Here is a 72089-nt window from a genome sequence, read left to right on the forward strand (position 1 = left end):
TTCCAACAATCACGTGCAGTCCTGTACAACGTGCTCTATCACTTCCAATCCTGCTTGAATTGCATGACAGTGCTACTCTCTAACTTTCGGGGGTGTAGGGGGCTATGCCTTCATCCTTAGCTCTGCTATCTGCAAGGTCAATTCCAAATGAGCTTTCGCGGCCTCCTCTTAGGCCCTACGAAATCCTGCCGCCATGTGATGAATCTTTTCAGCTGTAGGGAGTTCCGCTAGCACAGCCAATTCTGGTACACTGCTACAAACCTCCTCCACGGCCTGTTCCAATCCTTGGTTGTGTGCAACCAAGTCGTCGTGTTGTAGAATGATCTGTTCCAGATTTCCTTTTTGCTTTATTAAGAACTAAAGAACGTGACCTTCCCTGGCACGATGCTCAGCGGTTACCCCATCCTATAGCTGGTATAGGGTCTCTCTAGGAAGGGCGGCCAAATTCAAACCCCAAACCTTATGTGACCTTCGACCTCTACTAGGACGGCATCTACTAGTAATACTAAATTGTTCATTGTGCCAGCACGCACCATCTGCTTAGCTGCGGGTATGCCTTCTATAAGGTTCGGAATCATCCCTCATCTGGTTTGTACCTGTAATGCCTGCAACTATGCTCTGAGCGCCCCCAACATAGTTTTCTGCTCCGTCATCAATTCCTCCAGAGCACCCTCAGTGACATCACACATTGGTTCATTGCTAGCAAAAAGATCTCTCTCCAAGGTCTTTGCTATCTTTGTCTTTTTTCTTGCAGGTGGCTGCTCCCAAATGTGCGGCCTCTTGCATTGGTTTTATGTTGTGGTAAGGTCCATGCATTCCTGTGTCTCCACTTCCACCTGTATGTCCTACTCCGCGGACATTTCTTGGTCTTCCACGATCTCTTCGACGGGTGCGGTGGTGGTTGTTGTTGCTGCCTTGGTCGCCTCCTGCTGTGTGGCACCTTCCTATTCGTAGCGCATCCTTTCTACTAACTTTGTGATGCGCAGCTTGATTTCCTTCTTTCCCTACTGTGCTGCAATCTTTTCTAATTCGGCCAAGTTCGGGGTGCACCACTCCAGAGGCCATGCTGCCATTACCTCGAAAATTGCATCGTCCGTTGCAATGAATAAAAGCTTTACCCATGTTCAATTTCGATCCTTTCGCACCCAGATATAAAGATTATTCATATCCACCTTGAACTCAACCGTGCTTTGCAAACTATTGTATACTATTGGGGATAACCGCGGTCTGCGGGCGATCCATGTCCGGATGCTAGCCTCCATAAATATCAAAAACACGTTGATCTCATGAACCCTCGTGGCGTCTTTTGTTTCCCAAAGCAAGTTATATCTCACAGCTTCAGGTAGGATCTTCTCAATGTTGGGAAATTGGCTGCCCTTCGGCAGCTCCCCTATAACCAGTAGGATCGATAGGAGCAACCATGCATAGTGGAAAGTTTTACCCTGCTCTTGGGCTTCCCTACAATTCGTCAAGAATTCATCTTAGAGAAACTGCACCCAGTTGAACTGAACCCCTTTTGCACACTGCTCCACGAGCACAATAACATATGTTGGCACCTCATCTGCACAACATTTCCACATGAGCTTTCCAACCAGTACCTGTGTGGTGACGTGCACCCCTCGGTCTTTGATACTTGCTATTACATACCCTCACTTCCACTTCTCCAGCTTATATTTAGCCTTCATGGCTTCTGCGAGACTTTCGTCGCTACTCGTTCCTATTATGGCTGCAGGATCATTTCCTTTAGTAGACAGCTGGGAAATCCGGTGTATTAAATCGGCCATGATGGGAATCAGTTCCTCCAACTAGAGGTACCCATCATGTACTAGACATAGTAGCCGGATAACAAAAATTGTGATGGTCGCACTATGGTAGTGGGGTATCCACCTCAGATGGAGTAATCCCACCTTCTCCACACCTCTTAGCCACTTCTGCTGCTGTAATTTCTCCGTAGCCAATTGGGGAAATTTCTCACTGTCCGCAAGGTCCCAATCTTCGAACTTGATATTTGGTACCCGACCCAACGACAAACCATCGAACCTTATTTCATCCGGAAGAAGCGGGGTCTGGAGCGTGCTCTTCGTGGCCTCCAGGTCCTTTGGTATCTTGGTCGTCCCTTTCCATGGGGAGATGTATGGTGTTATCGCCGAAGGTACTTGGGAAACATTTTCCTCTTCCTCATCCTATGCTTCAATCTAAGCGATTAGGGCTTGTAAATCTTCCTCTTCCTCCTCAGTTTCAGTGGTGATAGCTTTGCCCTTTTCTGCCATTGACAATTTACTGAATCGCAGTGATACCCGGACTGGCCCCATAGTCTGCTTGTCTTTCTGGGGTCGCGGCATGCGTGGAGACTTTGGAACTTCTAGGGCAGTGACTGCTTTTCCGGGCTCCTCTTGGGTCAGATGGGGCTCCTCTGCGAATCTCACTCTGGTTCTAGCAGCTGACATGGTTTCTATCCTAGATTCGCTCAGGTACTTACTTACGGGTGGTAAGGGAGCTTGGTGCTTGCTGCTCTGTACTGGCTCGAATCTCAGATATCCAAGTGTTGGTTTGGGGCTATCCCAAGGGGTTTTATAGTAACATTTGAATTTTAATTCGACTATTCCCTCCACTTCTGAGTCATTAATATCTTCTTGGCGGCAGATCTTCCTATATCTAGTCCTAAACTCCTGTCGTAATAGCCCACCGCCCACTCCTTTTTGTCGTAAGTCTGACTTCTTGTCATGAATAGTGACATCAATGGTCACCTCCCAGCCTACCCACATGGAAATGCAGCTTATGCACAACCGTGATCCCAGTGACCTATTGGCCCTGCGCGGAACCTCCTTTCCGCGCAGCTCTCCGGCAGACTTGTTTATAGTCCCGCGCCTTCTTTCAACTGCTTGGAGCACTGAGACTGTGCTTCCCACGGATAGTTAGGTGGTTGCACCCCAGGTGTGATACTTCACTTCCCTGCTAGCCCAGGCTACAGGCAGCCTTCACCTACCCTTATGTCCATTAGTGCATCTCGTTCTTCTTTGTACGGTGCACCCCCCTATTTGGTAAAGTGCGGTCGCAGCCATGATAGCAGGGTCGCAACTATTTCTAATGTAGTAGTAGGGCCAGCCAAGCATGGTCTTAGCATGCTTAGTTTCATGCGGCTCACTTATGCGACTTCGGTTTCTAATTTGTTGATTCCTTCGCCCAATGTTATGCTTTTCCTCCTCAGCGGTGCCCATTCTTCATCGATTGCGCAAATTTTCAAACTCCCTCGCCTAATGGCTTCCTGTAACTACGATATTATTTTACCCAGTCCTTTTGTCCTATACGCACTATGGGGGTTGTGGTCTTGGTAGTTCTCTCCATCCTCCTGGTTTCATCTTGTCTCCTTACTAATAGGGCCACCTTTGCACTCCTCTTTTTAGTTATGGTCCTATAGGCCCATCGAGCCACTGGTACGCTCAAATTCTACAGGTTTCGTTTTATCTAGCGAACTTTATTCAGGATCCTGCATGTGTTTTTGATCGTTTTGTCGTGAACTCCTGATGGAAGGCGTCGCCTTCCCTGCTGCCACGTCGAGTTCTGATTTTTAATCCTTAGTTGGGGAGGTGGTTTCACAACATAACTCTGCCTCTCTCGCCGCAAGTGGATGCTCAAACCACTTCATCCTTGCTGCCTAGATCACATTTGTCGCTGGGGACCTCCACTTCGTACATTCACCCTCCTTCTATATTCGCACTAGTTACACCTAGTCTTCTGAGGTGTACTCCACCTCATGCAATGGTCACGTGCAGCGCCCCTTTTTGCACACGTGCTGCTTCTGTTCTGGTGTTGCATTTTCACAGTGGTCTGCGGATTCCTCCATGTTTGTTGCGCCCTCATCTATTGAAAATTCCCTTGCTTCGGTCATCACACATCGTAATGATTTAACCATCATATTACAATTCAGCGTTGTTACTTCGTGCAATCAGTTCTGCCATCGCTCTATTTCTTCATCTGAATCCGACGTGCAAGAATTGTCGCACTCCCATGAAATTCTCCTGTATGCTGTTGGATTCACCTGATCCTGGTCATGCGCCATTATCTGGTAAATGCAGTCCATTTGATCATCATTGTCCTCGTTGCACACAGGTTCGGTGTAGCACGCTCCTTTGGCTAGATCCAGCGGAACTATTACACGGAGAGACTTTTTCTGGAATATCTTTTTCTATCTCTTGAGGTTGATGACTCCATTCATGTTCGTGGCCTAGTCTATTCCTAAAAATGCGGGGTAAGGGTTACTATCATCCACAATTTCTATTACCTCAAAATCTGTTTGTGTGCTCGCGCCTTCAATGTCCACTATTACTCCTTGCAATCTCCCCATGGGTAAGATCTTTTGTTGGTTTTCCATTCGTAATTGAATAGGAGACCATTATAATGCGGGCCTGCCCATGCATTCCCAAGTCTGTTTAGGTAGCACATTTGCATCTGAACCTAGGTCCAGAATGACCTGATCCATCTCATAGTCACCAATCTGCGTCGTCAATCCCATTTCCTGCCCATTACGCAAAGCATGCTTTCATATTTTTCGGACCATGTGTGGTTCCCCTGACCATGCGCACCTAGTTATCAGCGCTTGTAATCCCTTAACTGCTTTATTGTCCCGTAGTAGCTTCATGCATGTCTCTAAAAAGGTAGTTAGCATAGAAGGATCCATTTCTGGCTCATTTTGATCCTTACTACCTGAAGTAGAGGCCTCCACGAAGCTCTTCTTAGCTTCCATAAATGTCTCCTTTGTGCGTTCCAAGTCAAACTCAGGTTGCTTTGTAGGGGCCTTGCAAACCCATGTATTCTCCTCAGGTTGTTTCCCCTTATCTTCCCCTGTGGTTGCACCGCTTCTGAGCACCATGTTCATGCTGGGGTCCTCTTCACACGATTCAGACCTCATCATTTGGATGTTCTGCGTTGGAGTAGCCTGGAGCACCCCTTTTTCACACATATGTGTGATTAGTGTGGGGAAATCTACTGCTTCATGATCAAATTGGTAACAGTACGGACAACATGTTCTAGTCGGGTTTGTACATTCACGCGCGTAGTGCCCAGGTCCTCCACAATTGTAGCAGATTAACTGTCTAGGTCCCACTCCTCCTCATCCTTGTTCGCGTCCCTGGAATCCACCTCGCGCTATTGCTGCGACTGGATCCTGACCTCGCGCCTCAGTCTACATCCTGTAGGTAGGTGTTCGATCCATCAACAATTCATAACTCCAAAAATTTCATTCATCGTGACCCACCGACCTACAAAAATTTCAAAACAGTTGCTGGGGGGGTCTGTGTAAACTTCTGCAACAGATGACAGTTGTCCGCCATGTGCTTTCCTCCCACCTGATAGATCACGCACTAGAGCGTAGGCGCCGTACTTGGCCCTACCTATTCCTCTGGTCTTAACGGCAATGGTGCCCCCCCTGCCAAATAGTTTGCGAATACCAGACAATGATCCTTATCGTGGCCCTGGCCTTTACATTTTATGCACCACACTTCTTCGCGTGCTTCTGGCCAAGGCGCCCTATCCTGTTTCAAACTCTATATCTCCAAGCATAGGTTTTGTAGTTGCGTATGGATCGGTTGGACTCCCAACCCAAGATCTTGTATCAGAGTTTCATGCAACCTCATCACTATTTCCAATGCTTCCGCCTAGGTTGAAAGCTTTTGTTGTGATAACACTATCCTCAAGTGTGGTGTTAAAGATGCCACGAACCACGCGTGATGTTACGCATCCATCAACGTCATGTTAGCCTCTTGGATTGTGCTTTTCAATCTCTAATCCAAATCCCAGGGGGTTTCACCTAGAAGCATCGCAATCTCCTTGAATCCAATGATCGACTGCTTCTCTGATTTCGGCCGGCTAAATTCTTTGTTGCAATCTGGATTTTCATTATTCCAACATTAGGATGATCATTCAAGTGTTTGATATACCAAGTCAGCGCACAATCCTACAGCGTGCTTACCAAGGTGGCCTTCTTAATGCTATCATTTGTAACTCTGTGCGCTTCCCACACCACTCTTACTACAAACCAAAACTTATCTGGATCTTCGCTCCCTACTCCTCTGAATACGGGCAACTTGATCGCACTTGCCATGCTGAACGGTGGGTTGGGTGGAGGTGGGGTGGTCGAAGATAGAGGATACGAAGGTGAAGTGGTGGTGACAACTGTGGAATGCGCTGCCTTATCAAACTGACCGCACTCCTTGGAGAAACCCACTCGCGCTCTTCCTCCCCTGCTCGCGGAGGTGAAATTAAAGGACTATTTCCTAACCCTTCAATACCATTATAGAAATTTCCGCTCCACGTCGTTCCACTCATTAATGTATTCACATCATCCGTTTTCCACATAACAACATCTTAATCCAGGTATTCAAATATTTGATATACCTACCTCGAGGTCCCTTGAGAAAATGTCGCTCAGCTTCGTTGTAGCTCACGGTTGTTTCTATCGCGAACTCAGTGATAAACCCTCCAATTATCCGATCCAGCCAATGATCTACGGCCTACATGATCTTATCTTCATATGCCTCTAGCTTGTGCACCAACTCCAGAGTCCAAACTATCGGTTGATCAAGTTTGCACCTTCCCTAGTTGTCAGCTAGCCTCGCAATTCAATCATATAGTTTTGATGGGAAGGTTGCGAAGAAGATCTCGTGGATCTCTGTATATATGTATCAGTCCAGCCACCTCTTCTCGAATATCTACAGAGTTTTGTTTTCCTGTACCACGAACTCATGAAGCTTCTGATCTAACCACTCTTCAATTTCTTTCTTAGTAGGGTTCCAGTGTTCTGACATCAGACATCCCTTAGGAAGATCCCAGTCCCAGCAACAGAACCATTTGTTGGCTTATTGGGGTCTGTGTCTAGTCAATTTAACGTCTTAAATTGCTCTACATAAATTATCAATCCGGGTATCGTAAACTGATGAAGTGTGGTGCACCATATGTGCTTAGTTAACCTTTCTCTTACTTCGTTGTTTTATAGTTTATGTTGTTTTTGGGGTTTTGTTCTTGTTGCTTTTCTAAAGTGTTTAATGCAACTAGTTCAATCAAAATAAAATGCAATAATCAAATAATGAGAGAATGACTATGAGACCTAGTATCCTTGCTGCTTCAGCAAAAGGACAAGATGATTCTATCACGTCATTAGTTCATTAAAAGGCTATGTGCATCACTAATCTACAATCAACTTGAAAGCAATTTATGTACAATAATATATATGTTAAAAAGAAAATAAAATGCAGTAATTCAAACTGTACATTAATATACATGAAAATCAGAAAAAGAAATGCAAGAAATTAAAGTGACAACTATACAAGGCAGGGGCCCCCTACCACCTATGAAATCAAATGCTTAAAGGAAAATAAAGACATCAAATAAAGAACTAATGACATCGGCCCAGTATCTATGCTGCTGATTTAAAATGAAAATGAAATGTAAAATCTAAGTGACACTACATAAAGGAGACAAACCACACTACTTTAACATTTTCTTAACCTTTTTGCCTTTCAGCTAGATTTATCATGTGATAACAGTTATGAAAAAGTCAGCAATGTGAGTCTTAAAGCAAACTAAACCAAGCTGTACTAAGTGATATTTTGGCTCCAATAAAGTTATTTGATTATGGAAAAAGAACCATCAATAGATGAACAACTTTATATCTAAGAGCAGAAAGTAAAGTGCAAGTTAAAGAAATGATACTAATGAAAATCAAACTAGAAAAATAAAGGTCAGCAACATAGACAAGATGATCACATATGCCATTAGTCATGAAATCAAAGCAAAATTAAACACACTTGCATGAATTAAAATTGCATGAATGAAAAATCTAATCTACCTTACATTCTACAAAGCAATATTTACAAAATGAAATCTACTCTACCTTACATCCTAATATGCTCCATGACATCTACTTCACATCTCCTTCCATGTTGAGAACATCAAAGCTTTATTCAATTTCTTCAAAAGTACAAAGTACAAAAGCTTTCAAAAGCCATGGGACTAACAAGCTAAAAGGACTAAGAAAAGACTAAAAGGGAAGACTAGCAAATGAAGGAGAGAGATCTCCTATTTATACAAAAAGATGAGAGCCATCTCATTAATGAGAATCCATGAATCTCTCCCTCTACCTCTAGAGTCCTAATCAGAATAGGAACTGATAAGACACATGTCTTCTTAGAGTTACAATACAATTAGGAGATGTGACACATATCCTCATGATCCCATGATTCTTTCCAACCAAATTCGAATTTGGCCTTGGGGTGCCACATAAGGGTCTTCTAGAAGTCTCCTTTCAACCTACACATGTCAACAACCTCAACCCATTTGTTAGGTATAAGCATATGCACATTATTTTCTAATGTTTAACCACAAATTCACTTAAAAGGCTTAGAAATAATAAAGATTGGAAAAACATAAAGGTGGCCCAATGATAATGAAAGTGGGATGAATGTGGTGACATAGTAGTGAAATGGAGGTGAAATGGAGGTGATATAATGGACATAATAGTGAAAGTGTAATGCAAATGAATGACATTTTCAAGGCTCAACAGTCTGACCCAAGTTCGGAAGAGTCCCCTTTTGGCAACAATCCACAGAGCGCAGACTGAAGTCTCACTCGAGGTAGTATGGGAGGGTGTTGGAACCAGGTTTTCGCACCCTAGGGATGTCTTGATGAGGTCTGGAAAGGTCGCGAATCAATCTGCGCACTCACGGTACTCTACGTAGCTGTCTGGCCTTCGCGTAGCTCTGCGATGAGGCACTTCCTAGATTCCTTATTATTATTGCAGTTATTATAGATCTGATCTAATTATGGGGGTCTTAATCAAGCATTCAATAGTTATAACTAACGTGCGCAACCATAATTCTTAAAGATATGCATAAACCATAACATAAGAACAAAAATACAGTTTTATGACCATATGCACGATAATTCAGAAACAATTATCTTATATTAATCTTTTGTCTCATTACAATCCAAATTTGTCCTGCGCACTCAGCTATAGGGGTCCACGCACACAACTGCAGACTCTACCAGGCCTTTGCACACACAGCTGCAGAGCCTACTCTAACCACTATCAACCCTGACTCGGACTTACAGACTCAGAGCAAATATAGCATTCATAAACCCATAACCCTCAAGATCTAAACAAAAGCTACCTTCTACACTTAGAGCCTCGCTCTATTTATACATTAGGCCAACACATTCTAGATTAAATTACAATATTTTAGGGCGGACTACCCTTAGACTTGACCCATTACAATTCGTGTTCCATGCACTTCATGGAACCTTTACCATACTACTACCCAAAACTGTGGGCTTTCAGCCCCAAAACCGTTACGCAGGGGGTCCGCTGCCCAACACATTTCATTAAAATGTGCACAAAATAGGATAATAAATTCATTATACAACCATTGAAAAGGTAAAATATTAAGATTGAAAGATTCTCTTTTGAAAAACGATGTAATAAAAGATATAAATCATAAAAAATGGAAATTCACATTTCTTTCTATATTGTTGAATTTAGAAATCGATAAGAATGTAAAGTCACCCCAAAAGGCCTCTCAAACTCTACAAAAGAAAGGCTTGAGGTATCCATTGATCATCTTTTAGTGAATGTAAGTTTATGTTGGATAAATTGCGAGTGTCATTTATACCCACCTTGAATACCAAGGGATCACCCTTTGAACCAATTAGAGGACTTACCTTAAAGCCTCATGGCAAGGAGGATTATTTGAATGCTCAAGAAATTTATTGTAATGTATCTCATCATTAATAGTCAACAAAATATATCTCTTCCCTATTTTAACAAGCACCACTCTTGTTTGTGAGGGATTTTTATCATGCAACTATAAAGGAGTAGCAAGGGATGTGAGTTTCATCTCATATGACTCCATTATAAACTTTCACACTTAATCCATAAACATTTCCCCTGTGCTTCATCTTATGTAAAGGAAACATGGTGGCCCTTGTTAGGCTTACCAACTAGATGACTCTTTTATGGGGTTCACGAGAGATATCTAAGCTAGCTATTCTATCATCTCTTGGATTCTATTATTTTCAAAATTTGAAAATATAAGTAGTATTTTCCATGCCTCTAATTGTGCAGAATGATGTCATTGGATTTCATTAAGGGTGGAGCTTTCCCTTGTATTTTATCTCCTCTAAATAGACACATATTCCGAAGTTCCCATTGCATTATCATTTCACCAAATAATGCTAGTGTTTTCTCCAACATGAATCTCATTTCCCCTAAGCCTTGGTGAGTCTTCTTCTTCTTCTTCTTCTTGGATGATTCCTAATGATTAGCTTGATTGTTGTTGAGTGGAGAAGAAAGAGTTATAACAAAGTTCGTATGATAGGAAGACAAGGGATTAGAATTGGTTCACCTTGAGGTAGAAAAGACCCAAATTGGAACTCCTAAGGTCAAATGGGGAAGGTTTAAGGTTGACATGATAGCATCACCAACATTTCCAAGTGGTGGAGAAAAAAATGGTTTTCCTTATGAAGAGTTTCCTTTAGTGGTGTTTTCTCCTAAAGTAACGACCATTTGACACAAAGGAGAGGTGATGAAATCTGTCAATGTAAGGGATGAAATTAGATCAATAATATTAGTGAACTCAATAAATTAAAGTAACATCAAGGATCAAAACCATTGTGTGACAAAGGTTAATTCCATGAAAGGGAAACAATTAGTTAACTGATTAATTAACAGAGATTGATTCTAAGGAAAAGCATTAAAACACCACTTGATTAACTAATGTCTTGGTTCCTTAATTAAAAAAAGAGAATGAACATACCCATATAACATTCTAGAATGACTCAAGAAATTCGGGTAGAAAAATACCTTCTAAATTTGCATTCATCTAGTGGTCGTGAGACCCAAAGGAAGTCTCTTCCACTAGTAATTAAATCCAGTGATGAATTCCACACAACTAAAGGTATGATGAAGAGTAGTGATATATTGACACCCAAGGTGATTAAAACCAAAGGGAAATACATTTTCTATCTTAGGTACCTCTCATAAACCCCATAAGTAAGTCACCTAAGTGGTAACTTTAGGAATGAATATTAAGTTTCCTCTTCAAAAGACAAAGTTTCGGGGGAACAGTTGTGGGTCAATTATGAAGTTTTAGTCAAATTTGCATGTGCTAAAACTCACATCCCTCACCATTCCCTTCTAGTCACAAGGTAAAATCCCTCAACTATAAGAGAGGTGCCCATCAAAAACTCCATACCCACTACTCTGGTATAGGGGGATTCCTATATGTCCATGGATTGATTTAGTGATTGAATCTTGTTAAAAGAGATTTCTGGTACCAACACATATTACTAAAGGAGTTGTACTCTTAAGCTATTCAACTTCTAGTTTCAGGTTTTAGGTAGCCTTGGAACAATTAACTCTCCACACCTAGAACCAAGGCACTAAAATGTTAACCTAATGTTAGTGGTTTTTAAAGAATCCAACCATACCTGTGTTTGCTACACCATGTCAGAAATATATGTTAATGTAAAGGTCATAAGTTAATGGCATTAACTATATCATTGTTAGTTAATTTGATTAGAGACATATTTTTTTATGTTTTCTCTTATAATTATTATGAAGCATTGGAAGTACAAATAAGCTCCCAAGCTCTTTGATTAAGGTGTGAATGTGGGTGCTAACGATGGATGTAATTTTTTTGCAAATAAATTGGATTAATTTTAAGGTCTTATGTTGTTTGCATTGACCACATGTATAGTCTATCAAGGTGTGGATTGTGTGAGTAATTTGTTAGTGTAAAAATAAAACAAGACAAAACAATGATCAATATCTGACAAAGTAATGAAACAATCAAGACTAAGATTATATCTAATCATAGGCCTTTAAAAAATTAAAAAAAATACAAACTATTGAGAAAGAAATTCAATTATGAGATTCCAAGAAAAAAATGAATAAGCTAATCTACCAAACTAGCAAGAAAAGATGAAAAATTAGGTCTATTCTCTCATATATAATTCCAAATTGGTTGTGCATAGGTTCTAAAGGTCAAAATAGGGTGTTCACACATTCTAGAGGCTTTTGGGTAGTGCACTCGTATTCTAGAGGTTTATGTGCAATGCCACATTATTCTAGGAGAGCATGCATAAAGCCTTGGCCAAAATTGAAGTGCACGTAAGTTTGGGACCCTAGAAAGATGTGTTTAAATTCAAGAATTATGCATACTAGCCTAGCAAAGTGTGCACACATTTATGGGAGTCCTAGAAAAATATGCACACCTTTTGGGAACTGCATAGGTCATCGGGAGGTCCAAAAAAGGTGTGAAGCTATTTAGGATGTGTGCAAGGAACAAGGAGGTCCAAACACAGTTCACAACTCTCTCTAATGTGTGTAAGCCATAGGGAGGTCATAAAACAATGTGTGTCATTTATAAGCATAGCACACCACCTTGGCAAATCAATAATAGGTGTGTGCATGAAATTTAGAAAACCTAGATAGTCAAATTTGAGAACAAGAATGTGGTTAAATTTAATCACTAAAAATCTGAAGAAAAACATAGGTATCAAACAATAAAGGAAATAGATCAAGAAAACTTCTAAGAAAAAAAAAAAAAAAAAAACCAATGAACAAATTTTATCATGGAAATAGGTCATATGATCAAACCCTATAGAGTCATCATATTGCCCTATGTAAGTTTCAACTATGAATTTACCAAACGAACTTAAATTAGGTAATTAGTTGTCAATCCTATAATTATCGATTCTCATTCTACATATTACAAGTTCTCAACCATAAAGCTCCGGGAGCTTAATGGTCCTCACAAGTATCTTTACACACAAGAAACATGAGGATTTTCATTATTGAAGAATGTATCTCTAATAACCTTGCAATCATAAAAACCCTTCAATCAAGATAAGTTTCAAATGGTCCTCACAAGTATCTTTACACACAAGAAACATGAGCATTTTCATTATTGAAGAATCTATCTCTAATAGCCTTGCAATCATAGAAACCCTTCAATCAAGATAAGTTTCAAATCGACAATGAAATTCCAAATACATGAATCCACGAGAAGACTTTAGAAGGGAGAAGTTTTATTTTATTGATTATCAATAATAATGCATCACAATACCTTACTTGAGTGTTGAGATAGTCCTCCATGCTTCAAAGGTCAGTTATCTTCATGTCTTCAAAGCACGATCCTTTGGTCTTAAAGGTAAATATAAATGGGCATTTCCAATTTCTTTAGAATAGACTTGGATTCACCAAAAGATGATTATGGATAACCGAAGCCTTTCTTTTATAGAGTTTGAAAGGCCTTTTGGGGGTGACTTTCCATATTTTGTAAACGTCTTAAGCTAAAAAGTCTGAAAGGAAAGGTCACTTTTCATTTTTTGTGATGGTCTATCTTTTATTGTTTTCTTTTCCTGGATTGAAAGTGACTTTCCATTTTTTAGTGCACATTTTATTGTTTTAAAAAAATGACTTTTCTATCTTAGCATTTGATATTTTCACAAGGTTGTGCATTAGTACCAACTTTACTAATTCCCTTGAGTGAGCACATTTTAATGAAATGTGGGATACATTATTAAATCAAGGAGAAGCTTTGCAAATTTATTTTATTTTTCTAAGTCCACGTGGTGATGTTTTCAATTGTCAATAAAAAAATGACTCGGTGAAGTGAATGGTCTGTTATAATGATAGGTTGGAAGAAAGTCAATTTCTAAGACTTAATTAACATTAACATATATACACATCAATATAGATTTATTTTAAATACGAATCTAAAATGAGTGTAGAGGGATCTAATTTTTTCACTTGCAATTTTTATTTATAAATAGATATTATTTAAATATTTTGCATAGTTATTTTATTTTTATTTTTTAATTATTTTAGTCAATATGAACAAAATTTCAACTTTAATGACTGACGGATAGGATTACACATCATATTGGTTTGTAGAATAAGTCTCTCGGCTCAATAAAAACTATATTTGTTTTAGAACATTAGCCAACTATATATTATTAATAGACTCACATAATAGTTAAGAACATGTATTTCCTCTTAATAAGTCATAGGTTCAAATCCAAAGGGGTAGAGTATGTATACTTCTATAGGCTTTAGCAATTAAAATATTGTGTGGAGGCAAGTCCATTGTCTCACAAACAAAGGTGTTCATGCACCAATTTGGCATCTAATCATTATGCAGAGGCGGGTCTCTTGTCCCACAAATAAGAGGGGCTCATGCACTAATTTGGTGTTTGGCTTAGCCATGACCTTAAAATTACATTATTACTAGCATTTGCACCTAATGTTGCAAAGGAAACGCCGTAAGGCATACACTATGGAGGAATATTGAAATGTGAATGGGCATTTTTGAAAGCAAGGGTCGATGATAATGAGTTTCAATTGAGGAAGTCATGCCTAAAACCCTATTCGGGGGTTAAAGTGGCTATAAAATGGAATAAAAATCGTCATAAATAGCCATTGAAGTTGTTTAAACACCTTTGTATCTGGATAAAGATTGCCTAGTTGAAGGTGAAGGTAAACAAATGAATCTAGGTGAACAGGTTGATGATAATGAGTTTCAATTGAGGAAGCCATGCCTAAAACCCTATTCGGGGGTTAAAGTGGCTATAAAATGGAATAAAAATAGTCATAAATAGCCATTGAAGTTGTTTAAACACCTTTTTATCTGGATAAAGATTGCCTAGTTGAAGGTGAAGGTAAACAAATGAATACAGGTGAACAAAAACTGGGTATCCATATCGATTTGGATAGGGTTATTTAAGAAATCATTATTTAAATGAAAATTTTAATTAATATCAAGATATATTTAAAACATGTATTATATTCATTAAAATAAATTGATTTTTTTCTTTTTAATATGTTAAAACCCATTGATAATGAATTGGTTATAAAGACATAAACTATCAAAATAGTATTTCATCTTGAAACATCTTTTTTCAAGTTTCAGTTGGAAAATACAAGTAGTAAATTGTAACGGAAGAGGTTAGAGAAGAAATATAATATTATGAAGAACATTGTGGTTGTCATAACGTGCAAAATGTATATTTTGTTAGGATTTGCAATATGTAAATTAAGTGTGGAAATTTATTTGTAATATTTTGCATGTGAGTTGTGTTAAAATGAAATTGGAATGAATGGAAATGAAGTTACAAGGGAGAGAAACAAGGCACGGTCTAAAGTTTGGAGGGGAAATGAGATATGAAATCTTTTATAGGAATGTGCCTATGTAATGATGTATGGAATCTAGATTGTACATAAAGGTGCATTGAATATATAGACATTATTACAAGCCATTCAAACCCAAGTGTGACATCAACTTCAGATTCCCTAAACCCTCAGATGAGTTTGTGCTAATTATAGCCCAGGTTGGATTGGTAATAAATCTAGGTTTTACTTGGATTGAACTTACTACTAAAATAACAGAGGTTTTGGTATTTTGTGAATTAAAATTCATGCAATTTGAGTGTTTTTGCAACGTAATCTGCATTTTCTTTAACATTGTACATAAAAAAGGTTTGGTCTTTTATGAATTTAAAATTCATGCAATTTGAGTGTTTTTGCAAAGTAATTTGCATTTTCTTTAACATTGTACACAAAAAAGGTAGCTTCTCTATAACAAGCCTGGGAAATATGTCCATGATTATTAAATAAAATGAGGTCAATATTCAATGTCATTAAATAATATTCTCAGTGTTAATAAATCTAAATATATGCTAGTTTATTTCATGAACGGAATAATCAGAGCTAAAAACAGTCACCAAGGGCTTGCAGACTACTTCCTCAATTTATCCTCTACACTCTGACTTATTTGTAATGTAGCCTAGCATGTGAAGGGTGTGCTAGTTAGCAGAGTAGGGTAAACTCTAAAAAAGGCTTAAATACTCGTTATCATCTCATTTCTCTAAACCCTCTCTCCCTTGCTTCTGCACTCCGTTCATTCAATATTTCAAGTATTCACTGCCTGTTATCTTCCTTAATCGCTTAATCCATTGAATTCAGTCCAAAACATAAATACCAAGATGCCTACAACTATTGCTACTGATTCAAGGAGGAACATCCCCAAAAGAGGGCAGGTGAAGGCAGCCATTGCCTCTTCCCTCGCCCAATCCATCAGATCAGTGTTAGGATCCCCTAAATCCTTCAACCACTCTGTTTTTTCCTCTTCCTCTTCTCTCGCGACTGCAAATCGTTTGAGAGCACAATGAATGACTTGCAGATCAAATGGGCTTGAGTTTCTTTCATTACAAATTCAGTGATGCAGAAATTAAATCATTATGGATGAAAGCATGGGATCCATAGATCTGTTTTCCAAATCATTTGCTCATTTGTCTAACTCTTTTCCCCAGATTTGAAGCCCTGCAACACCAATGGAGTTTGCTCTTTATGCTGTAGTGAGTCACCAAATATAAAGAGGGGAAATATTTTCTACTATAGCAGCTTTTCCTAGTTGCAGTTGAAAAGCTCTGAAATACAAAGTTTGTTGATCAGAGATTTTGAGTTGAAATATATGGCACTTGATTCCCCTTGGCATGTGTAACTGATTTTGATCCATTAGTGGTGTTTATAAACTTCATCTATGTATTGGATTGATAGAAATACCCATTAACATGTAGAATAGACTTGAATCTTGTTTTTTACATCCAACAGCTAAGAGTTTACTAATTCATCATGCTTTTGATCCATAAGTGAGTGGCTATAAACCTTAACTCTGCATTGAGTGATGAATCATTTGCATGAATGTGCTTTGAATGTGTCGCTAATTAGCATGAATGTTCTTTGAATGTGTGGTTAATCAAATATGAATCGTTTGCATGAATGTGCTTTGAATGTGTGGTTAATTAGATATGAATTGTTTGCATGAATGTGTGGTTAATCAGGTACTCAACACTCACTTTGAATGTGTTATTAATCATTTGAATGTGTGGATGCATGAATGTGCTTTGAATGTGTGGTTAATCAAATATGAATCGTTTACATGAATGTGTGGTTAATCAAGAACTCAACACTCACTTTGAATGTGTGGTTAATCATTTGAATGTGTGATTAATGAAATATAAATCGTTTGTATTTTGGTAGTGAATGTTAATGATTGAAGTTACATGTAGTTGAAGTTATTAAAAAGCGAAAATATTTTCTATTGTTTATCTTATAACTGTTTAAACTAGAAGTAATTGTTCACATAGTTGAAATTTGGAGGAGATTCTTTCATTTAGGTTAATGAAATGAAACTCTGAACAATTTATTTTGATTTAGGTTACTAATGGTCAAAAATTATTTTGAGCTTATAATTGCTCACCTATATGATGCATTCATTTGGATTTAATTATACCATTTAGATTTATTGTGACCAAAATCTAATGTGAGTGTCAAATATGTAGGATGGAGAAAGTAGACGTTATGTGTATTCGCAACAAAGCCAAAATTCTGGGAACTGTAATTTGTGTGGGTGGAGCAATGGCTATGAGTTTCCTTCAAGGTCCTACTCTAGCCCAACTCTGGCCTCTGTGGGGAAAATCAACATCAGTTTCCAACACTAATACAGTACACCTAGTGGAAACCATTCTACACGAGGGAGATTCAGGCAACCAGATTAGAGGGTGTATTTACCTTATCTCAGCATTGATAATGTTATCCACTACCATGATATTGCAGGTCTCGCTACCACCTTGCATATTAAATTGATACCCAATTATAACCCTTTTTTGTATTTAGAAGTTTCAAAGCTCCCCACCCAATCAAATGTATGATTATAATTTCATGTGCAGGTTGAGACATTGAAGAAGTTTCCAGCCAAACTATCCCTTACATCAATTACTGCCATTCTAGGCTCCATCCAAACTGCTCTCCTAATAGCCATTCTTGACAGGGGCATCATTCCAACATCATGGATACTAGATAGGGCTAATATTTTGACTGTGTTCACTGCAGTAAGTCTACATACATGAATGATGTTCTTCCTCAATTTTCCCAGCCATGAATAACTTAAATTTTTGTTAGGTGGTTAAGCTAATTTGTGGAAGATTAATTCAATTTGGCAGGGAATCATATTCAATGCAATGGCATTTCCATTACAGTTATGGTGTTTGCAGAAACGAGGGCCAGTATTCGTTACAGTATTCAACCTAGTGTCTACCGTGTGCTCAGCAATTTTATCATCTATAGTTCTGGGAGACACGTTGCGTCTGGGAAGGTGGGTGGTTTGTTATATTCTCAAATATTCAATTCGGTGGTTTTTTATATACTCCAATATTCAATTTGTGTTAGAGTGGTTCAGGTAAAATTAAACTTGATCAGATAAAGTTATTAGTTGTTCTTGGGCTAATGAGAATCTATGGTTTTGTCCATGGTATTCATATGGAATATAGTATATTCTTAAGTCTTCAATTTCTACTACAGTGGTTCAAGTAAATTTGATTAGGTAAAGTCATCAGCTATTTTGGGGTTCATGAGAACCCATAATTTTGTCTATGGTATTCATGTGGAATATAGCCTGTTTAAAAACAGAAAGACTCCATAAGTGAAAGAAATTAACATGGAGGCTTTTGGCTTTTAAATAGGTTATATTCCACAGGAATATCATGGGCCAAACCACAGGTTGGAGCCAGAAAACTACTTATAACTCGACTAAATCAAGTTTACCAGAACTACCCTAACAATTTTCATTAAATTTATTATTTCTTCTCTCATTTTGCCTACAAATTTACAAAATTAAAATTTACAAAATTAATTAACTGAAATGCTTGATTTTCCTACACTAGAACAGTTTGATGGGTGTGATTCTTATATTCATTGGTCTCTACCTTTTTCTGTGGGGCAAAAGCCAAGACGATGCTACCCAGATCAAAATATCTTCTGACGAAGAAGCAGGTATAACCATCACAGCAGAAGGAGAAGAAAATCAGCACCCACCTCCTGCTTCTGAAGTAGTGGATGTGAAAACACCTTTACTACAGTAACATTCTTGACATTTTGTTGAAAAATTGCAATGTTTGTAATAAACACTTAGTCAGTTCGAACAAAGATGGCAACGCTCCCAACAAAAAGGGCTACCTAACATCAGAAGTTCCAAATTGCTCAGGCACACAATAGTACTAGGTAAATCTTTGATGTTTGTACGAAAAAAATTTAACTTTTTCAAAGACGGTTGACTTCCAACCTGGGAAGGCAATAACTCCATTTGGAGGCAACCTGATAGATCTAAACATTCAAGAGTGGTGATATCTCCAAGTGTGGAAAGAGTAAAATTCAAACAATCACTCAAATGTAGATGTCTAAGTTGCAATAGATTTCCCTGAAATCTTGGAAGCATTTCCAGACATTTACACCTAGAAAGATTGATGTATTGAATATTTTTTAAATTTTCGAAGGAACTTGGAAGCATCTTCAAACTTTTGCACAATGTCAGATTCATGGTTTGGAGATTTCTCAGATTTTGAAACAAATCTGGAAGCATCTTCAAACTTCCGCACAGTGTGAGATTGATATGTTGGAGAGTTGTTAGATTCCCAAAGGAATTTGGAATCATCTCCAAATTGTTGCACTTAGAAATATTGGCGTGTTGGAGATTTACCAAATTCCTAAAGGAATTTGGGAGCATTTTCAAACTTCCACAGTCTGTCAGATTGATGTGTTGAGGATTTGTTAGATTACTAAAAGAATCAGGAAGCATTTCGAAACTACTGCACTTGGACAGATGGAAGTATTCGAGCTTTTTTAGATTCCCAAATAAAATTGGAAGAAGCTGCAATTTCGGGTACCCTATGAGGGTTAGATATCTCAAGGAGCTCAAATAACAAAATTCTTCTGATAGCATTGCTACATCTGCGTATGTCAACAATCGCGGACAATTCAGTACAATCTTTTCTAGGTGCTTCAACGACCTTAATGACTTTGGAAACTCAGAAAATGGAGCTTCAATATTTAATTCCCATAAGTGGAGAGGTGCCTGCAATGTTAAGTACATTTCGATTATATAAGAAATTGAAAAGATAGGAGAATTATTGCTCTGCAAATTGCTGCATCTATATGTACGTACTTCAAATTGAGATTGCCACAATCTTTTCAATTCCCAACCGAACACTTCTAAAACTCTTAAATCGCACAATGGAATCCAAGAAGGCAGTGATGAGTAGATCAACACATTCCAATGAAGCCATATGAGTTTTGGTGACAACACCGAAGTCAATATGCTTTCAAAGTTGCCTTCAACTTCAAGAAGTTGCAATTTCGTGATTCCGCAGACCTCTTGACTGTAACTTGTATTCAAGGGAAATTCTAATTCTGAATGGAACACTTCCTAATCTTCATCCTCCCCAATAAAGGTGTACCAAGGAGCCATCGCAAATCCGCGCACTTCTGTTATCACTTGTTTGTGGTTTGAAAACAATAAACTATTATTAACATAATGTGTGGCAGACTGTTTTGAATAAAAAATACCGAAAGTTCTTTAGACATTCAACAATTAGGATGGCTCAAACACTTATAGAGGATGATTGTTTCAACAACTCATGAAGATGAAGATTCTTTATCGGTCGCCAAAGCCAACGCGGTAATAATTCTGGACAATCCGCAATAGCTTTTCCCAAATCTATGAGGTGATCACGCATTCTTATTCTATTTTCATCGTCCAACTCGACAAGACACTTGTCGAGCAGATTTTGAAACCATACCAAACCATTCCATCCCGAACCCCTCCATATTCTTACCCATGTATCCTTGTCTTTTCCTATCGAAAAACAGGCAATATCTAAAAATATTTGCCGCTACTCATGATTGAGAGAGTCGTAACTAATTTTAAGGCTACTTTCTATCTATGTAGGTAATGTTTGGTGAAGTCCATTCAGTTTCTCTTCCCAGTAAAGTTTGTCATGTCCACAAACAAGCGACCCAAAAACTTTCAATGATAGAGGGAAACCATGGCATGCCTTTAAAAACCCATCTACACGATTTTCAAATCTTGGTAGTGGATATGGCTGGAAAAAGGCATGCAAGCAAAAAACCTCTTGGGAGTGTGCTATATTGAGGCCTGGTAACTGATAAATTGACGACTCTGCAATTCGTGCACTTCTAAGGATATGCTTGACCCTAAACGTAACCAAAATCAAGCTCTTGGGGTGAAGGACATGCTTAATTGGCAATAAAGGATCTAGTTGATCCACACGACCTACATCATTTAATATTATGAGTGCCTCACAAGCTGAAAGATTCTTTTTAAGTATCTCCACGCCTTCTTCCCACCTCTCAATTTTGATATCTCTATCCTTCAAGTCCTTAATGAGTTTGCTTTATACATTGTTTAGAGACATTTTATTTGCATTTTTCCTCACATCAAATAGAAAGCAGGATCTATCATAATCTGACCTCTTACGATTAAAAAGTTTTTTGGCCAGCATTGTCTTTCCAATTCCACCGATGCCCACAATCCCCACAACCTTGACCTCCACATGCTCACCATGATGCAGTCGCAGTGTCCCTTAAAAATCTTGTAACTTTTCCGCCAAACCAATTGGATATTTTGCCACATCAAATGGCATTGCAACATTTTTCAACACGGCTTGCACAACCTTCTCCAATAGCTCCTCTTCGTGCTCCTCCAAGAGTCTCTCTTCGCCCTCGTCCCTGAATATTAATTAAGACAGTAAAGTAAGTAATGACAAAAGCATACTTGAGATGTGATGTAGCTTCAATGCAACAAATTTAGACCTAATATGGATCAAGATAGTGGATATCCTTACCCATTACCCTCCTGCAGTTCAAAGTCACTTATATTCGTGACATGATGAAGGGCGTTTCACCAAGTCTGGATAGTCTACAAGTTGTACTGCTGCTTCTCTTCGTGGATACGTAGGGCTTTAGCATATGATCCATCTTATCTCTGCCCATCCACCTGACCTCCGAGGGCTTCACTTTATAGAAGACCGGAAGAATAATAGCTTTGGACTGCACCATGACGACCAGCGCATCCAGGCACCACCTGGATTCGGCATAGGTTGCAGATAAAATGGCTATATGGACAGAGGCTACTCAAACAACAGCTTCTATCTGAGATGTAATACTTTGTCCAGCCTGCAGTTCAGGCTTGTCGAGAAAGACTTGCAAGAGACGACGGTATTTGTAACCATTAGACCAGTGTGCAAACTGTTTCAACAACTAATTTTTTGCAACCATTCTAATCTAATGGCTGAAATATTTGCAATCATCTTACATATAATCCTATGGCATATAAAGATGACAGGTAGGCAGAGAGAACTAGTTTTTTGTAACCATTCTAATCTAATGGCTGAAATCTTTGCAATCATCTTACATATAATCCTATGGCATATAAAGATGACAGGTAGGCAGAGAAAGGAGTTTATTTCAGAGGGAAATGCCTTACGGCGTAATTAATTAATCGTCAATGGTAAAGGTGACATACAAGGTGACATACCCATCCTCAGGTTTACCAATACGTCAAACAAAATTTTCATATATTATTCAAACTATAACACACCAATATACATGTTCAAAAATACAAATATCTGCGATTAATTTTACCAGGCTGACCATGACAATGACCATGACAATTCCCTCCGTCAGACACATTGACCATGACAATTCCCTCCGTCAAACACATTCAGAAAGGTCAAGCTTATTTACCATGCCCGATTGGGCTATATATACCCACTGTTAAATTTATATTAGAAAAATTTACTCCACATTTTTCTTAACTAAAATTTTATTTCAGAGTGAAAAACTCGGACTCAATCATTTTAATAATGATCCAAAACATATTTATTTTTCCAATTTTACAATATTATTATTAATAGCAATTATTTCATTTTAATAATGATCCAAAACATATTTATTTTTCCAATTTTACAATATTATTATTAATAGCAATTATTTGAGATCCAAAAGTTTGTCTCTTACAAAAAAAGATAATAAAAATTTCCACTTCTTTTACCTACTCAATCATTTTAATAATGATCCAAAACATATTTATTCTTCCAATTTTACAATATTATTATTAATAGCAATTACTTGAGATCCAAAATTTTTTCTCTTACAAAAAAGATAAAAAGAAAACTTCCACTTCTTTTACCTACTTTAAATATATTGTTCCAAGATTATCATCTCCATATTCTTACAATATTATTATTAATAGCAATTACTTGAGTTCCAAAATTTTTTCTCTTACAAAAAAGATAAAAAGAAAACTTCCACTTCTTTTACCTACTTTAAATATACTGTTCCAAGATTATCATCTCCATCTTCTTATACAATAAGAACTTCAAACCAATATTCATTGGACCCTAGTTAACCTGGAAAGCAATATTAGAAAGCAATATTCATCCCTTCTGCCTGAGAAAAGTGTTTAATGCCAAACCAAAAGTTGTAACAGCTGATGAAAAATCCTTTATCTGTGCTATCTGTTTAATAGGCAGTAACCTGACAGATCACCGTCCATGTTCCACCTTGCCATTGTAGAGCGGGGAGTAAATCTGGACGCCCACACGCCTTGATAATGCATCTGTCTAGTAAGTAGACGACCGCCCAAAGCGTGTCCTTCCAGGGAACCAGTCTGATAATGACACCACACAACCAGCAATTGTTCTCATAAGTCTCTACAGTGTCCCTAGATGAGCAGTGCAGAGGGAACGCCATGTGTGAGGCACACGTCCTCCACCAGGAGCTTGAGTTACAATCTTGTCATAGCATACCTTGAGTTACAATCTTGTCATAGCATACCTTGCAAAGCCGACCCTCTTCGTTCTCACACACAAAAAAATATCTCTTATATATAAATTTGACATTTAATTTAATTCTATTATTATTATTATAATATTTATATTTATTATTAATATATTTTTAATAATTTTATAAGTATTAATAAAATTATTATTTTTTTATATTAAAAATATATAATAATTAAAATTATACTATATTCAATTTTGAAACTATAGGTACATTATCCTTGTCATAGCATACCTTGAGTTACAATCTTGTCATAGCATACTTTGCAAAGCCGACCCTCTTCGTTCTCACACACAAAAAAATATCTCTTATATATAAATTTGACATTTAATTTAATTCTATTATTATTATTATAATATTTATATTTATTATTAATATAATTTTATAAGTATTAATAAAATTATTATTTTTTATATTAAAAATATATAATAATTAAAATTATAATATATTCAATTTTGAAACTATAGGGCATACCTTGAGTTACAATCTTGTCATAGCATACCTTGCAAAGCGGACCCTCTTCGTTCTCACACGCAAAAAAATATCTCTTATATATAAATTTGTCATCTAATTTAATTCTATTATTATTATTATAATATTTATATTTATTATTAATATATTTTTAATAATTTTATAAGTATTAATAAAATTATTATTTTTTTATATTAAAAATATATAATAATTAAAATTATACTATATTCAATTTTGAAACTATAGGTACATTATCCTTGTCATAGCATACCTTGAGTTACAATCTTGTCATAGCATACTTTGCAAAGCCGACCCTCTTCGTTCTCACACACAAAAAAATATCTCTTATATATAAATTTGACATTTAATTTAATTCTATTATTATTATTATAATATTTATATTTATTATTAATATATTTTTAATAATTTTATAAGTATTAATAAAATTATTATTTTTTATATTAAAAATATATAATAATTAAAATTATACTATATTCAATTTTGAAACTATAGGTACATTATCCTTGTCATAGCATACCTTGAGTTACAATCTTGTCATAGCATACCTTGCAAAGCCGACCCTCTTCGTTCTCACACACAAAAAAATATCTCTTATATATAAATTTGTCATCTAATTTAATTCTATTATTATTATTATAATATTTATATTTATTATTAATATATTTTTAATAATTTTATAAGTATTAATAAAATTATTATTTTTTTATATTAAAAATATATAATAATTAAAATTATACTATATTCAATTTTGAAACTATAGGTACATTATCCTAAAAACATATATTCAATTTTGAAACTATAGGTACATTATCCTAAAAACATATATGTCGATAACAAATACAAAATGTTTTGCCTTCAACGTGGAAAGTAAGAGTTACATTATACCAAACATCAAATATCATTGAATCAGTATGATGGGGTATTAGTTTTCATCATCCTTTTAACTTTTTACATCTATAAATTGAGTGATATTAGCTTTTGTCAACTTTTTAAGTTATTACATCCATAATTGAGTGAAATTCCCTTTTTCATAGCATACCTTGCAAAGCCGACCCTCTTCGTTCACGCTGACAATAAAAATGACCAAGCCATTCACAATGGGTTGTCTGGATTCAAACCATGCACGAAAACTCTCGGAGAGCCATTATGAAATCCTCAAACGATAATTTCACCAAATCGTCTTGAAAGATCTTCAGCACCATACCCACTTGGAAAACAATCTTCACACCCTCAAAAAGAAAAACATCCCATATGTGGAAACGGAAAACCTGCAGAGAAAACTGTCAAGAACCAGTGGCTTGCGAGCATAGAAGGCAAAAGACAAATAAGCATTTGTTGAGTAGAGGTAGACCGTCCAGGTATAGCCCTCTGCATGGAGTATTCGCTCCGCCTTTGAGCAACACAACCATCACCCAAAACAGATTCTCCTCCATCACCCAAAACACATTTTCCTCAGACATGTACAGCAGAAGCACGCATGCTATGAAACTCATCCCCTGCGTATACCCCACCTCGCTGTCATACACCGCATATGCTTTCAACACATTATGGAGAGACCTCTGCGCAAACTGAAAAATTAATAAGCCAGTCAGTTGAGCCGCAGGAGTCAGTTATGAGATAAGTCGGTTATTGAAAAGAAAAACATCCCATATACACACAATTAGGGGAAATGGCACATCTACAGAAAAAACCGTCAAGAACCAGCTAGTTGCAAACATAGATGGCATGATCGTTTGCTCCTCAAAATGTTTCCTTAACTCTGGCAGGAACGTCGTAATATCATGGGCTATAATTGCAAGATGAATTCATCACTAAAATTACCATTTGTAGAATGAATAAACTATTTTATTGAATGTTTTATCATTTCAATAAGAAGTAGAATGATGGCCATGCAAGTGAGTGTTAGGTTAGCACAACTTGCATTTTTCAAACAATCCTGTAACTTATCAATATATATGTTAAAAAATATACAAGGCACATAACAACCTTACTTAACTACTATATTAATATTATTTTCTTTTAAATAACCCTCTATGTTCTTAAACTTAAATTAACTTTATATTACAAACTTAATGTAGTAACTCTCAACTAAGTGCAATGAGCTCCTTCTGGAAGCTTCAAATAATAAGAATGGAAACTTGGATTTACAATAATTCCTGCACATATTTTTTGGGCAATTTTGAAGGTTGGTTAGACTACGACATAAGAATTTGGTTTGGGATGGAAACCTTCAAAGAATTTGGTTTGGGGTGAGGCCTATGCCTTTGTATCAAATAACAATCTTGATTTATGTGGTTTAAACTAGTTTTTTGCCTACTTTGATTGTGAAGAGTTTACTAGTCAAAATTGTGATTTCAATGATTCCCTGACAGATTTACATTGCGAAAATAAACCGGAAAACTTTTCAAAAAGTCACACTTGTAGACAACTCGATATGGTTAGGGAGCTTTATAAGTGAGACCTTTTGGAGTTTCCCCCATTTTTTTCCGATTAAAAAAAAATTGCAATTAAAAGTCCTAGGGCATTTAGATTGTGAATAGTTCACCCCTCAAACTTGGAGTTCTATAAGTGAGACTTTTTGGAGTTTCCCCAGACTCAGACTCAAACTCAAAAACTCTTAGGGCACTTAGATTGTGAAGAGTTCCCCTGTCAAACTTGTGATTTCAATGAATCTTGAGGGATTCAGATTGAAAAATAAACCTGAAAACCTTTTAAAAAGTCACACTTATAAACAACATGGTGGTATGGTTAAGGAGTTGTCTATAAGTGAGACATTTTAGAGTTTTCAACAGATTTCTGACGGGAATAATCTTGATTTATATTGTTTAAACTTGATTTTTGATTGCATATATAAATTCATCTTGATTTATATTGTTTAAACTGGATTTTTGATTGCATATATAAATTCAACACCCTCAAAAGCGCTTAAAACACTTCAGTTTGACTTTTTAATTACTCCACCAAAACAAGATTTCTAAGACTAATCAAAAACTGCAATCCTAGAACCAAAACCAACGAACATAATGACCCACATATACTTCTAAAACATTGTAGATATTTGGAAGTGTCGATTGCATTCCTTGGATTCAATGAGATTGCTTGCAGTGAGCAATCGCTCTTTGGATGCAGTCCTCCCTGTAGGAAATCGTACAACTCATTATTCTTTCCAGAGGTGCACGACTGTTGGTAGGAGATTCGCTATTTGGAGAGTTGAATGACTTTGAGTTCGGTTAGGTATCAATAGAGATCTTTTCAACAAATTTCTGACGGGAATAATCTTGATTTATATTGTTTAAACTAGATTTTTGATTGCATATATAAATTCATCTTGATTTATATTATTTAAACTGGACTTTTGATTGCATATATAAATTCAACACCCTCAAAAGCGCTTAAAACACTTCAGTTTGACTTTTTAATTACTCCACCAAAACAAGATTTCTAAGACTAATTAAAAACTGCAATCCTAGAACCAAAACCAACGAACATAATGACCCACATATACTTCTAAAACATTGTAGATATTTGGAAGTGTCGATTGCATTCCTTGGATTCAATGAGATTGCTTGCGGTGAGCAATCGCTCTTTGGATGCAGTCCTCCCTGTAGGAAATCGTACAACTATTTATTCTTTCCAGAGGTGCACGGCTGTTGGTAGGAGATTCGCTATTTGGAGAGTTGAATGACTTTGAGTTCGGTTAGGTATCAATAGAGATCCTTCAATAGAGGAGAAGGTCCCAGAAAAGAACATATGATTTTTATTTTTATTTCTTTACGGATTGCTGCTGCCTCCTCATGATCACTCTCCTTCTGAATACTGACTTTATCCTCCACGCTGAGAAAGATGGTCATTCGTCCCTCTGGTATTGGACGCCTTTGAGAAAATAGATTTTAGAAATGCTTTACAAGCTTTCAGCTTGTGTGTGGGGAGTGTCAGTTGTGAGTGAGTAAATGCAGTGGCTTCTTATACTGGCTATGAACGAATGCCGGTGGGAGTGTGATTGTTGTAAGTTTCATTAACTCGTTGTAAGGACCAATGTTAGGGACTCCTTGAGTTTGTGGTATAAGGTTAAGTGTGGAGGTTTACTCTTCTCAAGTGGGGTAGTGCAATTCACGATAAGACTATGTCTACTAAAGCTGGCTCAAGTTATTTTTTTAAGTTAAAAAAGATAAGAGTAATATTAAGGGCATGAAATTTTAATTTTTGGTTATCTTAATCATTCTGGAGTTTTGGTGTGTGGAATCCATTGACAAATAGAAACCTTAATTTCTGGCTATGACAATTATTCTGGAGTTTTGAATTTGGTGTCTGGAATATATTTGCAAGTAGTCCCACCCGTGTTTTGGAGGTGTCACCCATATGCCCCATATGCCTCTAGTGTAGGAGGATACATGCAATATGAAAGCAAGTCCCATCACCAACTAGGGCCTATGGGGTTTTGGTGTTTGGAATGGATTTGCTAGTATGGGATTTTGGTGTTTGGAATGGATTTGCTAGTATGGGATTTTGGTGTTTGGAATAGATTCGCTAGTAATCTCACGAGACATCACACCAGTAGTCTAACCAGATACAAACAATATAAAAGGAAAACTCATCACCAACTCCAGCTAAGAGGATATAAACAATATAAAAGGAAATCTCATCAGCAACTCCAGCTTGTAGAAGTTTTGGTATTTAAAGTAAATAATCCCACCTGTATATTCTCACTGCAAAAAAATTTGTGCTCAATACAGCAACAATAGCCCAAAAAAAAAAAAAAATTGTTTCTATTTCAAATATTTTCGGTTTGAATCAGCGTATGCCTCCAATACCTTTTGTTGAGATTCAAAGCATACGGATTTTTCCAATTTCTCTACCATCTGAATACGAGGGGGGCCATGGAAGGAAAGCAGCTGGCCTTTATAAAAGAGCTCGTTTCTCTACCATCTGAATACGAAGCGGGGGGCATGGAAGGAAAGCGGCTGGCCTTTATAAAAGAGCTCGTCTGCAGGAGAACCAACGGAATCCAGCTCGATTGAGGCGGCCTAGACAGGTTTGAGTCCTCGGTGGGGTATATCAAACTCGAATTCTCTACCATCTGAATACGAAGCGGGGGGCATGGAAGGAAAGCGGCTGGCCTTTATAAAAGAGCTCGTTTCTCTACCATCTGAATACGAAGCGGGGGGCATGGAAGGAAAGGGGCTGGCCTTTATAAAAGAGCTCGTCTGCAGGAGAACCAACGGAATCCAGCTCGATTGAGGCGGCCTAGACAGGTTTGAGTCCTCGGTGGGGTATATCAAACTCGAATTCTCTCGAAACCGCCGCATTATTCATATTCACTCTTCTCTTGCTCACGCCATTAGAAACCATAGCCGAGCCAGTTGTGAATTTATCAAAAATAAATTCAACGATCTCTTCATAATTCAATACCCCGAACGAGTCTCATGTCACCTCTTTCACCATTTGGAGTCCTTTCGATCACTTACTTATCTTTAATTTCCTCACACCTCTTGGAATACTCCATTCTGGTGGAAAATTGGGTTTTAAAAAACAGTACACCTCATTCCAACTAAGTAAAATATGGCAGTTGGCAGTGAGTACTCAAATCTAACCCATTAATAAAAAATTTATTTACATGTACTCATTGCTATAAATTTTATCATTTCCTTATCTTCTTATAGTTATCATTTCTATCATTGCCTTATACCGGCATTGCTGTATGCAGGTAGTGAGAAACGGGAGATAAAAAAACGTAAGAGCACCGGGCAGTAACAAACGAAGAGAGAGCCAGACTTTCTATTGCTCTGTTCTATAATGCGAGTATGGATTTTGTTTAAAACAGCTAGATATGGGAAGAAGATAAAACTTCAGATAATGGGCTCTTAGTCAATTTATGGTCGAGATTTTTGGGTTTGTAACTATCCATCAACATTCTACTACCGACACGCGGAGCAGTAGTATTCTCTGAGTCTGAAACCTGATTCTTTGGTGCTCGACCAGGTCTTGGCGTGGGTAGTGAAAGTTCCGAAGCACGAGATCTGTTTCAAAACAGGGGAACGCAAACATTGAAAGCATTTTTATATTAAACATTCAGGATCCATCCTTAGAGACGCATAAGAAAATTTATCAAATATGTGAGTTAAAGCAAAAGGATTTAACCCACAGACATCATCAATCACAATAAAACCGCTATGGTAATGGCCCCTGCAAAAGAAACAACACCTTATTACACAACCAGCGCAAAGGCTCCTCCACCAAATTTTAAAAGTTTAACAGCTCTTAAGCTTTCCATTCATGAGTTTTTCCCTGTGCATTTTTCATTAGTTTCCCCTGAATTTTCACCGAGAAGCTCCTTGGAGTGACTTTAATGATCCCAAGCCGGCCTTCCAGTTATACCTCTAACTACCAATCTATAACTACCTTCAGCGATCCGATGGAGGAAAATACTTTAATCCTCTAACACACAGTATGGACGGCTCCCAAAAGTACACGGTGTCACCTGGGAAAGTTGTTTTCAAAGAACAACGCTGTTTTCAAAGAACAACGCCTTACGGCGTAAAATGCATTCTCCTCAGACATTTAGAGCAATGGAGTATTGGCTCCGCCTTCAAGCAACACAACCATCACCCAAAATGCATTCTCCTCGGACATGTACAGCAGACGCACGCCTGCTATGAAACTCATCCCCTTCGTATACCCCACCTCACTGTCATACATCCCTTCGTATACCCCACTTGTTATGAGATCAACCGGCAAGAGTCAGTTATGAGATCAACGGCAGTAAAGTTTTTAATCGTCTAACACTAAATCTAATGGTGAATAACCAAGACAGCGCGGATCACACGAGAGTTCATTTCAAATGGAAACGCGGCGTAATTATCATTTAATAATTCTAACATTTAACATTAAGATTATTAATTCATAAACATTTGAGAGATAATATGAGAAGTCATAATTGACAATCTAACTTTTAAGTGATGGGTGGCTTAAAACTTGATTGGATTCCACAAACAATGGAGGTCCATGCACCAATTTGGTTTATGACCCTGATCTTAAAATTACATTATTATTATTATTTAATAAAATTCCAACATTTAACATTTACGGTTTACGTCAAGGAGGACACGGCTTAAACCCCCATAAGTTTACTAGTAGCTACTTGTTCCTCTGGGATACAAAACAAAAAAAACAAAAGCATTTAACATTAGGATTATTAAAAAAAACAAAAACATTTAACATTAAGATTATTAATCCATAAACATTTCATAGATAAGGGTGAGCTATAATTGACAATCTAATTTCTAAGTGGTGGATGGTTTAAAACTAGACTTATTTTAGAACATCTAACTATATGTTACCAATAGACTCACATAATGGTTAAGAATGTGTGTTTCCTCTTAAAAGGTCAAAGGTTCAAATCCAAAGTGAGGTAAAGTATGCATACCTCTATAGACTTTAGTAGTCAAATAATTATACTGAGGTGGATCCCTTATCCCACAAACAAAAAGTCTATCCACTAATTTATTGTCTAATCATTATACCGAAATAAATTCCTAGTCTCACAAACAAACAAAAACTCATATACCAATTTATGTTTGATTTAACCCTAACCTTAACCTTAAAATTACATTATTATTATTATTTAATAAATTCCAACTTTTAACCTTTAATAATAAAGTATTAATTCATAAACATTTTCGAGAAGCCATAATTGATGCTCTAACTTATAAGTGATGGTTAACTTTAAGCTTGGTTGGATCCCACCCCGGGACAATTCCTTTAACCCGTTTCTAGTTTGATTTACTTTGCTATTTGGTTGTCTTAGCCCCTCCCTTGGGATCTTGCTTTATTATCAATGGTATGTCCCTTTTTTTTTTTAACATCTATGTCCCCTTTTTTTTTAAACATCTTTATTCAATGTTAAGATGAGAGTGTTGGGTGATACCATGAAGTGGTGATCTATATATATATATATTCCTTTTTTAACATGTATATATATATATATTCCTTTTTTAACACCTTATGTTTTTCCTTCTTAATCATTTCTTTTTAGCTTGTTCTTCCCTGTTTTAGATGCCCAACGGATACATGGATTCTTAGTTGGGAATTCCACCTTTGGAGGGAATATGTCATGAAATTCTAAGTTCATGGATTTGGAGATGAGCTGAGCTGAAAAATGACTACCTCTCTTATAAACATGTGGGGACTCACAGAAGAGGCCAAAATAATAACGTGGCTTTCATATACATAGTATTCTATGCCAGATTGAATAGTTTGGAGCAAAGTACATTTTGTTGTTTCTGGGAAGAGGAAATAATGGTCAGTATTGATTTCACACTGGTGAAGTGGACCGTCGTTGAGTAGAGATAGTGGACCGTATTCTGGTCTGTCCATGGGACCGGACCGTCACTTCCCAACTGTTAATCAACCTTGAATAGTAGTTGAAGTCGACAGCAACAGCTCTATAGATGAGCCAGAAAGTATATTATCTATGTAGTGGAAGGCCTCAGATTGTGTTGCATTAACTTAGTAAATATGGCTGGAGGAGGACCTGGTGGAGGCGGAGGCGGAGGAGGACCTGGTGGCGGAGGCGGACCTGGTGGTGGAGGACCTGGTTTTGGAGGTGGCGGATTTGGCGGTGGAGGAGGACCTGGTGGTGGAGGCGGTGGAGGACCTGGTTTTGGAGGTGGCGGTGGAGGTGGACCTGGTTTTGGAGGTGGAGGGTTTGGGGGCGGCGGCGGCGGCGGAAGGCCTGGCTTCGGTGGTGGAGGATCAGGAGGTCCTGGCGCTGGTGGTGGTTGGCCTGGATTTTGGGGTGGCGGGGGGCCTGGATTAGGAGGAGGTGGCGGACCTGGGATTTGGGGATACGGACCTGGTGGATATGGTGGAGGCGGCCCTGGATTTGGAGGCGACCCTGGATTTGGTGGCGGTGCGGGATATGGCGGCGGCCCCGGATTTGGAGGCGGCGGACCGGGATATGGCGGCGGTCCAGGATTTGGTGGTGGCGGCGGACCCGGCTTTGATTGGGGTGCGGGTGGCGGTCCAGGAGGTCCTGGATTATTAGGTGGTGGTGGCGGACCAGGATTTGGGGGTGGACCTGGTGGCGGTGGTGGAGGACCTGGATTTGGGGGTGGGCCTGGTGGCGGTGGTGGAGGACCTGGATTTGGCGGTGGTCCTGGTGGCGGTGGTGGACCTGGAGGACGTTAATGGTATGATATCCAGAATTCCATTTGCATGACGGTATTGTGCATTCAATTAGCTTGAGTTTCTATGAATATGGTGGCACTGTATATATATCCTCCTAGAACAATATGTATATCTCTTTTAAGTATTTATAAATATGCAATTAAAAATTCTACAGTTTGTTTAAAATATAACGCTTTGGCGTTTTTGAAATACGAAATCAGTTAGCTGCTCATTGCTGACCTCTGATCTCAATGTTCAAAGTGTCTGCCTGAAAATGACAAAGGACATGTTTTTATGTAGTTATGGTTTCTTTTGAGGTCTCATAAATGGTTTATCAAAGTTTAATTCTGTCAAACCAGGTTTCATTTTTACATTTAAGACCACTTATGCCAAATTCACTACTGTAAATAGGGAGATTTTTAGGATTTCTTGCCCTTTTAAGTATAATGTGCATCTGAATTTATTGTTAAAATTATATGGTTCAATTTATCTATTTCCTATTAAGAATTACTTAATGGGAGCAGCCTTGCACTAAACTTTGCTCAAGTTCATGGATGATTTTCTAAAATCTTAAATATCTTCCTATATCAATTACCTTCATATATATATATGTATGGGGAAAAAGAATGTGTTAACTATATACTTTAAATCTACTTAACTCTTTTTAATTGTTTAAATGATATTTGCTTAATTGTTTGAAGCTCTCTCGTCCTCCCTGATAATGGATGGAGTAACAGAAACGTTTAATGGATTATAAATCAATACACATTTCTCATCCTAAAATTTCCGACGATATAATTATTATAAACTAATAATTATTATAATCTAATCCCCACTAATAGTTGATATTAGAGTGAAGTCAATATCAATGGTTGTTTTTGTAGTGAGTTGAGTTGATATTAGAGTGAAGTCAATATCAATGGTTGTTTTTGTAGTGAGTTGAGGTAAGCAAAAAGAATTATCAATTATATGTAAATTTGAAAATTTCGGCATGGTTTGGATTAATAGTGAATGGATTTATTGTTAAGGCACACTTTGTGATATGTCACTAGTTCAAATTTTTATGAGCGATCCCATCTACTTAAGTATAAAAAAAAAAAAAAAAACATTAAAAATGAAATTTCAATATAAATTGAGCAGAAATCAAGGTGATCGAGTACTATAATTGGCATATGGAAGACTTGCAGGGATTCATATCTCTTAGGAGCTAAACTGTTGGAAATACTAAGGGAGGGGGGACGGGGTGGTGAATCAATATTTCTTTTCAATTGCTATTTTTACCAGTTAAATCACTTATAATTAGAACACAAAATGAACAATAAGAATAAATACTTTTATTAATTTCAATAAATCAAGTACAATATTTGTGTAGGGCTCCAACCCTAGATGAAGACACTAATCTTCAATCTCCCAGGATTCAACATGTATTATGCCAAGCACCGACATGGACTTCCCAAGGCTCCAACCTTGTTAGTTTGAGGCACCAACCTCTAGGGCTCCAACCGTATCTCTAGCACAAGCTCCAACTTGGTCTCTTGAGGACTCTTGTCCTCTAGGGCTCCAACCCTATCTTCCAAGGCACCAACATTGTTTCTATGAGACTCCAGCCCTTAGCTTTACTTCGTCAAGATATGTTTGGTTATTATTCACGGCTCCCAATGTCTTCTTCAACGAGCCTGTCAATCTTCAATTATGTCGTCACTTAACATCCACATCACATCATCAATGACAACCTTGTTCTCTTAGAAGGTGTCACCACTGCTCTTCATTGTACCCAAAACAATTTCTCCAAGTCACCTCATGATGATATCATGGTCTCCAATGATCTCCACAAATATTCAATATGTCTTCGATGAGCAGCCCTAGTTTTGCACCTGCTCTAAACCTCTTCAAGGGATTTTTTCAAGATCTTCTCACAAAGGCCCAACAAAGTATTTCTCCACAATCTTCAAGATGTCTTCAAGGTACTCCAAGATGTCTTTCAAGATTCTTCACTATGTTGCACCAGGTCTATTCCAAGAATTCTTCAAGGGTGTCTTCAATAACCCTTGCCTAAACAAGATATCTCTCCACAGGCTCCTTGATTGATGCTTCAAAACCCTTCACTGTCTTCAATGAATGTTGACACAAAAATAAGTGATATACTTACTTGTATGTCTTCAATAGGATTCTTCACCATTCAATTGTTCACATGTTCAATTAGCTCTTCACTGTACTTTGACTTCACCAGTGTTTGGCTTCACTTACGTGTGTCTTAGTCTTCACTGTCGCTGAATTGATAAGCCACAAATTGTTGCTTCAATTGTATCAGTCAAGCAATAGAGTTCATCACAGTCCAAGCATAGATGTAGCCACTCCAAAATAGGTTGGCTGCCCACTGCTCAAGAATTCAAGTCACTGTGAGATAGGTACACTACACCACAGTCACAATCAAGCACATGAGACACTACAGTTCTTTGTTGTTGCACCAATCAACATTGTTCCACCTTTGTCCAAGCTATTGTCAACACCTTTGTTCGAGCTATTGTGCATACAAAGTCTGAGCTACAGGAGGAGGTACTGATCACAGTTTGCAACGAGTGATTACAAGGTCCAAGGATCTTTTTGTAGGTATTACTGTAATAAATCTGACTCCTTAACACAAGGTTGTCCTCGAAATCTTTTGCCCAACACAATATTTTCCTACTCCTTCACCTCTTGTAGATATCTCTGAAATTGTTTACTAAATTGAATGCACCGAAATGAACTCTAAATCATGTATATATAGTGATTTCGTTTTAAAACTGAAGGGACACATCTTTCTAGATGGAGGCCAACTTGTGTCTTTGAGCATAGGTCGGCTCAACATTAATTATGTTTTTCATAGCTTAAAAGTTCAATATCTCACAAACTATTGGGGGTTTAGGGACAAATAAGGGCTCATTAGAAAGGAAAAAATATACTCTACAAGATGGTATAGGACCCATGTTGATAGGTTGCCTCCAAGATGCCAAATTTTTTTTTGTAACTGTCCTTGATTTTTTTATGTGTAGAGGGTTATTAGGACAACAAGGATTTTCTATTGTTTGGGACACATCAAGGCACTCAAGCAGGAAGAAGGGCTCAGCATGGCTTCGTCGTTGTTTGGCTCAAAAATATTATTATGAGTGACATCATGAGTGTATCCAACATGAGTGTATCATCATGTATCCAACTGTCCAACAATGTCACCATATACTTGTGCAGTGATAAGTCATAGTGCAACATAAATTTCCCATTAGGAGAGATCCAAGGAAGTGTTCCAATCATGTCATCAAGACCATCATCAAGTGTGGTCATTCGTCAAGTGTATGGCATCATCAAGTGTGGTCATTCATCAAGTGTATGGCATCATCAAGTGTAGTCCTTCATATGTCATCAAGGGCTTCTAGATCATTAATTAAGGCATATCATTGACACTTGGCACTTGGCACTTCTTAAGACTTCTTCATTAGTGGCTTGACATATTAATTGATGGCATTCTTATCAAACAAGAGTTATGACATCATCATCTGGAATCGGGCATCTATTGTCTTCAACCTTATCATTTCATTCTAGGTTTTCATGATATTCATTAGGAATCTCAAGAATATTTTCCATCTCGGCCAATGCCATATTGGCATCAATGACAACCTTGATAATTGATATAAATCTATATGTGAAGATGAAGTAAATATTGATGTCAGACACTTGGATCATACAAATAAACTAGTTAAACTATTGATATCAATCAAAGTACGTGTCTACATATCGACTCTATATTGGATAGTCTACCTCAATCTTAACATAGTCATTGTATTGTTGGATAACATGTTAGGGTCAATAGTTCTAGTCACTACAAAGAGGTGCAATGGAGGAACACTCCATGAAAGTGAATCAATGACTAATGTTATACTTGTATTGTTGGATAACATGTTGGGGTCAATACTCTACTCAATTGGAAAATGTAATGTTATATTGAGATTATAGTGTAGTTATATTATAAGGGAGATATATTAGACTTTGATGTTAAGATGAAAATTACAACAAGATGGGGGTACTTGTGTAGTTTAATCATGTGAAGTTCTTAGAGGAAATGTTGATGTCAAAACACTTGGACCATACGAATGAACTGGTTAAACAATTGATATCAATCAAAGTATGTGTCCTAGATGAACATATCAAGTCTATATTGGATAGTCTACCTCAATTATAATACATAGCCATTGTATCATTGGATAACATGTCAGGGTCAATAGACTATCTAAGGTAATGAGTTATAACACACTTCAACGAAGCGCAAAGGAAGAATACTATGAGAGTCAATCAATGACCAATGTTATACTTGTATTGTTGGTTAACATGTTGGGGTCAATAGAGTTAGATAATGATTTTTAGCCACTACAAATGTTGGTTATGTGTTATATTCTTTGCATGACTATCCCCATGTGTTGTAAAAATGGACGATGCATAGCAACGGGATCACAGTGGAGGTGGCAGCCCCCTTTGTCCAATGGGTTCGTTGATCTAGATTTTTTATTATATTATTTTTCATCCATCTTGATGCTTTCAAAATGGAAAAAGTGGAGGAATCACCTCACAGGACTATTATTACCAGCGGATCTTAGTTTGGAGAGTTGATGTCTAAAACTTTCTAAAAATAGTTTGAGGCATCAAATGTCATCTTTTAGTGTTAAAACTTTGTCTATTAGGCATAACACCTCTTAGCATTATTCTACATACAGGTACATTTCCAACAGTGCAAGAATCACCTCAATTGGGGTATGTATGCAAAAGTTATGCCATTTGAAAGTTGACCTTCTTGTTTTGACCACCATGATTTGAGAGGATGCCACATCGTACCCCATTATTCATGGAAAAGGGGTTATCCACCTGATCATGATAAATAAGACTCTATAAGAGTCAATATTGTAACTCTAGTTAATAATTGAGGGATTCAAACCTAACCACTAGTACTCTATCGAGTTGTGTTATAATTGGGCCACTAGGAGGAAAAGGGGTTCCATTCTATGGGAGTGAATTTTATTCCATAGATGAGAAAAGTGGTCGAGAATGGATAGGGAGAGAGAAAACAAATAGGGTTTATGCATTGTAGCAACCCATGGGTCACATGCATCACTTCTTTGTACTTGCATCCATTTCCATTCAGAGAAAAAGAGCATAGCAACCTCACCTTCCAACCAGTGTTTCTGTCGAAAGGGTTTCCTAGATTATATCTTGTGTTAATTTGTGGTTTGTGAGTTTTATTTCGTTGTTCTCTATTTTCTACATAATTATAATTTGCATGCATATGCAATAAATAATAATTAACATATCCAAAAATCTAAGGAGAAATAAACCCTCATAGTGTAGATTTCAAAATTTTTAATATGTTTTAGTAGATTCGTTGTGACGATTTTTCCAATGGAATATCCATGATAAATTACGGATGATTTCCAAGGGGATGGAAGGCCCCCAGAGTGACGGTTTGGGGAAAATGTCGTTAATTTTAGATAACAATGTTATGTTCTATGCTTAACACAATTTACTTCAATGCTCCTTTAGCAACACAATGAAAATTTCCAATTATTTCGAGTAGCAATCACATTAACTTAATCACATTGACACTAAATGCAGATAGAACATAAAAACATATGCAGGTAACAAGCCAAGATAAGAGGACACTAGATTTGATGGATGCTAAGGAAAAACTCCAATGTGGGGAAACCGTTTGATCAAATATTCTTATTATTATTCAATAGTTCAGCAGAGAGAGAGAGAGTACATAGATCAAATTCACTTGCCTAATACACATCCAAAACATCCCTGTCAAAATCAGCAATCAACTTCTACCTTAACCAAATAGGCAACATTGGTCAAATCAGCAACAAAACTTCTCCTTTGCAACTTGGTCAAAGGTAGTTAACTCGGCCTCCAAGAAGTATCAAAGTCAACCCAAAACAGTCCACCAAACCTCACTCAAACTCGGTCAAACTTCAGTCAATGTTGCGGTCAATGCAGGTCAAACTGTCCCAAATGCCTGGATTAGTGTGCCAGCAAGTACAACCTCAAGAAATCATAATTTTTCTCAAGATAACGTAGTCAAATCAGGTCAAGCTATCCTTGGTCAACGTTTGTCAACGCTAGTCTGCAATCTAGAATTTCGGCATGTTCTTTGTCTCGGAAATTTTCGGCCTCCTTGTGATGTGTGAGAGAGAGAGAAAATCCCAAGATATATGAACCAATCTGATGTGGAGAGAGAGAAGGATGTGTGAGTGAGTGATTTCCAAATGAGGAGAGAGTTCACTCCTATTTATACAATTTGTTGAGGGGGAGAAGACACATCCATTGGGCTTCTTGAGCCTACAATTGACTGAAGCTGATCTTGACAATTTGTGCATGAGAGAGAGAATAAATTCAAAATTCCACTTTTTCTTATCTGAATGAGATGATCTTTATATCAAACTTGGACCTCTCGAAAAGAGGAATCCAATGCAATAATCATCTACATCATATGAGTTGTCCCAAGGTGGAATTTGGCCCTAGTTGCTAATTTTAACACTCCCTCTCAACTAGGGTTAATTCCACCTATCAATCCATTTGTCATCATCATGTCATCCTGTTATCATGTACCATCTTTGTCATCACAACTCTGCTCTAATCTACTGAACCATGAAGTAATAATGAAGAATAAGTGATCGAGAATGAGTCACAAGACCTTACCACTCTCCACTAACAAAATTCAGTCATCAATCCCATATCAAGTTGTTGAACACTATGCATCATATTCATAAGGAGCACGATTGTGCTATATCCCTAACCACTTTTCCCAACTCATTGGTCAGATGAGAGGTACTTCCCATGGGTCCCAGACTCTATGGGTAGGATGTGTGTTAGGGCACCGACAAGAGAAGGAGAACCACTCATCCTGCTCATATGTCATAGGATAAGGTGAACCACTCATTCTATGCATATGTCAATAGTAGGGGAAGGTGAACCACTCACCCTACATGCATGGGTCTGCAATCGTAAGGGAAGGTGAACCACTCACCCTACACACATGTCAACCATCATGGGGTATCAAAGGGGAAGGTGATCCACTCACCCTATACATAACGCACCACTAGGGGAAGGTGAACCACTCACCCTATGGTCACTCATAGCTCCAAGAAGTACCCCAAGCCCCCAGGAGCTCTTAGAGCTCAGTGTCCAACTCATACAGGACCCTCATATGAGAGTCTTTCCACAACTCCAAGTCTCTTTCAAAAGGTTAAGAATTTGACCTTCCCCAAGGGCTTCATGAAAATGTCTACGACCTGCTCATTTGTCCTGATGTGTTGGAGCTTTATTGCTCCCCATTGTACCATATCCTGAATAAAGTGGTATCTGACATCAATGTGCTTGGAGCGGTTGTGGAACATTAGATTCTCTGAAAGGTGAATCCCACTTTGGTTGTCGCAGAAGATCACGGTGGTATCCAACATGTGCTCAAATAGTTGACTGAAGACCTTCCTCAACCAAACAAATTCACAACAAGCCATACTAGCAGCAATGTATTCGGCGTTGGCAGTGCTTAAAACAACCGATTTATGCTTCCTACTCATCTAAGATATTGAAGCAGACCCTAGAGAGAAGAAACACCTAGATGTGCTCTTACGATTCACCACACTTCAAACCTAGTTAGCATAAATATATCCATGTAGCCTGAAATTCCCAGCAATGTATCTCAAACCATAGTTGATTTTGCCATGGAGATATCTCAAGAGATTCTTGGCAACAATCCAATGTATTGTTATCGGGAAAACTAGTGTCTATTCAGAGCTACTAGTCCCACTAAGACAGGTAGCTATCTTAGAAACAAACAGATTAAAGTTACTTGTGTTTTCCTTTATGAGATATAGATGAGAGAGAAGCAGAGAGTACGAACCTCAGTCTTTCGCTTGGCTCCTTGCTTATTTCCTCCCTCCTTTGACAGAGATTCGCCACAACTTCCTTGTCTCGCTTCAAAGAACACCTGTAGAGTCAAAGCAGCATAATACCATCAAAGCATAGAGGTCTATAACCATAAACAATATAGGATCAGATGTATATTAACCATACAAATGCATACATCAATACAAGATTCAGAGATATACAAGAATATGGAGGAAAACTCAAATAGCTTTATTGATAGAAGTAGTAGAAGAGATGATTACAACCCATTGGTCTGACCCAGTGCCATCCTCCCAGCATGAAAGCCCTCTTCACCTCATGAAAGTTTAGATCACGCAACAATACAGTGTTGCACAGAGAAACCAACAACACTTTCTTACAAAATACAAAATTCCAGCCTCTGGATCTCTAGGATGAGGGATCCATATATAGATGTTTGTAGGTGGGTGAGTCAGCTTATGGGATTTTGATTAGTGTCATCTCTCTGATAGTTCTTAGTTCCACTTGGAGATTTCATGATCTCTTACTCATCCCTGGGCGAATTTAGAGAGGCAAGTGTCAAATGGGTAGTTTCTAGAAGATTCTCTGGGTTTCCACCTAGCCAAATGCCTCTACCATTTGTCTACTCTCACTCATCGCGCCCTACAAAAGGGCTTTTCAGTATGCATCACACTTTTTGTATGTGGTAGGTGAGATGCATCGCACCCTTAGCACTGGGCAGTCTGTATGGTCCTGTTTTGACCAGTTCTGAGTAGATTTCAGGGAGAATTTCTGGGAGATGATGTAATCAGCTGACCTTGCTCCTTTAGGGTATGAAACAACACTTTTAGGGACTTAGAAGCCCTTCTTTATGGACATATGTGATTGGGATTGTAGTGCCCAAATATGTCTATAACAGTTGCCCCTTAAAGCATGAGATCGTAAATCTTCTGATGTCAGGTGAAATGCTTTATCATGAGGATGCAAGGTTTTTCAAACTGGAAGGTGACCTGTAATAAGATACAATACAATACATTATCTTCATAATATTTTCATGATCTAGCTGAAGCAGGCATTCCCATGCTCAGCTTTATAAATTCATTTTTATGTACATAGGACAGACAACCGTCTGTGTGGCAAACTAATGATTCTGGTAGAGCCATCATCCCTTAGCTTGGATGATTATCTGTGCAGCTATGATTTACATTTGATGTTTTTATTTTATTGAATATATCGCAACCGGGATGGATGAAACTAGATCCGGGGTCTTCAAAACTCGTTCAATCTTCGCCCGAAGTACAAGTCAATCCATGTGAAAAGATGTTCTGATGTTGAACATGGAAAGACATCGCCTGATTACCAGCCAATGATGTAAGTTGTTAATAGGCGCGAGAGGAATCACCGATAATGATGATGACCCTCAAGGTACTGCAGTACAATTCACGTGGTGTGAATACATGAGTCGATGTCGAACACCATGCAAAATCTTTCGATCAAAGGCCATTGACATAAACTTGTCGCCGGAAGTAAGAAACTTGCCATTGAGGCATGCAAGCTTCAAAGTACTGAAAGGGTTGTTCCTAAGTCGACTTCTTGGATAATGAGCTGATGTTGACAATAAGTGACCTGTCATAGGAGGGCCTTAATGAATCCCACATCTACGACACGAAATGGAGCAAATGATTTTGTGGAGGTGAAAACGATCTGATGATACAAGGTTAAGGGTGGCGGTCATGAAAGAATGAAGTGTGAAGGTATTGCAACGAATGAGACATAAGCTGGGTTGGTGAATTCTCTGAGCAACTTCTCTTGAACATATCGGCGACACGGAAATGGATTGATAGCATTAACCCCAAAAATCGATGGTACAGAGGACCAATGGTGATATTACCAGTGAACGGAATAACCCAACCCGACTGAATCATGGTGATGGTGTGAAAGTGTCATGTTTAAGAGCAACCTACTACCAATAAAGTTTCTTCAAGTTTTTTTCCCAATTTTTCCCCAGTCATTGCTGACCAGTACCTCTTTATTTTTTTTCAAGCTTGAGGAGGATAACATATTCTTGTTCTATAATTTTCCCTTCGGGCAAACCCATCACTATGTTTTAACGAGCCTAGCGACAGTGAAACTCGCTCTTGTCTGCATGGACAAGTTTGTCGCTACCATTTTAACGAGTTTAATGATAACGATAACTTGGTTCTTCTCAATTTTAGAGAGTTTGGAAAGGAATGAAAGTGATTACTCTGGAAATCTAGACAGAGGGATTACCAAACCAATCGCAAAACTGCAGAATACTTTTTACAAGTCAGATGAAAAGAGCTTAAAGGAGACTCATTTTTTGAGGAACGAGTGATGTTTTCGGATAGCAGGTGGTTCCAAGTAAGGTTTGGAACTTTTCAATCATGGAAGTGTAAATAAGGTGGCTAATAGGATCACTCGTCGCCACTGTTCCTCAAAAGGGGTAAACAATCAAATGGAGGCATATGATCGGCTAAAAAAGAGTGGAGGTGATGGTAAGAACACAACCAAAGTTTAAAAGTTGATAATTATTCGATCGCAATGGTTTTTTACCGAAGGTGGGTTCATTTTTTAATAAGCTTAAACTCTGGTGGAACATATGCTCATTATTAGGTTTATTTTTTAACGAGCTTGAACTTCGCGTAAAATTGCTCGTGTCAGTCATATAATAAGGATGTCTCATCGATAGGTTCATGTTTTAGGGAGCTTGCCCCATTCGAAACTTTTCTCCGAAGCCTTTCGTTATGCAAGCTAGGAATGACCAACCTACGAGTTTAATGGGTTAAGAGCCTACAAACTAAGAAAATAAACGGTCGCTTTTCACTTGTATGCAAAAAGGTTTGCATGCCCCCAGTATAATGAAGTAGAGTTTCCAGGTTACCATTCATTTGCAAACAAAACACTTCCTTGGCTTTGTCGGGAATATCACCTTTGACGGAGGAATCCTTTTCCAGCCTGATCCATTTTCCTAAATGGACAAGATAGTCAAACTAGTCATATTCCTACGCGAAAACCTACCTTATATCTAGGGTTTTCCTACCGAAGCAGACCAGGGCGCATGCCTCCTGGGTTTCAGTCACAATCACCGAATCACTCACGCTCATCAGGTGGACGGACTGGAGATTGATGAGACATTCCTTGCGCAAAAAGACCAATTAGGGATGGCATTTGACTATTAGCTATGTGTGATCCGGGGAATGAAAGATGGTCTACGCGCTAGACCACTCTGCCTTCATGTGGAAAACACATCACTCGAAAGACTGAGGAAACAATAGCTCCCATGCTATAAATGTAGTCACGCCCAAGGAGTAGATTGTAATCTAAAGGTCCTTGGACTACCATCACGTTTAGATGAATGGTTTTCCTTCTCAAAGTTATAGGCAAATTTGGAAGGATCCCTAACAATCGACTGGTTCCTTTGTTGAAGCCTGTTAGATTTCAAATCTCAAGTAGAAGTGATGGCAAACCAAGCACTTTCCAAGCAGTTGAGGAAAGGATACTCACAGAAGCCCCTTCATCTATGATAGTACCAACCATGATCATTCTGTAAGCTTGTACATGATTCAGAATGGTACATTAGATGGTAGACGGGGTCTGCCTAGTAGATTCCAATCGAACGAAACAACTAGGTTGCTTGGAGGTGGGACCAAATAAATGGTCGGATAAATCTCTGAAGAAATTCCTTCCTGCAGTAAAGGAACGGGTAGATTGCCCCCATATTCATCGGAATCTGTGTTTACGAAAAGAATTTGAACGGTGTCGTTCTCATTCTCTTTGGTGACGGTATCATCTAAAGGTGGATCCTCTGAAGACAAGATGGGGTCCACTGTCATCTCGACCTGTTGACTTTGGTCTGATGTGGATTCAAAGGGTTTATCTTCAATGATAGGTGCTTCAACCAACAACAAAAGTGTGTCAATCGGTTTTTCAACTAGCGATGGACATGGCAAGAGTTTCTTGTATCCAGGAGGAAGTCGCTGCGGTGATGCAAGACGGTTGTCCAAGACTCTTTTAGCTTCTTCCAAGAAGGGACAACGGTGGAGGGCATGATCACCTTCACACAGTCTACAAGGAAATTTAGATCTTCGTTTTTGTCCATTGACTTCGTTTTCACTAGTTGACGGTGTACTATCAACATGATCGTCAGAGGTTCACGACAACGGATTGTGCAAGCGGGGAGACCAATCCCTTAAGATCCATGGGATGCAAGGACAATCTCGATGATAGTGGTCCCCTTTGCAAATGACACGGGAGATTTAGGTTTGGACAGTGCAGTGTGTGGATTTTCGCTAGACGATGCTTGGTTTCCCCCACTTTCCGTTGGCTTCTTCTTCTTCTTCTCCTTCCCTTTCTTCTTCTTCTCAGTTACTTGGTTTTTAGTTTTATTAGCTTCACCAAGCAAAGAGGAAGAAGGATAGGGAGAAACAAACGAAGTAGAAGGTTGGAGGGTACCTCTAGTATCATCTGGTTGCTGATTTGATTGCTCAGGAATCATGGTGTTTGAACGACAGAGATCGAGAAAAGCCATACCGGCAGGCCAATTGTCAGTCCTGGAATGGAAAATGTGGCCATATGGGGTGCACAAACATCTCCCCAAGAGGAGCAGGGACTAGGGAAAATCCTTGATTGGTGGACTCCATTTTCTCAACCTAAGACCAATGAGGGAACAGTGACGTTATTCCAATTAAAATAAATTTTATGACGCTTTGACACAACTTCCTTTTTCAATTTCTAAGAGTCAAGAAAAAGCTAAAGATGACTCTAGTCACCTTCGATTTTTAATGAGCCTAAAGTGACAAGTGCTCAGATGGACCTTTTCTTTAATCATCAGTCTGCCACATAGACGGTTGTATGTCCTATGTACATGAAAATGAATTTATGAAGCTAAGAATGAGAATGCCCACCTCAGCTAGATCATGAAAATATTATGAAGATAATGTATTGTATTGTATCTTATTACAAGTCACCTTCCAGTTCGAAAAACCGCGGATCCTCATGATAAAGCATTTCACCCAACATCAGAAGATTTACGACTTCATGCTTTAGGGGGCAACTGTTATAGACATATTTGGGCACTGCAACCCCAATCACATATGTCCATAAACCAAGGGCTTCTAAGTCCCTAAAAGTGTTGTTTCATACCCTAAAGGAGCAAGGTCAGCTGATTACATCATCTCCCAAAAGTTCTCCCTGAAAAGCTACTCAGAACTAGTCAAAACAGGACCATACAGACTGCCCAATGCTAAGGGTGCGATGCATCTCACCTACCACATGAAAAAAGTGCGATGTATACTGAAAATCCCTTCTATAGGGTGCGATGAGCGAGAGTAGACAAATGGCAGAGGCAGTTGACTAGGTGGAAACCCAAAGAATCTTCTAGAAACTACCCATTTGACACTTGCCTCTCTAAATTCGCCCAGGGATGAGTAAGAGATCATGAAATCTCCAAGGTAGTCAATCTTCTCGAATGTTGTGTTCAGTGCAATGCGATCGATAGGGCGGCAGACATGACTTCCTAAAGATAAAGGATATAGCCTATTGTGGTCTCCCAATATATACTTGACGGTACGTGGGAGCACAAGTCTGTACTAGCACTTGTCGTCTCAAAGAGGAGGAATCACACAACCTACGATGAAAGCGATAGTTACTAGGATTTATGATGCCGGAATACATCTCTAGCCTAGACTTCTAAATGTTGTGCGTTAGGTTCCAAAGCGTTTTTATGTTCATTGAATTTATTTTACAGTTGATCTTTCTTAAGAAGTTTTCCTTTAAGGTTCACCGCGTGATGTAGATATACAAATCCTAAATATGCAATCTAAGATGATAAACAGTCGTTTACTTTCTTTTTGCAATGAAAATCCTAGCTACTAAGGAAAGAGAAGCGAAATTCTTTCAACATAGAGCAGAGAGCACACACTATGATGCACTGTCCTAAATCAATCTCCACAAGCAGTCTAAATGCAAATGCACATGCATGTATTTTTTTTCCACTTTCTTAATGTGTGAATGACAAAAAGAATGCTAAGTACAGATCTGAACTATTTTTCTTTCAAAGCGACAGTACTAACAATTTTCTTTTCAAAAGCGAAAGGAAGACGAAGACGACACTTTGCGATTTCAAATTCAAAAAACGAAAGGAAGACTAAGACAATACTTTGCGATTTCGAATTCAAAAAATGAAAGGAAGACTACTTTGTGATTTCGAATTCAAAAAACGAAAGGAAGGCTAAGACAACACTTTGCGATTTTGAATTTGAAAAACGAAAGGGAGACTAAGAGCTACACTTTCAATTTTAACTTGAAAACTGCTTTTGACACTTCAAAGAATTAATGATTCAAATCAAAAACAATGGCAAAAGTGTAATCGACTATCAAAAAGAGGAAGACTCTTTTCTTTGATTGAAAACGACACTTGCAACACTTTCAAATCAAAAGACGACAGTTCGATTAAGCTACTATTTTCCAAAAGAGCACTGTAAATGGCGAAAAATACATAAAAACATTCACAATTCTTTATACAATGGAGGCTGAATAATGCAAAGGAAGGGAGTTTCAACAGTGATATACTGATCACAGACATCAAAACTCCTTAATAAAGCTGAAGACAATGAAGAAAAAACCAAAATATGGAGGCAGAAACAGTCTTACCTAATCATCGCACCTGTAACACAGGGAAACAAGGGTGCATCTCACCTACAGCACACGGGAGGTGCGATGCATCTAGACTGTCAAAAGGAGATAGTGCGATGGTCCAACGACGAGACTGGGCTTGGTTTTTGCTCAGAGTTTACAGCTTAGTTCAGGGATTTAAGCTGAGCTAATGATAGTCAGTAAATACAAAGTACAGGGGCTGATCTAATGAGGTTACTTGAGCTACCACTAGGGCACTTAGGATGTTTTCAAGTCAGTTTTTCAGTTCATAAAAAAACCCAGAGATTGACTGAAGCGGCGTTGATCTACTTTGCACTTGCATAGCAAATGCAATTTGAAGGCTAGCTGGCTTAACTTCAGGCTCCGTCTATAGTTTATGAAGCAAACAAATAGATACAAGCAATCAAATTATTCGATCCCCAGCAGAGTCGCCATTTTGTTATCAGGAAAACTAGTGTCTATTCAGAGTTGCTAGTCCCAATAAGACGAGTAGCTATCTTAGAAAAAACAAATTAAAGTTACTTATGATTTCCTTTATGAGAGATAGATGAGAGAGAAGCAAAGAGTACCAACCTCAGTCTTTCACTTGGCTCCTTGCTTGTTTCATCCCTCCTTTGACAGAGATTTGCCACTCCTTCCTTACTTGTCCCGCTTCAAAGAACACCTGTAGAGTCAAAGCAACATAATATCATCAAAGCATAGAGATCTATAACCATAAAAAATATAGGATCAAATGTATATTAAACATACAAATGCATATATCAATACAAGATTCAGAGATATACAAGAATATGGAGGAAAAATCAAATAGCTTTATTGATAGAAGTAGTAGAAGAGAGGATTACAACCCATTGGTCTGACCCAGCGCCATCCTCCCAGCATGAAAGCCCTCTTCACCTCATGAAAAGCTTAGATCACCCAACAATACAGTGTTGCACAGAGAAACCAACAGCACTTCCTTACAAAATACAAAATTCCAGCCTCTGGATCTCTAGGATGAGGGATCCATATATAGATGTTTGCAGGTGGGTGAGTCAGCTTTTGGGATTTTTATTAGTGTCATCTCTCTGATATTTCTTGGTTCCACTTGGAGATTTCATGATCTCTTACTCATCCTTGGGTGAATTCAGAGAGGTAGGTGTCAAATGGGCAGTTTCTGGAAGATTCTCTAGGTTTCCACCTAGCCAACTGCCTCCGTCATTTGTCTGCTCTCGCTCATCGCACCCTACAGAAGGGCTTTTCAGTATGCATCACACTTTTTGCATGTGGTAGGTGAGATGCATCGTACCCTTAGCACTAGTCAGTCTATATGGTCCTCTTTTGACCAGTTCTGAGTAGTTTTCAGGGAGAATTTCTGGGAGATGATGTAATCGGCTGACCTTGCTCCTTTAGGGTATGAAACAACACTTTTAGGGACTTAGAAGCCCTTGGTTTATGGACATATGTGATTGGGGTTGCAGTGCCCAAATATGTCTATAACATGTATGTGATGAGGCTTGATCATAAATTGACTCAACATGTTCACAGTGAAGCATATGTCACGACGGGAGTTTACCAAGAACATCAGGGCCCCCACCAGTTGACGATACTCAGGAGGGTTTGATAATCCAGTCCCAATGACACTTCCACATAGCTTCTTGACATTGAGTTCCATTGAAGTGGGCACGGACTTGCAATCCTCCATCCCACATCTCTCAAGAAGCTTCACAATGTATTTTCTTTGAGAAATGAAAATATCATATGGATTTTTCCAGACCTCCAGTCTTAGGAAATAGTGCATCAACCCTAGGTCCTTCATCTCAAATTCGGAAGCCAACTCCTTCTTACATTGATGAATGAGAGATTCATCACCTTTCGAGAAGAGATCATCCACATAAAGGACCAAAATGAGAGGCATGTCCTTTTCAACCTTGAAGTATAGATTCAAGTCAGCATCGCTCCTTGTAAATCCCAAATTTATAAGATAGCTATCAATTCTCTCATACGAAGCCCTGGGGGCTTACTTCAACCTATATAGGTCTTTCTTCAACTTGCATACATGTGTCTTATGATCTTGAACTTCAAACCCCTCAAGTTTTTCTACATAGAATTCCTCTTTAAACGAGCAATGCAAGAAAGTAGTTTTGACATCCATCTGGTATAGGCTCTAACCTTGCAAGGCGACAAGGGCTATGATCGAATGGATGGTAGTATATTAGGCAACCGGTGAAAATATATCATCATAGTCTACTCCTTCCTTTTGAGAAAATCCTCGAGCAACGAACCTAGCCTTGAACTTTTCAGCACTCCCATCAGCTCCATGTTTGATTTTGTAAATCCATTATGAAGTGACCACAGACTTGTCCTTGGGTTTGGGAACCACATCCCAGACATCATTCTTCATGATTGATGCATATTCCTCATTCATTGCATCCTGCCAGAGTTGTTGTTTCATGGCTTCTTCAATTGTACATGGATCAGATTGTACAATGGTACTCATGGCAGCTAAGTACCCTTGGTACCTGTTCGACTTCTTGCTTTCAGAAAATGTCCCCCTCGGTGCAATATGTAACTCAACATATTCAAGAGTATCTTTGAGTCACAATGGTCTTTTTCTTGAAGTAGATGGCTCACTAGGAGGTGGATCAATGGGATCCATCAGACCTTCAACATCGGGAATCGGGTCATCAATGATAGGTTCATCATGCTTTCCTACATCATCATCATTATCCTTCCTAGGGATAGGAAGATATCGGAGTTTCCCAAGTGTAGAATCTTCATCGAAAGTGACATCATGACTTATTTCCACTTCTATTTGACCATGCACATAAATTTTATATGCCTTTAAAATTTCTTTGTAGCCCACAAATGTTCCTTTCTTCCCATATGCCTCTAATGTGTTTCTTTTCTCTTTTGGCACATGAAAATATACGGGACAACTAAAAATTAGAAAATGAGAAACTTTAGGTTTCTTACTGGTGAAAACTTCTTCGAGTGTCTTGAAGTCCAATGCTTGATGTGGGCATCTATTTTGAACATACATGGTGGTGTTAGCAGCTTTTCCCCATAAGAACTTCGGTAGACCTTGGTCATGAAGCATGGCAAGGGTTGCTTCTATGATAGTTCGATTCTTCCTTTCGACAACTCCATTTTATTCAAGAGTATATATAGTAGTGGTCTCCCTCTTAATGCCAGCTTCTCTACAATAGTCATTGAATTCATTTGACTCATATCCGGTTCCATTATCGGTCCTCAATATTTTGATATTCTTCCCTATTTGATTCTCGACCAAGGCTTTGAAAGAGCAAAACCATTTGAACACTTCATCCTTCTTCTTTAAGAAATAAATCCAAGTTTTGTGAGAGAAGTCATCCACAAAAATTGAATAGTACAAATATCCTCCCAAAGATGTTATGGGTAACATACCTGATAGATCAGAATGGACCAATTGAAGAATATCGGTAGTTTGACTTTGACTTGAGGTGAATGGTCCCCTTGTATTTTTTCCAATTGCACAACCTTGAAAAACACCTTCATGATATAAGTTGAATTTGGGCATACCTTTGACCATGTTCCTTACATCAGGTAAGGCTTTGCAATGAAGGTGAGAAAATCTTCAGTGCCATAATTCAGTTTGAAGAGAAGTATCGCAAGTCATTGCTCCCAACAGACTTCCTACAACCTAATAGAGACCTTCAACCCCGAATCCATGAGTGAATTCATCTCTCAAGTTCCTTTTCCAAACATAAACCTTCCCATTGACGAATGTCACCTTGAAACCTTTATCTTCCATCGCATAAATAGAGACCAAGTTCTTTTTTAGATCAGGTACATACAATACTTCTTGTAGATGAAGGGTTTGACCTTGATTCAAGTGAAGAGTAACAGTGCCAATTCCTTTCAATCAAGTTGGAGAGGGCCTCCTTGTACCTAGTGAAGTGCCTTGAGGCACCACTATCAATCAACCAATGATCCAATGTATCTGGAGGAGAGGTGGTGGTGAGGTCAGAAATAAGATAAAATTATTTTTGATTTCTACAACATCAACTTCTTCATACCTGGAGTTTCTCGACTTCTTTGAAGGACGACCATTTCCATTTCAATTAGCGGGAGAATTCCTCTTTCCTTTGTTGTTGAACCTGGTGTTACTTTGATTTCCATTTCCTTTGTAATTATTGTTATTATTGTCATCATCTCTTGGAGTATCCTTGTGAGGACACTCTAGAGAAGTGGCCAAACCTGTTGCGATTGAAGCATATTCCTTTTCTTCCTTCTTTGAATCACGGCTTGAACCATTGACCTTGTCTTCTTGGAACAACATTCTTCTTCCTTTTAGCATGAGTGGAGAAGGCAATAGAATTTTTTCCATTTGATGGTTTGTCTCTTTCCATCATACTAAATTCTTCTTGACTGCATTTAGCCAATAATTCATCAAATCTTGAAATCTTGTCATTGTTGAGGATAGTAGTGTTAAACACATCCCATTCTCTTGTCAGGCCTCCAAGAGCAATAAAAGTGAGCTCTCTGCCACCAATAACTTCTCCAATATATAGGAGATCATTCTTGATTTTGGTAATCCTCATGAAGTAGGATTGAATGGATTCTCCTTTATCCATCTTGATGTCTTCCAACTTGTTCTTGAGAAAGAGAACTTGATTTGGATTATTTACTTTGAACATCCCAACCATCATGTCATACATCTCCTTAGATGTTTCCAAATCAGAAATATAGAAACCAAAGGCTTGTGAATAGAATCAACAATAGTTTTCTTAGCTTTAGCCTCACCTTTCTTGTACTTTTTTTGTGCAGTTGCGGATGAATTTGAAGGAGGATCCAGTAATCTTCCTTTGACATAGTCCTGTTATAGACATTTTTGTGCCTTACAGCTCTAAGCATGAAATGTCCATAAACCAAGGGATCCTAAGTCCCTAAAAGTGTTGTTCCAACTCCTAAAGAAACAAAGTCAACAAATTACAGCTTCTCCCAGAAGTTCTCCACCAGAAACTGCTCAGAACTAGTCAAATCAGGATCATTTCAGCTGCTCCACTAGCTAGCTGCGTTGCAAAGCACCCAAATACACTAGCTAGGTGCGTTGCAACGCACCTAAATGCACTACCAAGGTGCGTTGAGCGGGAAATGACAAGTGGCAGAGTCATTCCACGAGGTGGAGAGACAATGGAAGCTTCCAGAATCTTCCCCAATGACACTTGCCTCACTGAATTCGACCAGTGATGAGTAAGGGGCTCTCAGTCTCCAAGTGGAAGCAAGAACTGACAGAGAGAAGCCACTAATCAATTCATGAGCTGACTCATGCTCTTTGCATACATCTATATATGGATCCCTCACCAAGAGATCCAGAGGCTGGAATTTTGTACATTGCAGAGAATTGTTGTTGGTTTTGAGATAGATATCAGAGTATTGGGTGATTTATGCTTTGTTGGAGGTGAAGAGGGGATTCTATGCTGGGAGGTTGATGCTGGATCAGGAATCATTGGTTGTAACTCCTCCTGGATCTTCTTGTTTTATCAATAAAACTATTTGAGTTTCTCCTACATGCTTGTGTATCATTGATGTTCGTTACATTTGTATGTTTAGCTTAAATCTGATCCTAAGCTATTTATGAATATAAATCCATGTCTTTGTGTAGTTTCCTTCTTCTGTGATCTTGCAGGAACTTGGTGACGCTGGGCAAGTAAGGGAGCAGGTAGCTGGAAGCTGTCAAAGAGGAGAGAGATTAGATCAAAGGACTAGCGCAAGACACAGGTTGGTTCATCCTATTCCTCTTCGTTTATAGTTCATAAAGAAGAATACGAAAGTAGTTTTCCCTGTTTGTTTTTGAGGTCACTGTCACACCTCAGTGGGATAGGGTCATTCTGAATAGACACTTTTCCCGTTAACAAAATGGCGACTCCACTGGGGATCGTGTCTAGTTAGTTTGTTTGTGTTTCTCTTGTTGTTTGTTTCATAAACTTAGAAGTAGCGAATCGAACTGCATTTGCCATTAACAAATGCAAAGTAGACATCTGCTGCTTCAATCCATTCACTGGATCTGTTTATGATTTGAACAGCTGATTCACAAATGATCTGATTACCCTTTGTGATAGCTCTTAAACCTCTTTTAAATCAACCCTCTGATTGTGCATTACTGATTGCTTTTACTCGGCCAAAAACCATAGATTAAACTGCAAACCGTGACCCAGAACCCGGATAGAATTCTCGTTTCTGCCCCAGCGCAGGCTCTGTGAAGAGATTCTGCATTTCAACGCAGTTCCTGAGAGGGCTACCTGCGTTGCAATCCAGTTTCTCTGTGTAGCAGGTGCGTTGATCAGCCTAGCCTTGTGCAGCTGAGGTTCTTTGCTCAATTTTTTCAGTTTTGTCTCTGATTTTTGCAGCCTGTGATCAGTGTGTGTGTCTGTTTAAAAGCCCCTTTTCTTTGCCTTAATTCCGCCTCAGTTGTATAAAAGAAACTGTATGTGTTTTTGTGTGTTTGTTGCGTCATTTACAGTTTCCCATTGCAAAAGTAGAATAGCCATACTGTCGTCCTTTGATTTAGATCTGTCGTAAGTGTCGATTTTGATCTTAGGAGAAATTTTATTTGCTGTTGACAGTTGATTATGCTTTTACTTTTGCCTTTGGCTTGAATTTGTGAATTTCTAGTGTCGAAACAAGTGTTTATTTCAAAATTGTAAAGTGTCGTAGTCGTCTCTACCTTTTGATTTCGAAAAGAAGCTTGTCTATGTTTTTCACTTGAAAACAAATTCAAATTTGTACAACAACTTTCTTTTTAGGCATCAATATTAAGAAAGTGAAAAACAAATACATGCACATGTGCATTTTCATATTGACAGTCTGTTTGGCTTGATTTAGGAAAAGTGCATTTACAGTGTGCTCTTTTCTCTTTGAGAAAAGATTGTGTCTTTCTTTTCCCCTTGTAGCTAGGATTTTCATTGCTGAAAAGAGATAAAAGCTTGCTTATCATCTTTAGATTGCATTTTAGGAATTACATCTACATATCGTGGTGAACCCAAAAGGCAAACTTCATAATAAAGATCAACCTAAAATAAATTCAATGAACTTAACAACGCTTTGTAACTTAACACACAACATTTAGAGGTCTAGGCTAGAGACGTATTCCGGCATCGTAAAGCCTGGTAACCGTTGTCCTCACTGATGGTTGGGTGATTCCTCCACTTTGAGACGATAAGTGCCAGTACGGACTTGTGCTCCCACGTACCGTCGAGTATATATTGGGAGACCCCTATAGGCATAAACACTTTATCCATAGGAAGCCGTGTCGGCCGCCCTACTGATCGCAATGCACCGAACACAGCATTCGGGAAGATTGACTGCCGTACCGTAAAAAGTATTCTACAGTTTTGCGATTGGTTTGGTACTCCCTCTACCTAGACCTCCAGAGCAGTCCCTTTCGTTCCTTTTCAGACTCCTTAACAGAAAAGGTCCATCTGAGCACTTGTCACTTCAGGCTCATTAAAAATCGAAGGAGACTAGAGTCATCTTTTGTTTTTTCTCGACTCTTTAAAACTGAAAAAACAAGTTGTGTCAAATCGTGTTAAAATTTATTTTAAACGGAATATTCATCCCCTTTTCCTACGTTGATCTTTGGGTTGAGAAAATGGAGCCTACCAACCAAGGAATTCCCCTTGGTGGAAATCCTAGTCCCTTCTCCTCTTGGGGAGATGTTGGTGCGCCTCATATGGCCACATTGTCACTTCCAGGACTGACAATTGGCTTGCCAGTATGGCTCTTCTCAACCAATGTTGTTCAGAACACCACTATTCCTGAACAATCGAATCAGCAATTAGACGAGTCCAGAGTTACCCACCAGCCTCCTACTTCCTCTAATTCTTCCTCTCCTCCTTCCTCTTCGCTTGACGGGACTGGTAAAGCTAAAAGCCAAGTTCCTAAGGAGAAGAAGAAAGAGAAAAAGAAGAAGGAGCCAAAGGCGAATGGGGGAAAACGAGTGTCGTCTAACGAAAATCCACACACAGCACCGACCAGGCCTAAATCGCCATGTGTCATTTGCAGAGGAGACCACTTTCACAGAGATTGTCCTTGCATCCCCCGGATACTAAGGGACTGGTCTCCTCGTTTGCACAATCCGGTGTCATCAACCTCTGGAGATCATGTTGAAAGCACACCGTCAACTAGTGAAAGTGAAGCCCCAGGACGAAAAGGGAAAGTTAGATTTCCTTGTAAATTGTGCGAAGGCGACCATGCCCTCCACCATTGTCCCTTCTTAGACGAGGCTAAAATAGTTTTGGATGATCGTCCGGTTTCACCGTTACGACTTCCTCCTGGATATAAAAAACTCTTGCCGAGTCCGTCACTAGTTGAGAACCCAGCTGGCCCGCTCAGGTGGTCGGCTGAAGCACCTATCATTGAAGATAAACCAACTGAATCCATACCAGAAGAAAGTCAAAAGGTCGAGGCGGCAGTTGACCCGGTCTTGCCTTCAGAGGTTTTATCTTCGGATGATACAGTCACTGAAGAGAACAAGGATGACACCGTCCAAATTCTCTTCATAAACACAGACTCCGACGAACATGGGGGAAATCCACCCATTCCTTTACCGCAGGAAGGAAGTTCGTCAGAGCCATACCTGGCCGTCTACTCGGTCCCACCTCCAAGCAACCTAGTTGTATCCTTCAACTGGAATCAACTAGGCAGACCCCGTTTGCCAGCAAGCATACCATTCCGAATTATCGTTCAAATATATAGAATGGTCATGGCTGGTACCATCATAGATGAGGGGGCTTCTGTGAGTATCCTTTCCTCTATTGCTTGGAAAGCGCTTGGTTCGCCATCTTTGTTGCCTAAAATGAGAAATCTGACAGGCTTTGATAAAGGAACCAGTCGACCTTTAGGGATCCTTCCCGATGTGCCCATAACATTGAGGGGGAAGACAGTTCGCATGAACGTCATGGTAGTTCAAGGACCCTTGGATTATAACCTACTCCTTGGACGAGACTATATTTATTGCATGGGAGCCATCATCTCCTCACTCTTTAGAGTAATGTGTTTTCCGCACGAAGGAAGAGTGGTCAAGCTCGTGGACCAGCTTTCATTTCCCGGATCACGCATAGCAAATAGTCATATACCGTCCCTAAATGGTCTTTTCACGCAAGAAATGTCTCAATCCCCGGTCCGTCCTCCCGATGAGCACGAGTAATTCGGAGGGATATGACTGAAACCCAGGGGGCATGCATCCTGGTCTGCTTCGGCAGGAGAACTTCGGGTATAGAGTAGGTTTCCGCGGGAGAATATGACTAGTCTGTACCCCGTCCGTGATTGGAAGAGGGGTTATTCTAGAATAAGATTCTCTTGTCAAAGTTATGTGAGTTGGCGTGCACCGTCGCTCACCTTTGTTTATCTCGGTAGACATCGCTGAAGAAGTGTTTTATTTGCTGTGCGAATAGAACAATCTTTGGGTAACCTGTAAGAGGTAGGCCTCTCCCGATGGAACAAATGTTTTGTCTGCAAATTGAGGGGTAACTTTGAAACTCTGTTTTATACCTGGGGGCATGCAAACCTTTTGGCGTGCAAGCAAAGAACGATTATTTATCCGTTTTTTGGATTAGTCGTTTCCTAACTTGCATTAAGAAAGGATGTGGGGCAAAAATCTAAAAGTTTGCCGTTTTTATATGAGACATTCTTATCATATGACTGGATTAATCGAGCAGTTTTAGCGCATAGTTCAAGCTCGTTAAAAAATAAACACAAGACCGAGCAAATGTTTCCACCCACGTTTAAGCTCGTTAAAAAATGAACTATCCCCTGGTAAATAACCACCGTGAATGTAACATTTCAGCCATTAAAGCCTTGGTCGTGTTTGCACCGTCACCTCCACTTTTCCATTGACCGATCATTCACCTCCATTTGATTGTTTACTCATTTTGAGGAACAGTTTCGAAGAGTGATTTCACTAGCCATCCTTGTGACACTGCCGTGATTGGAAAATTCCAAACCTTACCTGCAATCAGCTGCTACCCATTTTATCACTCGTTCCTCAAAAGACGAGTCTTCTTTAAGCTCTTTTCAACTGACTCGTGAAATATGAAAAGATTGCCGAGTTTTGGCCTTCCAACTCGTTAAAGCGACAGGAAGTGCTATCCCTCCTCTAGATTTTAATCTTTTTGGACCTGAGGGATTATTGCACAAAAAGATCGAGCGCTTGTTTTGTTCGGCTCATTAAAACTATCGAAAATTCATCCCTTCTGTATTGTTTTATACTTTTTCGGACTTAAGGGATTAGATGACGAAAAAGGAACTTCGGAGTTACCTTTACGTACCTTTTCAGACTCTCTAAAAATGAAAAGGACCGAGTTATCTTTGTCGTTAGACTCGTTAAAAAGATTAATAGCGACAAACTTGTCTTTAGGCGAGAACGAGTTTCACTATCGCTAGGCTCGTTAAAACATAGCGATGGGTTTGCCCGAAGGGAAAATTATAGAACAAGCATATGTTATCCTCCTCAAGCTTGACAAAAATAAAGAGGTACTGGTCAGAAATGACTGGGGAAAAATTGGGAAGAAAACTCAAAGAAACTTTATTGGTAGCAAGTCGCTCTTGAACATGACACTTCCACTCCATGCCTGAGTCGGGTTGGGTTGTTTCATTCACCGGTCACATCACCATGGTCACGCCACACCATCCATATTTGGGGTAAATGCTACCAATCCATCACATAAGTGTCGCCGACATGTTCAAGAGAAGTCATCCAGAGAAGTCACTTGTGTCCCATCCACTACCATACATTATACTTTATTCTTTCATGACCGCCACCCTGAACCATATATCATCAGATCGTTTTCACCTCCATCAAAATCATTTGCTCCGTTCCGTGTCATTGATGTGGGATTCATTAAGGCCCTCCTTTGACGAATCACTTCTTGTCGACATCAGCTCATTATCCAAGAAGTTGATCTAGGAAAACCCCATTCAGTACTTTGAAGCTTGCATGCCTCAATGGCAAGTTTCTCACTTCCGGCGACAGTATACATCAATGACCTTCGACCGAAAGATTTTGCGTGGTGTTCGACGCCAAGTCCTTTATTCACACCACGTGAATTGTACTGCAGTACCTTGAGGGTCATTATCATTATCAGTGATTCCTCTCGCGCTTGTTAACAGTTTACATCATTGACTGGTAATCAAGCGATGTCTTTCCATGTTCGACTTCAAAACATTTCTCACATGGATCGACTTGTACTTCGAGTGAAAATTGGACGAGATTGAAGACCCCGGATCTAGTTTCATCCATCTGGGCTGCGATATATATTCAGGAAAAATAAAGACATTGAAATGTACAGCATTGCAGCACAGATAATCATCCTACCAAAAGGATGATGACTCCATCAGAATCATCAGTCTACCATCAGACGATTGTCTGTCCTATGTACATGAAAATGAATTTATAAAGCTGAGCATGGGAATGCCCGCCTCAGCTAGATCATGAAAACAGTATGAAGAGAATGTATTGTATTGTATCTTATTACAGGTCACCTCCCAGCATTGAAAGAACTTCGGATCCTCCTAATAAAGCATTTCACCCGATAAACGGCCTCATACTTTAGGGGGCAACTGTTATAGACATTTTTGTGCCTTACAGCTCTAAGCATGAAATGTCCATAAACCAAGGGATCCTAAGTCCCTAAAAGTGTTGTTCCAACTCCTAAAGAAACAAGGTCAACAAATTACAGCTTCTCCCAGAAGTTCTCCACCAGAAACTGCTCAGAACTAGTCAAATCAGGATCATTTCAGCTGCTCCACTAGCTAGCTGCGTTGCAAAGCACCCAAATACACTAGCTAGGTGCATTGCAACGCACCTAAATGCACTACCAAGGTGCGTTGAGCGGGAAATGACAAGTGGCAGAGTCATTCCACGAGGTGGAGAGACAATGGAAGCTTCCAGAATCTTCCCCAATGACACTTGCCTCACTGAATTCGACCAGTGATGAGTAAGGGGCTCTCAGTCTCCGAGTGGAAGCAAGAACTGACAGAGAGAAGCCACTAATCAATTCATGAGCTGACTCATCCTCTTTGCATACATCTATATATGGATCCCTCACCAAGAGATCCAGAGGTTGGAATTTTGTACATTGCAGAGAATTGTTGTTGGTTTTGAGATAGATATCAGAGTATTGGGTGATTTATGCTTTGTTGGAGGTGAAGAGGGGATTCTATGCTGGGAGGTTGATGCTGGATCAGGAATCATCGGTTGTAACTCCTCCTGGATCTTCTTGTTTTATCAATAAAACTATTTTAGTTTCTCCTACATGCTTGTGTATCATTGATGTTTGTTACATTTGTATTTTTAGCTTAAATCTGATCCTAAGCTATTTATGAATATAAATCCATGTCTTTGTGTAGTTTCCTTCTTCTGTGATCTTGCAGGAACTTGGTGACGCTAGGCAAGTAAGGGAGTAGGTAGCTGGAAGCTGTCAAAGAGGAGAGAGATTGGATCAAAGGACTAGCGCAAGACACAGGTTGGTTCATCCTATTCCTCTTCGTTTATAGTTCATAAAGAAGAATACGAAAGTAGTTTTCCCTGTTTGTTTCTGAGGTCACTGTCACACCTCAGTGGGATAGGGTCGTTCTGAATAGACACTTTTCCCGTTAACAAGTCCATAGCATCATTTTCTTCCAAAGTCAAATCTAGAGACATCTTCCATGCATGATAGTCGGATTTGTCCTTAAGCTTGTCCTCGGATTTGAAGTAAGATGTAGTCGTCATTGGGACTAGTTCCAAGTCCTTGTTCAATAACTTCCCTTAGTGATTGTTTTTCCTCACCCTTGCTTGGGCTTTGTCTTCACCTGAGATCTGATACCATGTTAATTTTAGATAAAAATGGTATGTTCTATGCTTAGCACAATTTACTTCAATGTTCCTTTAGTATCCCAATGACAATTTCCAATTATTTTTAGTAGAAATCACATTCACAGTAAATGTAGATAGAACATAAAAACATATGCAGAAAAAAAGCCAAGACTGGAGGACACCAAATTTGGTGGATGCCCAGGAAAACCCTTTGATCAAATCTTCTTATTGTTATTCAATAGTCCAGCAAAGAGAGAGAGTACTTAGGTCAAATTCACTTGCCCAATACACAGTGAAAACAACCCCATCAAAATCAGTAGTCCAAAGCAATCAACTTCAACCCTAACCAGAAAGTCAACGCTGGTTAAATCAGCAACAAAACTTCTCCTTTGCAACTCGGTCAAAGGTAGTCAACTTAGCCTCCAATAAGGGTCAAAGTCAACCCAAAACAATCCACCCAGCCTCAATCAAACTCGATAAAACTTCAGTCAATGTTGCGGTCAACCCAGGTCAAATTGTCTCAAATGCCTCAATTTTTATGCCTGAAAGTACGGACTCAAGAAATAAAAATTATGCCCAAGAAAACGTAGTCCAATCAGGCCAAACTATCCTTGGTCAACATTTGTCTGCAATCTGGAATTTTGACTTGCTCTTTGTCTCTAAAATTTTCAGCCTCCTTGCCACACGTGTGTGAGAGAGAGAAGATCCCAAGTTGTATGAACCAATTTGATGTGGAGAGAGAGAAGGAAGTGTGAGTGAGTGATGTCCAAATGGGGAGAGAGGTCACTCCTATTTATACAATTCGTTGATGGTGAGGAGACACGTCCATTGGGCTTCTTGAGCCTACATTTGACTGAGGTCGGCCTTGACAATTTGTGCATGAGATAGAATAAATTCAAAATTCCACTTCTTCTTGTCTGAATGAAGTGATTTTTATATCAAACTTGGACCTCTCAAAAAGAGGAATCCCATGCAATAATCATCTCCATCATATGAGTTGTCCCAAGGTGGAATTTGGCCCTAGTTGCCAATTTTAACACTCCCTCTCAACTAGGGAGAATTCCACCTATCAATCCATCTATCATCATCATGTCATCATGTTATCATGTACCATCTCTGTCATCACTAATCCGTTGAACCATGAAGTAACAATGAAGAAGAAGTGATCAAGAGTGAGTCACAAGACCTTACCACTCTCCACCGACAAAAGTATGTCATTGATCCCAGATCAAGTTGTTGAACACCATGCATCCTAGTCATAGGGAGTAAGGAAGTACATGATGCGGCCATCAGTAGTGTTGTGGTCTCTAACCATTTTTACCAACTCATTGGCCAGATGAGAGGTACTTCCCATGAGTCCTAGACTCTATGGGTAGGATCTGTGCTGGGGCACCAGAAGGAGAAAGTGAACCACTCATCCTGCTCATATTCCATAGGAGAAGGTGAACCACTCATCCTATGCATATGTCAATTGTAGGGGAAGGTGAACCACTCAGCCTCGAAAAATATTTTTTGGGTGGTTTTTGCATATGTTTTTGGTGATTTTCGCACATGGTTTTTGCTAAAAGCAATCTAGTGGCGCATGATGTTTTTTCGTATTGTTTTGCAGTTTCAGTTAAGGAACTACAATGTATTATAATCCAATGTAAATGGATTGGCAGTTCATGGATGTTGTGGGATATATATTGTATTGTAATACTATACAAAATATTACATATTCAAAAATCTTGTTGGTCTCCCCGGTTTTGGTTTCCAGGATAAAATAGTTGTGTTAACATGTGTGTTTTCCATTATATCTTTCTATTTTAATTATGAATCTATTTGCAATAATTAATTGTATAGGGTTAAAACCTACAACAAAGAGGTGCAAAGTAGGAATACTCTATGAAGTTAATCAGTGACCTATGTTACACTCATTGAATAATTGCATTGTTGGATCAACAACATCATGAGGGGAAGATATAATATTTTATGCTATGATTATTGGAGAAGATGACACAAGAATTAAAGGATCCCCACTAAACATAAATCAAAACAAAATGAGAAGTTGACACAAGCTAATACAACTAACAAAGGTATGTGGAGTCAAGGTCACTCAAAGATGTCCTCTACGTTGACATGTGCACTTATTGAGTTGAAAATCATCTCGTGGATTGGTTGGGTTTGTCTCACACATTATGCCTTATTAAGAATGACTTCCTCATAGCATAAAGATGAACAAGAAGCAACACTGAGAAAGATTCCATATCAGTTGAAGAGGTATGTAGCAAGTCTCTAAGACATGATTCACAAAAATATTTGTGGACTAATGTAAACTCAACCTATGGGAAGCATGTGCTACATTGTCACATGCTCATCAATTATTACCCGAAACAAACATTTGTATACATCTTGATGACCAAGTTTTCGAATGCTCTTAAAAAGTTCAAATAATTTATGGTAGCTATTGAGTAGTAGATAGGTAGGCACATCAAATTAGTGAGAAGTGATAATAATCGGGAGCTCACATTGAATCAATGTATTCCCTATTACCTGTAATCTATTGTAAGTTGGAAGATAATAATTCCTTATACTCCAACATAAATGTAGTAAATGCAAGAACAAAACCTTGGCCCAAGGGCATTAGCACTTTATTATCACTTTATGATTTCCTTGGAGATTTTTCTCAATAGTTGTTATGGCTCACTGGTTTGTTATTTATAGCACTAGTAGTCTTTTTGCCTTCTCATGTCGATGTATGCCAAGGTCTAGCTTTACAAGGTGTTCTAGTTAGATGAGGTCCTACCAACTTCAAGACTTTGAACTTATGCTATTGGTTATGTTTCCCTTCAAGCAGACCAATAGCAGAAATTTTCTCTTCTATTTATTCCTCATTTGATGTAATGCAAAGTGCCTAACTTCAAATATATATATATATATATATGAAAAAAATGATGAAATTTACTTTAACTAAATTTACATATGCATCCATATTTTAGTAAGATTTATAAATATTTTCAATCATTCACATTAATATTTTTAATCACTTACATTTCGAGAGTGCTAAGATAAATGCTTTATGAAGTCATGTTTTAATGATTTGTTTTATATATTTCACATAATCTATTTATATATGTAAACTTGTTAAAATGATATTAAATTTTTATAGTAATTGAAATTATATAAATTAAATTGTTGATAAACATCAAGACACTTACTTCATGATACATTTAACATTGTTAAAATTTAATTAAAAAATGATAATAATAAATAAATTATAACTTTATTACTATTATTAATACATGAGTTAAACATCCACATTTTAAAAAAACATTGTAAAGCAACAATAAGAGTTCAATGACACTTGTAATTTTGTAAATAGGATAATTTTTAAATTAAATTGAAAAGTAAAAAGAGCATAACTACCTTTGAGATATTTCTTCGATGTTCTATAGGATTAAATCCCTACCATTCACCTAATAATTATTGATAATTAAATAAAATTTTGAAATCCATATTCCAAAATAGACACACTTATTGACTTAGTTAGCATTAGATGTTTCTTGTTTGAAAATTAAAATTAATGTGTGTGTGTGTGTGTTGGGGGAGGAGGGGGTAAGGAAGGAGGGTTGGCGGAGGGGGGAGGTGATATATATGTGTATTTATTATATAATTTAAAATTATTTGATGTATAGATAAGTGGATTAGTTCAAATAATCATGAATAAAATATGTTATTTTTCTTTAAAATTTGAAAAGTTATAAATTTAATTTTTAAAATTATTGATAAGTTAAATTTGATAATTAAAATTTACAATTTACGCATTTTATGCACTTTATCTTGGGTTGTTGGGAGAAATGATTCTTATTGTCCGCACCCAAGTTCAATTCCCATAAGTGGCATGTTGATCTTTGTTGTAATGGCTTGAAGCATTATTGTTGAGTCTAAGTAGTCCCTCACATATAAAGATGTTTCTCATGAGAAAAATGATTTTTAATGATGAGCTTTGTTGTAATAGCTTGGATATTTCTCATGGGGAAAGAAAAGGTTTTAATGATGAGCTTTGTTGTAATAGCTTGGAGCCTTATTGTTAAATCTGAGTAGTCCCTCAAATATAAAGACATCTCTCATGGGAAAAAAAAAAGTTTTAATGAAGAGCTTTATTATAATGGCTTAGAGTCTTGTTGTTGACCCTGAGTTGTCCTTCAAATATAAACATATTTCTCATGGAATATATATATATATATAGATAGATAGATATATATATATATATATATATATATATATATATATATATATATATATATATATATATATATATATATATATATATATATATATATATATATATATATTAATAGAATATACTTTTCTTTTCAACTAAATAAATCATGCATGAGCAACTCTCATGCATACATAGTCCTGCCTGAGATTGGACCACGAAACATGTGGGAACCAAACCTTCCCACCAACCCATTGGACCACATTTGTAAAATAAAATACTTATAATTAAAAATTGTCATAAAATTAATTGATTATTTTAATTATATTTAAAATATGACAACTACATTACTATACTATTAAATATATCTTTTATTAAGTGATGGTGCTCCTTTTCCTCATAGAAGTCATGACTAGGGTTTAACCTCAGTAGTGCATATGTTATTTCTTTGTTGCTCATTCCCTCCTTTCATGCATACACCATAATGGTGGAGAAAGTGTCTACCTCTACTTCAACTCATTGTTCAAGTCATGTGCGTTCCTCGAGCATGACCTCTAGTCCGTCTATGGTGTTGTTGTTGGGTAGTGCTTCATGTCTTCAACATGGTCATTCTTTCAAAGATGCAGTTCAAAATTCTCCACCTACATGCCCTTCTTCCTTTCTAGTGCAAGAGGCCCTTGGTTTTTTCATTTCCATGTCGCCTAAAGCTAAAGACAAAGTTGAAGCTCTTTGTAACTTCAATTTTATTTTATTTTAATTTTCTGTTTCAATGGTAGTTGGCCCCAGTTAGTTGATCGCCATGGTGGATCTCATGTTCTTGGATTCCAAATATGCAAAAGGAAGTCATCTACCCCTTACGCAAAGGGTTTGATTCTCAATTTTTGCCCATGGTTTTGGGGTAACTTAGGTCTCTACATGAAGCCCTAGTCTCCCTCTTTCATTCCTTTGTCCAATTTTCTTTCTTCAACTCTCGTTTGGGTGTAATTTCCAAATTTTCCCTTGCATTTTTTGGCTCCATCCTCCCTTCGAGTCATCTTTTAGAAAGTTCCATTTTAATTTTCATGAAATTGAAAGACACAGAATTTCAACTTATGCTTGTATATGCATGGAAATGGGTTTCAATAAAGGATTCCCAGTATAAATCATTGTGATAGATAAAATTATTATTAGAAATAGAATTTGGACTATGAGAGAGTTTATTTGCGATGCAATTGTTACTTTGAAACAAGTCAATTCATAGCTCATTTCGCTAAATGGTTTCAGAAAGTCAAGGAGCACAAGCGTAAATCAACCTGGTGGGTTAGCACTTTAGGAGATCACTAGACAGTCCCATGTATTAGTGGTTTGTATCCACTTACAGTTCCTTTGAGTCTAGTGAAACACATACCTTAAGAAACTCAACAACATCTGGAAACCCAAAATCCAAAGATTGAGGAATTCATCTCTCATGATTTGGGGAAAGAAAAGAGTCATTTAAGTCCCCAACCTATGTCGAATTGGGTAGATTGGGTCAAAAAGGATCAGGCTCAAGAACAAGAAAACCCATCAAATCAAAATCATCTAAGGCTGACAAAGATAGCAAGGACCCCACCAAATGGAAAAGAATTTTGGACATCATAAATAATGAAAACCCCAATAAAGCCATCAGAAGTTTGGACAAAAGTAGAAAAAAAAAAAAAAAAATCATCAACAACATTTCAACCAATGGTAAAAATAATTGAGCTCCTAGTGCAGTTTAATTATGTATTGTTTTTATCTCTTGTTATATAAACAGTTTATATGAATTTACACATATCAAAAATTTTGGAATAAAATTCTCTTAAATATTTGAGAATATAAAATGTGAATAATCAATATCCCACAATGTTAAAATAATATTGCTAAAAAACCAAGTTGCAATATTTTATTCTACAATTCAATTACAATGTTTTTATTAATATAAATTTCACCATTTTTACTAAAAATAACTAAAAAAATATTATCATACCATATATACAATTAACATTCTTCTTATATAATATACCCATACATACTGCATTTACATGTCTTTTCAACTGTACTCCCTATTTAGGTTGTAAAAGGAGGCTAGAGAAAAAACTAGGGTTTATTGTTGCTAGGGTTTTGTGATTTTCTTGCTTGATCTTCAATGGCACCCTCATGGAGGGGAAGAGGAAACCTCTCCTTCATAAATCTAGTAGTAGGAAGGTTGAACCAAAATTCCCCATGTATATCCAGCGATCTCACTACTCCTAAAGGTCGTTCAATTCTGGAGGCAAATGCTTTGACCCCCTTAAGAAACATTGAAGCACCCACAAATGCAGTTCCAACAACAAATAATTCAAAGGGAAATGGATTTTTTCTTCCACAGGCATAAAAAATGTTATTACTAGAAATACCAATGGAGAAAATAGGTCCAAAAATTGATTACATATGGGAGCATCATCTGTAAATTTATGGGTGTATGGCCTTCGAAAAAAACCTTAATTAGTTGGATTCATAAAAATTGGACTCTAAAAGGAGTCTTAGACCTCAAACTAGGCTCCGTGGGTTTTTTCACATCGATATTCAACAACATCGAGCACAAAGAGTGAATCTTCCAGGAGGGGTGCTTATTCCATGAATTTTAATGGCCTATTCATGAAGCCTTGGGTTCTAAGATTCAATCTATATAAAGAAGATTTCTTTTCATCTCCTGTCTAGATTCACCTTTATTCCCTTCCATAAGAATTTTGGGATCCATAAACCCTAGAGAGTATTGGTAATACCATCATGCACTTTGTCATGATCTATAACATCACTAATCTTGGTCATTACACTTCTTATGCACACCTCTGTGCTTACTTGGATTTATCCAAACCCCTTCCAACCAACATCTAGTTGAGCAATAAAGATGAACTCCAGGAGAAGTCAATAGATTACAGGAAAATCCCATTTAGATGTGAAAATGTCATGAATATGATCATCTATCCAAGGATTTCCCTGTCAACCAAGTTCAACATGCAGCTAAGGAAAATCAAGCTATGGATCAAAGATTGATTTTCCTAAAAAACTAATAGAAGAGAAATAAATAAAAAAGGCTCTAGTTACTCCACCTCGGCAGTTGATAATAACAAAAATAAGTACACGATCCTTCAACAACTGACAAATGATGAAATAACGAGTTGAGAGAAGAGGCCAAAAAGAACACAAAATGAGCAGGAAACTCAACAAGAACCCCAACAAATGGAAAACACAAAGGAAATACTAACCAGCAAGGACAACCAATAAGATGAGGAAATGGAAGAAGATACACTAGAAGGACATGATTATGATTTAGAAGACCTAGAGGAAATGGGGTTGCAAGGCATCGATCTACAAATGCTAGCTGGATAATGGAAAAACAAAGATCCAGAGGATATATTGGAGGAGAAAACTCAAATCATCGCAAAAGCCTATCTCAAGCACTAAGTGTGGATTATTCACCAATCTCGGAACACATAGAGCCACAACCACCTAGGCTAAAGGACACCCCTACAAAATGAATATCAGCAATGTACTTCTGTGGAGCAACATTTTAATTTTTAGTAGTTTTTTATGTTATCTAATCTATCTCTAAGTTTCTTTGCAACACTCTATTTAATTTTTTGGTTATCTAACTCTCAAATAAAAAATAATCTAAATAATCAAGAAAATTGTATTTATGTTACTAGTCTGATTTCTAAAAAATAAAACAATAATGTATATTAACACTTCTAATAATAATAATAATAACAACAACAACAACAACAACCAGCTCCCTATTTCGTTTCTCTATTATTAAGTATTCTTTTATGGATATGTGAAAGCAAGGTTATGCCAAAATTCTTGCACTCCATAAGATAATTTAAGGCTGCCCTCAATTTTATTTTGAACTTTTTCATCTTCCTATCAATGTTTTCATTCTTTATTTTTATTGTATAATATGAATGTCAATTATTATTATCTAGTTCATCCGTCGCCATAGAAAATAGTCATTTTTTATTTTTATCATATAATAGGAATGCCAATTGTTGTTATCTATTTCATGCTAGAAAATAGTCATATGTGAATTAAGTATTGATGGATTGAAAAGCACAATTATAATATGTTTATTAAAGTATAAATTTATTGTTTGGTTAGTATTTAATTTTTTCTTCTCTTTATTTTTTATTATTATTTTTTAACATTTATAAATATTTTTATATTTTTATTTGTAAAGTTAAATAAAAATTCAATAATACTATATTGTTAGAGTATATAAATTGGAAATCGTATTTATTGAATTATATTTTTTAGTTTATTTATGTATATTTCTTTTTATTTGTTAAAGTTGTTTGAGTTTTCCATAAATTACATCAGGTTTCTTTTGTGGCTTAAGAAACCTTGATCTAGAGGCATTTAAGCTATCAAAATCTCTCAGGGATTGCACTTGTCATGGGCCACACTAGTGCTTAGCATGGTTCATTTTTTTCCCACGGAGTTTCGAATCGGTGACCTTCACATCATGTAGTGACTTAACAACGCACCCCATCACCATATATTCTACACCCCGTAGGCTTATTCATATACATTTTAAAATTAAATAATTTTATTAATATCAATTAATTTAAATTATTTTTTAAATATATTAAAGTATATATCTTAATAGTTATAAAATTTGTTACTATTATTTTTTGGATGGTAAACTTTGTAATATGTACAATTATGTGAGTGATGCCCATGAGGTTTTGTATCGATGGTGAATGGGTGGTTTGTTAAAGCACTCCATGCAAAAAGGTCACTAATTCAAATCCCCGTGGATGTTTACCCCATGAAAAAAAATGATAGTGCTTTCTCACATGGCATAGAGCACACGATGACAGTGTGTTCTATTAAAGAACTTCATAGTGCAAAGGTCACCAATTTGGAACTCCATGGGAAAAAATTCAGGCATGCTAAGGGCTAGTGTGGCCTAGGCCAAATGCGATCTTTGGGTGATTTTTACGGCTTAGATGCCCCTTCATCGCAGCTACTCAAGCCACAAGTTAGACGTGTTAGTCATCTCAAGACTCACGTTTCCTAACAAACAAAAATAAAAATAAAAAAATATGTGAGTGATAATATTTTCTATTCAAACTCCCACATACATAAGTATATGTCACCCTTAAAAATAAGACAAACAATTACACTTTAAAATCCGTGTCACACAAATATAAATATTTTCATATTAATGAATAATATATTAACAACAATATTATATACATACATCATTAACAAATATTTGATATAATAAAAAACTAATCATCCACACACACATATATATGAGACATGCATTAAAAACAAATTGATATAATAAAAAACTAATCATCCACACACACATATATATATGAGACATGCATTGTAATAATATAAATCATATTTTTAATAAACTAGACTAAGGTAATTTATTTTTTTTAGTTTAAATTGTATTATCTCAAAATGTCATGTCAAAACATTACATCTAACTAGCATCATCACCAAACAAATGGTCTCAAGTTGCCCTAAAGGAAACCAAACGTTTTTGACCACCTACTAATAGATTAGTTTGTCCAAAATTCACGAAGTTCTAAAAATTAAAGCAAAGCTAAAGTATCTATGTTTGCATTGTAATACCAAAAACTAAAAACAAGCTGCATTCAAACTCAAGTTCCCGATGAAGTAACAGGTGTTGGATATCTAGTAGTGGACCTGGAGGGTCATGAGGGGCATATCCTCACTTGAAGTGGAGTTTAATGTGAGTCAGCCTCTTCTCCATCCTCTATAAAAAGAACCTCTGGTTGTGTTGGGCCCATTTGACATCTTCCAAATTTGCAAAGATGTTGTATCGTTCAACCTGCTTGTCCATCAAGATCCTGCCAAGTAGGGTCTTCATCTGTTAGTAAAGGGCCAAGGCATTGTAATAATGCTTCCTTCTTCCCAGGTATGCCTCGAATCAAGTATCAATGTAGTTATATCTTCCATGATCTCAGAATTTGAGAAGGCTTGTCTATCACGAACTACATGAGACTCTAAATTTTGAATTTCATTCTAAGTATCGGGAGGGACAGTTGCACGAAAGTTATCAGTAGCTTCCTGGGCCTGTTGCTAAGTACGATTGTCTTAGGGGTTGTGGTCTCCCCCCCAATGCCTACTTCGCATGCGTTGACATTTCATGGCAGGAAAATATATATGATCCCATGGGTATATTCTCATGACACAGTGCCAAGTCAAAGGTATCACAAATCCCAAAACAAGGATTCCACAAATCACAAGTAAGATACAGACCTATATGAGATGGCCACAGATAAGACCAAGAATAACACAAAACCCAAATAATCCACCCCCCTACAGGGATAAACCAACAAGAGAAACCAATTATAAGAGTCAGCCTAAGGGGCATCAAAACTATACAATAGTAACATATGACCCCAAATTGTTTGCAACCCTAAAGGTGGTGGAGCTTGGTGTAAATATCGAGAACCTTGAACCAAGAGAAACTAACCACGACCAAAAGATAACCCCTGAGAGTGGAAAATTGTAGCAATTATCTCAAGACAAACATTGGAATTTGTACCATAGGGTTGCTCAAACCAATGTGAGGAGAGACAAGAACCCCAGGAGTGACACACACTTTTCCTCTAATATGCCAAAAAACATTCATAAATAATTCATAAGAATTAGACGAGACATGCAGAATTAGACTCCATTCTAATAGTGAACCTAAGACCAGCAAACAAAAGTAAGGACATAGAAGGAACTAAGCCTAGAAATACTAACCACAATTAGAGGTGACTGAAAAGGAAAGACCAACTATAACAGCCACCTTAGGGTCGACCCTAAATTTGAACCACAGATATTCATTTAGGAAACTACGGGCATCCCTATGAAACCAAAAACAAATAACAACCTTTCCAATGATATACCAGGAGAAATTTAGAAAATAACCTTGAAAATAAAAGAGACCCAACAGAGATAAGGATATATCCATTCAGCCCTTGCCATGAGACTCTTCACACTCAAGTTTGAAGGAGTTGCATCAAAGTCCACATAGTCAAACACGCAACCGAACCTAATGATTTCCCCATTTC

This window comes from Pinus tabuliformis, chromosome 4_2 (assembly GCF_031772625.1).
Source record: "Pinus tabuliformis cultivar Carrire ecotype Pingquan chromosome 4_2, CPIR1, whole genome shotgun sequence".
Classification (NCBI taxonomy): domain Eukaryota; kingdom Viridiplantae; phylum Streptophyta; class Pinopsida; order Pinales; family Pinaceae; genus Pinus; species Pinus tabuliformis.